General features: G+C 30.5%; 4 protein-coding genes and 1 long non-coding RNA gene across 5 annotated transcripts; 2 read left to right on the plus strand and 3 right to left on the minus strand.

Moving 5' to 3' along the window:
- Nucleotides 1-2805: 2805 nt before the first annotated feature.
- LOC114385753 (protein DETOXIFICATION 40-like) lies at nt 2806-10177 on the minus strand. The gene is made up of 7 exons (XM_028345810.1): nt 9819-10177; nt 8677-9308; nt 5614-5670; nt 5295-5533; nt 4304-4422; nt 3927-4013; nt 2806-3102 (listed from the first exon to the last, which is right to left on the minus strand). Exons 1-7 carry the CDS (start codon nt 10134-10136, stop codon nt 3037-3039), a joined length of 1518 nt encoding a protein of 505 aa, XP_028201611.1. The 5' UTR covers nt 10137-10177; the 3' UTR covers nt 2806-3036.
- A 7540-nt stretch (nt 10178-17717) lies between these two features.
- On the minus strand, nt 17718-22555 carry LOC114388333 (uncharacterized GPI-anchored protein At1g61900-like). Its single transcript, XM_028348753.1, has 8 exons — nt 22228-22555; nt 20975-21145; nt 20265-20870; nt 19733-19978; nt 19585-19596; nt 19164-19307; nt 18917-18961; nt 17718-18166 (listed from the first exon to the last, which is right to left on the minus strand). The coding sequence occupies exons 1-8, from the start codon at nt 22295-22297 to the stop codon at nt 18096-18098; spliced, it is 1365 nt and encodes a 454-aa protein (XP_028204554.1). The 5' UTR covers nt 22298-22555; the 3' UTR covers nt 17718-18095.
- Nucleotides 22556-25886: 3331 nt separating this feature from the next.
- LOC114387331 lies at nt 25887-26632 on the minus strand. Its single transcript, XM_028347491.1, has one exon. The coding sequence runs from the start codon at nt 26516-26518 to the stop codon at nt 26129-26131; it is 390 nt and encodes a 129-aa protein (XP_028203292.1). The 5' UTR covers nt 26519-26632; the 3' UTR covers nt 25887-26128.
- Nucleotides 26633-32315: 5683 nt separating this feature from the next.
- On the plus strand, nt 32316-33422 carry LOC114387238. The gene is made up of 2 exons (XR_003661278.1): nt 32316-32566; nt 33018-33422. It is a non-coding gene; the product is annotated as an uncharacterized LOC114387238 (long non-coding RNA).
- Nucleotides 33423-43052: 9630 nt separating this feature from the next.
- Nucleotides 43053-51667, plus strand: LOC114388140 (myosin-13-like). Its single transcript, XM_028348468.1, has 3 exons — nt 43053-43292; nt 44377-44505; nt 50658-51667. The coding sequence occupies exons 1-3, from the start codon at nt 43053-43055 to the stop codon at nt 51444-51446; spliced, it is 1158 nt and encodes a 385-aa protein (XP_028204269.1). The 3' UTR covers nt 51447-51667.
- The last annotated feature ends 1476 nt before the right edge of the window (nt 51668-53143 follow it).

Here is a 53143-nt window from a genome sequence, read left to right on the forward strand (position 1 = left end):
GCTTTCACGTTTTTGGAGGGTTTGAATCTGACCAAAGTCAATTGTGGGGCATGAATATTCTCAGCTCTCGTGCCTCGTGAGCGTGATTTCAATTTTCTTGACATTGACTTATGACATTACACATCAAACTGAGAATGAATGGATCCTCTTAACAAAAAATTTTAACTTCACCTGTTAGTGTACACGAGACGATACATTCTCATTGCATACTACTTCCTCTCGGTCTTATTAGAACTGTTCTCATTATCAACTTGTTATGGTATTGGTTTCTCATCAAGTTGTATGTATTCAATTTGTGCATAGATAGATAGGTATAGAGGGATCAAGTTACTCTAGGAATAATTCTGGATATATATCCTTACTATTCATTTTTTTAAAATTTAATTTCACGAAGTTAGATTAAAGGCAAGCTTGTGGAAAGGGTTTTTTTTTTACTCAAGTTGAAGGTGTAGATTTTAATAATGAGGTCTTTTTTCCAATGGTCAAACATTGTTTTATGAGGATATTATTATTTATAGTTAAAGTCAATTAATACAACTTTGAACTAGATCAATTAGATGTAAGAACAACATTTCTTCATGGTGATCTCAAAGAAGCCATATAAATGGAGCAACTTAAAGGATTTGCTAAGGACAATAAAAGGTATGATGAGTTCATGATGATGATGGGATTCTTGAGAAGTAGCTATTACAATTGTGTATACATACTAAGAGGAGAAGACAAGTGTCGCTTATACCTACTCTTGTAAGTGGATAAGATCTTAATAGTTGGTGCTGGTTCAAGGAAGGAAAACATTAAGAAACTCAAATTCGAGTTTGTTTATGAGTTTGAAATGAAGGAGCTTAAGTTTGAGAAGCCAAAAGGATTTTAGATATGGATATAATTAGAGATAAAAAAGAGAATTGTGCGTGTTTCAACATAAATATTTGAAGGATTGTTGAGAGGTTTAGAATGCACATGTCTAAACCTGTGGCAACTCCCTTGGGGTAACTTTATAAATCCTTGTCACTTGCCAGGCAAGCACTAAGGACTGATGAAGAAAGAAGGAGGATGGATACAATTCCTTATGGAGTTGAAACTTAAAAGTATCTTGCATGGTATGGTTTGATATATAGAAAGCTTGATTTGGATCATGGTGTAAGTGTGAGGACATCAAGCAGGCTCTGTGGCTTAGAGGGGTGATAGGTGAATTGAGAATTATGCAGAACAACATAACAATTTGTTGTGATAGGCTGATAGCCAAGGTGAAATATATCTCTCAAAAAATCAAGTGGATCACAAGATATAAAAAAACATATCGATGTCAAAATTCATTTTATCGGAGATTTTATTGAGAAAAATGTGGTTTAGGTGGAGAAGTTGGCACTAGAAACAATCCTACTTATGCATTCATGAAGACAATACCTCAGGAAATGTTTAAACATTGCTTGGATTCTCTGAAGCATAATTCATAAGTGGGAGGGAAATTTAACGATGAAAGGAATTCTTTGGTTTATAAACAAGGTGGAGAACTATAAAGTGTGTCTCAAAATAAGTTTGCAAGTTATTTGTGAAATAATTGACAAGCTCTTAATTACCAGCCATAACAAACTTGTATAATGAAGTCCTCTGTTGAGGGGGTCATAGGCAGTGATACAAGTACAAGTTTATATATATTATGTAACTATTAAGGTAGATGTATGTTATCTACTTCTACAACTTGGAGGACAACATAAAGATTGAGGGTATGAGCTACATATAGAAGGCTTGGGATTCTTACAGAAAATTTCTCTATATAGAGAAAAGAGAAGAGACAAGAAAGTCATGGAAAAAGGGTCTATTTTATAGAAGATCTTGGTCACTATAATACAGTGTAATTGTCCTTTCTCGTAGATGTAAGCCTCATTGGCTGAACTAGGTATATCTTGTGTTAATCTCCCTTATCCTAATCTTTACATTGTGTTCTGGTTTACTGTTTTTGGTGTTGGTGTTGGTTGTTATTAGGTTTTGCCAAAAGAAAAACTCAAGTGTTCATAATAGTTTTAATATCCTCTGAAACCTAAGTTGAATCTGAGAATACATTTTTCAATGGCCTACTTGAGCTGAGTTGTTAGATTAAGGCTATGTTTGGTTTGCCCGTAGGAGAGCTCCAAACTCAGTTACAAATCAAAGTTTATTGGTTCAAAGTTAACCGATTTTTACTAAATCAATCTTATGAATGATCCAAATACTTAATTGAACTTGTTACGAATCCAATTCCCAGTCAACCCGAGCCGAGTCATCATTGGCTTGAGTTGTCAATTCTTTTTGGTTCAAAGTCAAGTCATGACTCTGGTTTTTAGTTCAATGGTCCAGTCCTTGTAACATTGTTTCCTCTTGTGTATATTAATCAATAACATACATTTTTAAGAAAATTCTTAATTAAGTAAATTACAATCATAAAATAACCATCCTGGACAAAAAATATCCTTATTACAAGAGTTATAATATAATTGTGAATCCATTCAGGCATCTAAGTGAAAATATTAATAAATGAAGATATAATGAAAAAAAATACTTAATATTTTCTTAATTTTTTAAATGAAAAATATTTTGAAACAAACTAGGAGAAATTAAAAAAAAAGGCATAAATTCTAGACTAAGACATAATCATCCGTCACTACTATATATCTTGTGTTTTGATGAAATTAATTTTTCATCAATGAATAGAAAAATCAGCCTTATATAAAATCACCAAGATAAAGGATATATATATATATATATATATATATATATATATATATATATATATGCAAAGATTCATCATCATTAGTAATATAAAATATATTAAGTTCAATTTGTCATCTTATCAACTTTGCTCAAAAGCCATTAAGAACACAACTTATTTGATCTCTTAAATTATTTGAAGCATATTATTACTTGCAAAATTTCCAAGCATACATAAGAAAAAACAAAACAATAATTCATCAACTTTTCTTTTCTTTTAATTTTCCAGTGAGAACTCGAAATCCGAACCCACAACTATCTGTTAGGCCAATGGTCAGCAGAAGAACCATTTCAACTCTGAATCTTAGGTTCCTTCTTGTACCCCCACTTATTTAATCGTTTCTTTGCTGTATTTACCTGCATGCATCATAATGTACGATATATGGATGTTGACTTAATTTTGATTAACTATTAGTATAAAATATTTTTATATTTTCTTTTAATCATACTTTACTATTGCATTAAGGAAGTACGGAAATTTTGATGTAAAAGACTATTGAATTAATTTAAAAATATCCAACTATAAAATTTAATTTTCACTCAATAACTATTTCTATGTATTAACTTTCAATCATTGAATATTTTGGTATTATCCTAACAATCAAGCGCACCAAACTTTGCATAAATAAGACATTTTTAGTCAGGTAATCTTATTGTCGATATTTTCTTGTATTTAAAGAAGTAAATTTTATCGTTAAAAGATACACCTGCTTAAAAATTTACAGGTAGATATACTTATAGTCTTGATAGACCATACGGTTATTGAATTTTTCAAAAAATATGATCTATCAAATTTTCTAAAAAGTAAATATATACTTATTTTTTATGAACTTGATAGACTATATTTATTGTCGATACTTAAAAGATACACATGGTCTATCAAATTATTATGGAAAATTAGATCACAAAATGGACCATTAAATTCTATTTAAACTATCAAGATTAAAAGATAAAATGTATACAACTTTTTTAAGCATAACTGATAACAATTTTTTTGTTCTTGACTATTTATGTATAATTATATAGTTTTGATTAAAATGATAAAAAAAATTGAGTTTCACGTGCTATTTAATGATTTCTCTTTTTGATTTTTTATTATTTAATAAATTTTAATTAATTAGAGAAATAATGTGTTTGAAAAACTATCTTCATAATATTTTCTTGTGAAAAAGTAATATTACCTCTTTATTCCAATCAGTGCGAAGTGTAATCCATAATAAAATAAGGGTCTGCAACATTGTTCCCCCGATCATGCCAGACCATATTCCCTGTATTATGTATCAAAGAAAAGTTTTCATCAATTATTATTTGAGAGGTCAAAGACAGGCTTTGTTGATCCACACTTAAAACGTTGCTCAAAGGGATCGAACGTAGGCCTCTCAATAGATTTTAATTCAACTCATTAAATATTAGCAAGATAATTAATGAAATTTTTTATTAATTATTTTCGTAGGAAATAGTAAATTAATAAATAATAATGTAGAAAGATATATTTAAATTATGTAACCTGCAATAAACTAATAAATTACTGATAAAGCCCAATATAACAATATATTACCTGCACACCTAAGCCGAACGTGAAGCCCAAAACACAGCCCAACGGAATTCCAATCCCGTAATAACAGCCCACGTTTACATAGGCCACAATGGCTTGCCATCCGCACCCAACAGCCACTCCTAAAAATAAAAATTAGAAATGTACAGAAAAACATTTGGGGAGATTTCAATAGAGAATTTTAATTGAGTAAAGTAATTTATCAGAAAATTTAAATTTCTGTAATTTAGAATTCATTGTTTGGATGTTTTTATGAAGAATTTAAAATTTTGGAATTTTAAAACAGAATTTTAAACAACTAAAAATCTAAAATTTCAATTTTTTCCTAAAAGGTGAGAAATTAAATTTTTTTTCTTACAGTCTTTTTCAAAAGAAACACCTCCGAGCTCCTAAAATATCGATTGGGTGTGAACATAAAGGGACACGTATAACTAGCACACCAATTATATTTTCTCTTTTTTCATTCATTTTTTTTCATCCTCATAATTTTAATTTTTTTATCTAAACACAAAATTTTGAAATTAAAAGAATTTCAATTGAAGTATTTGAAATTCTTAAAATTTTAAATTTATCAGAATTTTAAATTTCTCCATCCAAACATTTTAACTAAGGAAAGTAATTTATCTGAGAATTTGAATTTCTATAATCTAAAATTCATTGTTTGGATGTCTTTTTTGAAGAATTTAAATTTTTGAAATTTTAAAATAGAATTTTAAACCACTAAAAATGTGAAATTTCAATTTCTTTCTAAAAGGTTAGAAATTAAAATTCTTTTTTTATAAAAGAACATTTTAAAACCTTTGTGTATTCCCTTATTAACTTTCATCATCTCTTCTACCTTGAAAGTTCCGGAAATCCTTAAATTATTGAAAATTTCTAACTTTAATTTTTTTAATCCAAATACAAAATTTTAAAAATTTAAAATTTATCAGAATTTTAAATTTCTCCATCCAAACACACCCAATGTATCTTAAAAATATATAGACTTACTCACCAGATAACACCGGTTGGATTCCATTAAGAATGAGAGTGACGGCCAAGTAGGGACAGAGGTCTGAGACCGCATTAGCGACGGTTTCACCATCTGTGAATGCATAGCTTACAACCCGACGCAGTGCAAGGACCACCACTGCTTCTATCACCGCAATTATGAAAGATATCATATTCACTACAATCACTGAGAATGCTGCAGACTTTGGATGCTCAGCTCCCAACTCGTTACTCACCCTCACGCTGCACTAATTATCAGTTTACAACTATCACATGCAACATATTAATTCAAACCATGCATATAGATAATTAGTCCAACTAACCTTGCAGCTGCATTAAATCCAATTCCAATATGCATCGTCAACCCTGTTATTGCCATGCTGCACTCACAAGTCATAACCATAGTAAATGTACGTGATTAATCATGCTGTACGTCATATTACGTTCAGATTAATTATGGTTGAAAGAAGTTAATGGTGGTGTGTAATACAAAACAAAATGAGATGAAAATGGGAAAGATAGATGATTTTATTCCATTCCTTCAAATTAGATAGAAAGAAAAGGGTATTGGATAAAATAAAACGAAATTATTTTAACAGGTTATATTTCTCCCTATTCTTCAATGCACATATAGTAATTATATTCCTAACCCATGATTTTTTATTAATAGAGAAAATTTATTAAATTAAATCTAAAAAAATCTAAATTTAATAAAAGATAGAAAAGATATAAAAAAAAGTTAAAAGATAAAAGATATTAAGAAATACTTCTAAAACTCGATCACACACACCATAACAAAATATCATCATTAGGTGAAGGGGGGCACATCAATGGATGTGCTATAACAATTTATCAGTGTCTTTTTTATGGGCTATAACAATTGATTAGATGTCAAAACTATTCCTTTCATAATGGAAATGTTTACACCGTAATAGAGAGATAAGAGTGTAAAACAAATATTAAAATTCAAGTCTGAGAAGTTAAAATTATTTAATCTAAATTGTATGAATCCAAGTAATTAAAAATTCAGATTTTGACACTTCAGAGTTATCCTGAAAGTTGTATGAATCCCAGTAATATAAACTTAAATACAGGTTTCTTAATTTAAGTTGAAACTACAGAGGATCGATAAGGTTCAATTAGTATTTTTTATTTTAATTCTTTGATTTTGAATCGAAGAAAGAAATTTTAACTCGATTCAGAGTTTTATCAGGACATAAGTATACCATGATATCCTTTTATTTATCATTGTTAAAAGTGACCCAACGACTTACCTATGAAGAGACGTAACGTAATGTCATTACTATGTGACTGGCAACTTGGATAAATACCTTTCTTGTCTTATAACAACATGACAGCGGCCAAGTGCCAACTATTCTTTTATTTCTTTTATTAATTCCTGAGTTTTGAAAGATTTCGTTTCGATCCATTGTGCTTTGTTTGGATGACGAAATAAAATGGTTAATTTAACCAGAGTACCCTACAATTTTAATTTAAACATTTTAGAAATATTTACGATCATTAATCAAAAATATTTTTACTTGACGATCTCAGACCAGATTCCTTATACCATGGTCCTATAAAAATCATTAACAGATGTTATTTTTACTATAAAAAAAGCATGACATTGTTTTATAACTCAGTTCTTTATATCACTTTTTTAAAAATATTTTTCTCTTTCTTTCTCCCTGTTTCTCTCCTTATTGTAAGGATGTTCATGTTGTGAGGATGTGTTGTGAAAAGGGTAATACTATTTCTACAACAATATTTTACAATTTTTTTACCATCCATTTTTTTTGTCTCTTTTCATAAATATCATCTATTTTATCCTCATTGTCTTTTCTGATCTCCCTTTTCAATTCTAAAAATAATTTACGATATGAAGAGAAATGTCGTGGGATTAGAATTATCCAACTAATATAAGGTACGAGCCTAGCCTCTCTAAGTTATTAGTTATGTACGTTGAGGTATTAAAACTGATCATTATATATTCTTCATGCTTGAGCTTGTTTGGAGAATTGATATTGTGTAATTTCATTTTAATAAGAGAAATTATATCAATTTTTCATCCAGAAAAAAAAACGTATTATATAATATAATTAACGTGATAAAAAATAGAAGACAATGTTATAGAAATATATTTAAAAAGGGTTAAATTAATTTTTTTTCTCCTTTAATTTGTTTTTTACATTTAATTTGATTCTTCATTTTTTTTTCGAGTTCAATTTGATATATTTTTTTAAATTGATTGATTTACTCTTCTAATTTTTTTGTTCAGTCTTATTATGGTCTAAATTAATTTGAGTAAGTATATTGTTTAAATTTTACCGTATTATCTAAATGAACGTTTTACACGATTTAAAATCAATTAATTTAAGCTATATAAAAAAGGCAGTTTCAGACTTTCAGTGTCCCGACACAACGAACTTGACAGAGTAAAGTGCTCGTACCTATATTAGTTTTGACTTTTGTGCATATGAAAAAGAAAAAGGCCTAATTAGGCAAAGGAAAACACAGTGCAAGACTTTCTCTGCACCACTGAACGACAAAGTAAAATACACATATGGTACAAGTGGTCTCACTCTCAGTCTCACCTCACCTTCCCATGTGTTTTATTTCAGCCCAACACTGCCTCGTGTTTCTTTCCTTTAATATTTTTAACGTACGTCTTCTGAGAAATTATTACATGATTTAATATTATCATTTATCTATAATTATAACTAACCCCACTAAGTGATATATATGTATTTGAGTTTTTTTAATTTATAAAAAAGGTTAATAAAATTTTATTACATGTCATATGAAAATTGTTTAAGATCATGATAATTTTATATTAGATTTTTTAAGACAAATTTGGATATATTTCCTAAGTTTTAGTTGTACTCTTTTTTTTTAATTAAAATTGAAGTTCAATTTTGTAGTTTACAGACAAACTCTAATGTTGATTAGAAAACAACACAAACATGAAACATGTATGAAATTGTATATAACTTTTATCCTTTCTTATAAGATTTTAAAAGACATTCTACGACCATAGTTCTAACTGGTTTTAGAGGTGTTTGCAAGGTGACACAATTATAATTGTAGTTGTATTAATCACAATTGTCTTTAATTTTTTTATAATAAATAATTTCTTATATGCCAACATCAGTTTAGTTGTTATTTTTTTTGTTAGAATGTTAGAAAAAAAAAATTGAAACTACAAATTTTTCCTTTTTCTTCCTTCAATCCTTGAATCTCCTTAATTTTTTTTTATCAGCAAGTTAACTTTATAACTTCTGGGTAATAAACGTACCGTGATCATGATTTTATATCTTGGTTTCTGATAAGGTGGAGAGGAAGCAAGTTTAAGAAAGTAATTGATTAATGAAAGCATTAGTACTTACCAAACTGAGATAGAATCAAGAGAGAGTTGAGGGTTATCAAGCAAGCCAGTAATGAGCACGAGCACCTGAAAATACCAAGTCTCCAAACACAGCATCACCGCGGACGCAGCCGATAGCTTAACAAAATCCCAGAGTCCAGAGAATGCCTCAACACTAAACCCACTCCACGTATCCTTAAACTTTGAAGCACTAACAACATACAAAAACTGTGCCCCAACAATGATCCACCAAGACAAACTCAGCATCAACGACGAACCCATGATCCCAAACCCTAACTTGTACACCACCACCCAGCTCAGCGCCACGTGCAGCACCAGCGTGGCAGCGGAGATGTATGTGCTCGGCGCCACCACGCTCTGCGCCTGCAGAAACTTCTGTATGGGGAAGTTCACTGCGTAAGCGAAGATCTGCGGGATCAGACCGTACACGAACATCGCGGCCACTGATGCCACCTCCGGTGGCTCCCCCAGCAAGAGAAGAATTGGTTTGCAGAAAATGTACACCACCGTTAAGGGAATCCCTGTTATGGTTAGCACGATAATTGCTCTCTGCATGTATATCCCTAGCATTTCATATTTGTTCGCTCCGTACGCTTGTCCACATAAAGTCTCCACCGCACTTCCCATACCCAACTGTACAAACAAATCGGAAGTGCATGTATCTATGTTAGGTTTTGATATTCAATGGGTATTCTCTCTGACCTTAAATATAAATGATAAATTTTTTTTAATCTTAAATATTATTTGATGAAATTATCTTCAAAACTTTCTTCATTCAAGAAGATTATAATTTTTTTTAAGTTTGATATTAAATTATAATGAAGGATAATTTTAAAAAAATATTTTTTTATTTAAATTAACTAATTTAGTTAATAAGTACACAATTTGCATTTTTTTTATAATCAAGATCAGGATAATAATTGTTTTCATTGGAAGAATTATAGCATCATGATTGGATAGATAGAGTCTGAAATAGTCAACAAGGATTTTGTCTTCTGTGTGTGACTACTCGCTAGTGGAACATATATCATATGCAAATCAATTTTAAGTTTAGATGTTCATTTAATTTTTTTTATTCCTATAAATGGAACCCAACTGAGGTGAGATAGACCTTCTAATATGAGAAATGAAATGAATGTTTACCATTAGGCCATAGGCGAAGAGCTGAATGCCACTGTTGCCGAGGTTGGCAGCGGCGAGTTCGAGGTTTCCGAGGTGGCCGGCGAAGGCGCGAGTAACGTTGGACATGAGGTTGTTGAAGACGTAAACGAGGATGGCGGGAGCGGCGAGGGGGAAGAGGAGGTTGAGTTCGATCCATGTGGCGGAGAGGATGCGCTTGGACCAGGGTAGGGTGGGGTCAGAGAGGACCTCTTCGAGACGGGAATCAGCAGAGTGATGATGATGATGCGTTGAGTTTATCAAGGGTTGGCGTAGTAGGTTCTGGTTCTGGGATTCCATCATGTGTGTGTGTGGGGTTGTCGTGTGTGCTGGAACTATAGAATGGGGTACTAAATACTGTTGGGAGGGAGCAGTGAAGCTGATGCATGACATGACGCAGTCCAATAATTAACGTGATCAACGACAACAAACAAGGATGAAATCAAAACGAATTGAAATTCATTGACAGCTAAATTATTATTGACATTTAATTGGAGCAATAAACTAAAGTGCTTATATATATGAATTACAAAAAGTGTTTATATATTATTTATATTACAATATGGTACTATGGTATATCACTGACAGATAATCCTTGTTTTTAAGTATATATATGATAAAATGTTTATATTATAATATGGTACTAAATATGGTATATTACTCTTACATAATCCTTGTTTTTAAGTATATGATAAAGGTTTATTAAAAAAAGACTAAATATGGTATATCAGCAATTTCATCTTTCACAAACTCTAATCCCTTTTTTCTCAAATTGAAAATCATAAACCTCATATTGAAATTGGAATTCTCAAAATCACATAACCAATTAGACTTGAAAGGCCATCAGACCTTCAAGAATCAAAACTCCTCAGATTTGGGTGCTAAAAAGGTTGTGGGTCTACACTTTTGTGAGTTGAGATGAGAAAACAATTAAGATGATGTTGTGAAAGTGATTGTAGGAAAGGTAGATTGCACATCAAATTTTACGTGGATGATACCGTATTGCAGTTGAATTGTTAATTAAATTGTGTGAAGTTTCTGATTTTTTATTTGGAAAAAATGAAATTATGATTTGTGAAAGATGAAACTATTGATGCATTGTTGTTTCTTCCTTATTTTTTTGGTTTGTAACGGCTTTTAGCCACTAGTATTTGATTATGGTTATTGACATTAACTTCAAGTTAATGGAAGAATCATTTTGAATCTTTTAAAAAAGATAAAAGATCAAAATAAACTTTTTAAAAGATAAAGAACCAAAATAACTAAAAAAAAATAAAACAAAGGAACCAATAGGTCATTTAGTCTAAAAATAAAGGATATGGTGAGGGTTTTAATTAATTCTCTATTTTGTTTGTAAATAAAAATTATATTTTAAAGATGTTAATTATTTAAATGAATTTTAGTACTTATCTCAATAAAATTAATCTTTAATTCCTTATTTGTCTACTATATTTTTTTTGTCTTTGTTTGCTCATTTTGCTTACATATAACATATGCATGTGTAAAAAGATAAAGATATCTGGGCATTTCATGTTGTTGGACATTTTGAGAGAAAGAGACAAAAATATAAATATAATATGTGATATAATTTGGTAAAAAAAAAAGAGATAAAGAAAAATGGTATGAAATTAGTATTTGTGATATATAGATACCCATGTATTATTACTCATACAAAAAATATTTTTACATATTATATATTCTCTCAATAATTTATTGACGTGGAAAATATATAAGGCTCACACAATAGTCGGTGTACCTCACACAATAATAATAATGAACTTGAAAGTTCAAATGTCGAACTCAAAAGATCAATTGTATTTCTTATTAGTCAAGTTTATTAAAGTGACAATTGAGGTGATTAAAAAGAAAATTTAAATATTTTTATGATTTTGATTTTTAGAAGAAAATAAATAAACTAACGCAAAGAAAGTTTAAGTGATGATAAGAGTAACCATATGTTATGATTCAGTAGTATTAATTTTCTCCCAATCTGAGTCCCAATCAAATTCCTTCCCCAGGTAATTATTGATTCTCAAAATCAACCAAAACCTATGATCAAGGTCAGATGATGTTCTTTGCCTTAAATTAATACATCAATGATCATAGGCCTATCAATTTAAGTCAAATGATATAATCAATTCTATGAATGATCAATTAAATATTAACTAATATATCAAAGATTACACAAATAGTTTGATCATGCAATTTGGTGTAAAATATTATTTACCTAAATTGACCAATTACATGCAAATGATCACTACTATGCAATCGATTAAATATTAAAATGATCGATTCCAAATACACAATAAAGATAAGGAAGAAAATTAATTAATATAAAATAATGAGGAATTTCATTAAAAATATGGAGAAAACTACAACTAGACAATTACATCATAACCCCATATTAGGGGGATTAGCCTCTCCTGATCAAAACAAAACTAACAATCTTATACAAAATAGACATAGACATACCAATAAGGCAGATATGATGATCCCAATTCGTCATTATGGTGTTGTTCATGCTTCACAAGTCTCAAAAACTCTTAAGGTTCTCTCAAATTCATAAAATGATAAGAGTGAACAAAAGATTGTTTATATAAAGTCTAAAGGTCTATATATAATTTCCTAAATATATCAATCCAAAAAGGCTTATTACGATAATGGTAAAATCTATTACGGTCGTGGTTGGAAGTAACATTGAAACTTAGGAGCAGGATTGACTACAATCCTCATAGTTAACCACGACTCTAATGAATTGACCATAACTATTGTTAAATTGTTGATATTGTTCTGAATAATTGTTATTATCTTATTGTGGTCGCACTGATTATCACAACTGTGATAAATACACCATGATATGATTAAGTATAGAGTCTTTAAATCTTCGTAAGTTCATACAATTTTTAATTCTTTCACTTAAATGAGCGACTATATTACTGTAATAGAAAAATAATGTCTAAATATGAGTTTTATAAAAAAAATACATGTAAACTAACACAAAAACTCATACAAAATATCATTAAAAAAAGGTTTATCACTTATTATTATTTTTTCTATATTTCTCTTGCCTATTATATTCTCTTCCCCTTTTTAGATGTAGATGTAGATATTAATTAAAAATTGGTGTTCGTTAAATTTTTTTCTGTAATTTTTTAAAATATTTTTTTGTGATGATAAAAGGAGAAATGCGGATAAAAATGTGAGATAAGATGCTTTAGGTGATAAAAAAAAATAAATTTTGAAAAATATCATAAAAAATTATTCGAGAACTCTTAATTTGATTAGAAGAAGAAGAAACATTCCTTTCACCATTTGTTTTTTTTTTTTATCAATATCTTGACTCGTGTAACTCGGGTACGTACGTCTTGATATTCTTATACGTTTAAAAACAAGTATTTTAATGTAGTAATGGACATATGTATTTTCATATAATTAATAAATATTTTTAATATAAAATATATTATAATTAAATTTATAATAAGTATTTGGAATATATAAATTATATTTTATATATACAATAAATAATTTATATTTGTGACGTAAGATTATTTTTAAATATTGATATTTGAAAAAAAAATTGATATTTAATTTATATATTAAAAAAACTAAAATTAAAGTTTATAATGTAGGATTAGATTTAGTTATAAATATTACGGAGTAATAAAAGTATTGAGAGAAAAAATTATACATAAATATTTTGGTAATGTGCAATTATTACCTTTTCAATTTTACATTTATTAGGTAATGGGACGTGTAAAATTTAAATGGCAAACGGTTTTCTATTTTATTTTTTGCTTTACCTGCTCAACCATAATATTATGGATACAAATTCAAAGATCATCCTAAGAAAAGAGATAATTATTATAGTGCATGTATAGAAGGAATTTGAAAATTACAAAGTAATAGAAGATGAAGTTGTATATAGCCAAACTCCACCAAAAGGAAGAATTTTTTTTCTTTCCAAATTCTAACAAATTAAAAATAATGTATTGGACATTATCCAGAAAATTAACATTGTATGGATGAGGATGCATATGTTATATACGGATTGAATCCGTAATATTAACACAGAAGAATGAGATAAAGAGCAAATTAAATAATAAAGCTTGAGCAAATAGTAAAACTATATATTGCTTATTGTCTTATTAGTTTATTTAATTTATTCATTTAAAATTATTAATTATTTGTTTATTAACAATATTCTACTGTTTCTTTAACTTGGGCACACCTAGTGACAAATTATGCTTCTTTAATAAAATTAATTTGCTTTTCAATTTTTTAATAATATTCTAAGAAAATAATATATTGGTAGATGTATAACAACTAGATTATCTACATATGGGTAACACAATTAATTATTTATTAAATTAGGATATTTCGATTGAATAATAGTATTTGATTTATATGTTATCTTAAATGGAAAAATCGTAAACGATAAATATAATGAGATATTCGTAAACAAATAGAAAAGCCAACATATTACTGATGTAGCCACATTAATACACAACAATGGAGTCGGTCAGTCAGATAATGCCCATTAAATAACTCTGAACCTCAAAAACTCATTGATAAGGGGGACACAAACTAATGACACGTTGCGTTATATTTTTTTAATTTAATTTATTTTATTTATTACAATAACAACAATGAGATTATATTCGCAGAAAAAAAAAACTAGAATTTCATACAGGCTATCCTAACCCTCCACCAGTAAGTCGATCTAAATAGATTTACGTTACGGTTTGCTTAATACTATCTCCTTCTCATAATTATCGGTAATGTTTAAGGTTAATACATGTAGATTGAAAAGTACTTAATAGATTGACGTTACTGTAACTATTGACTGTTGATAAGAAACAAATTAATCTAAATAATGAATTATCAAAAAAAGTGTGAACCAGAATTAATTAACATTAGTCATGTTAAGTCTGAAACACAAATACAAGACCAGATACAAATAATAGCAATATCTAATCCCACCCCCAAATACATAACCACCAATACCCCCGATGCCATTAACAATGTTCAGAAAATACAAACCAAGGCATTCCCGAAAACGTATTATATATTATTATTGTTAGTATTAATTTAAATAATAGCATTAACTAATAATTAAAGGTTAAAGATTCCTCTCTCACAAAGTAGCAAATTATAATTCGAGCCTTCATTGAGATGAAGATACTCATATAGTATTTTTTGTATACTCATATGTAATTATAAGCGAAATAAAATAAATAAATTTTATTATTGCTTCTCATATTTATAGTTAATTACTTTTTCAAAAAGAAAAACAAAATATTACCAAAGTTTGATGCCTAACCTTGTTAAAAGGGGAACATCAACGTTTTTTTGGGATCAATTTTAAGTAACTATATATTTCTGTGTCTCTGGACTGGTATTACTTATACCTTGTCCTTTTTAATGTATCTCTTTTTTCGCTGATTTAAAAAAATTACACTGATAGCTAGTACATATATAATTATTAAACTAAATATTTTTTTTTTTTTTTATAAAATTGACTCTTTTAACAACTATTTTTTTAATAATGGAATTTTGTCGTATTTGGTTGGTTGTTGTTGCATGTCCCAAACGAGTTAAACTCAAACGTAAAGGTTCTCGACCCAACATATCATCATTAATTTCTTGCTCATCAAGTAAGGGATTTTTTTTTTTTTTTTTATCAATTAAGGGATATATTTTGACAAATTGACAAAAGAATATATATAACCCATGCATGTTAAGATGAAATTCTAATTTCCATTTCATTATTTTGCACTAATTTAATTTCATGCTGTTAAGGTGATATTAAATTAAAATTTATCTCTCTCAACTGTAACAATAACAAAACTGCTCACGATAAAAGCAGATGTCAACTTCTACTTCAATTTTTTTTTCAGCCGACTATATTAAATTATTCTAATTATGTTGTATTCTTTTTGGTGCGCTGCACAGGAGTAACTTTTCTACTTTTATTAAAAATCTGTTAAATGTATGAAAAATAGTCCTTTGACAACCTTTATTTAATATTTTATTTTAAGAATTTTCATTTTGATTTGTGTAAAATTATACACGAAGTAGCTCACAGCTTTTGTACTTGACACTTACAAACTTTAATTTTGAGCATCTTTTTTACTACACTAATTTTTTTATCAATCAATATTAGTTAATTTTTATTAACAGAAAGTTTTAAACTTGACTTTTTTTTTCTCTTCCACCTTATTTCCCTGCAAGTCGATATTAATTATAACTCTTTATCACTCTAATCTTTATTTCATTATCAGGAACGTGAAGAGATAACTCTGTTTTATTTGGGCATCAAAAACTAAGAAATAGCAAACATTACTGTTCATAAATATTGCGGAAAAAAAGGTTATAGGAATATAAATACCAACTACCAACAGTACAGATGGATGGGTCCAAAATTTTTATAAAATAAAAATGACTTTTTAATATTTTGCTACGTGTACTAAATTGACATTATTTCACACTATTGAAATTAGTTTCAACTACCAAATTAGTTAGACTAAATCATTATAAAATTAGAGACAGTTCTAAAATGTAAAAATAAAAAATGATACAAAAGAACTAACTTTTTTTAATCTAAAATTCAGAACACAAAGTACGAATTAGGATTCGATAATGCAAAAATAAGTTAGGGGTTGATTTGACTTAAATTTCCACAGCTACTCTTTTATATTCCCTTCGCCCAAGACGACTATTGTTTAAAAAATTTCACACACAAAAAGTAAGTATTTCAAGAAAATTAACATTTATTAAGAAATAATTTTACTAAAATAATTTTTTTCTTAATTTCAATAAATATATTATTAAGTCTTCTAAGATAACATTATTTATTACATGATAAAATTAGAATAGATATTTTAATATCTCATTAAAAAGTGAGAAAAAATCAATTTAATTTTTTTTTCAAAGGATAAAACTGTAGTTATTTTAAGACGCATGGAATGGATTTTAACTCAAACACGTCACCTTCATTAATGGTTAAATTCACTAAATTCGTTTAAATCCAATCCAATTCCTTCACTCATGAGTCATGAACCCTTTAACCTAACTCAAGATTTCAATTTCTTGATTCTCCTAAATTAAGGGATGTATTGTAGTTCAAGAATTCATTGAGAACACATGCACATCACATATTCCTAGACTAAACATACATGGTGAGAGACTCAATTTCCCATCCAACTACTATTTTCCAATTTGTACAAGTGAATTTTAAACCATCCATGAGTGGTCAAGTCATGAAAGCAATAAGCAAATGAACAACCACTTAATGGAAAGTAAGTATTGACAAGAGAAAAAATAAGAAGAGAAGAAGGTCAATAAAAACTCTTATGAGATTCAAGAAATGGAGATTCTTGAGTGTCTGCAAGTTCCTTACTTCTGTTGCCCTTGAGCAACACTGGTGTGCCCCCAAGATCCAAGAGAAAGGTCTTTTTAAAGCTCTCCCAAAGTATGATTTTAACGTAATTTTAACATGTTTCATGTAGCTTATTTAAAATAGTCTTGATGGATGTCACTTCCACAGATTTTCGTAAATGTTCATGAATTTATGAAACCCAATAACTATATAGCTCTTTACGCGATGAATTCATGTGCAATGACTGTGTCTGTTTCTAGCACGTTATAGTCTTCATATGGGGTCAATTAGACAGTCCTATAAGAACTACAGGATTTGAGTCTCTGACCCACAATTTATTGAGAATTAAAATGGAAAAGTGCATCAATGAATCTTTAATATTATCTCATTGCTGAGTAAAGGGCGAGAAATTAGAGCTTTCATGCTTAACTATGAAATTGGGGAGTTTGGGACACACCTTAAAAACTTAGTTCTACAAGGAAAGAAGGGAGAACATTAAGAAGAGGTGGCATGATGATGATTGTAGAAGATCCTATATTGAACATAAAGAACACTTCTAGCACTGGAAATTCCTATAATACTTAACATGTATGATTACAAAACCTTCTTCGACTGAACTCCAGGTTTACATATCAATCTCAATAAGTTCCTGTATAACCTATGGTTTCTAGATTTTCTATATACAAAAAATTTATTACACAAGCACACAAGAAGAATCATGAATCAATAAGATCCGAAACAGATTGGACATCACCTCCAATTGAGATGTCTCTTTCTCATAGAACCGGTCACAATTAATTAACCTTTGGCATACCACCCGTGCAAAAAACTATCCTTCATGAAGAACTAGGAAAGCTTCATTTAACAAGGAAACCCTCATATAATTACACGGTTGTCATCAAGAGAAACAACAAAGCAACAAGCACAGAGAACAGAATGTCACGGCTGTAAAGGCCTGCAGAACATAAAATACAGTCAGTTAGTGGTTGAAACCAAATTAATAGAGTTGCTGAGATCATTGTATGCAAGGATATGGTGTTATTCAGTAGTATGGCTAACAGTTCCAATCTACTAGAGGTATTCAAACCAATCAATCCAATTAAAACTGAAAAAAAAAATGACTCCAAAAATTGTGAATAATCTGAAAAACCAAAAAAATAACCAATAGAATGGGTTGTGGGTTTCAAATTTGAAAATATATTATACGATTGAAGATTAATTTTGAAATTATATTTAGAATTTAGATTGTATTTTGATATACAAAGATAAGTTTGAACCTGTATTTAGTTTATTTTCATAAATAATCTTAGCCTTGTACATGATGTATTTTTATGAAATTATATTTCTATATTTTGAAGAATTTCTATATTAAATTTTTTAAAAGAAAACTGAAAAACCAATTCAATTCAAATGAATATTGGATGGGATTTACATTTTGAAACCAAATCATTGAGTGATATTGTAAGAAAACCAATTAGGTTGAATCAGGTGGCTTTTCCCTCAAAACTGATTCAATGTGGTACATGAAAACCCATGCAATATTCTTTTCCTTTAAGGAAGTATATAGGTTCATCACTTCATCGTAAGATACATTTAAACACCCATATATTTATCACATACATATATTCTAGCTTAAATTTTGAACAGTGTTTGAAAACTTCATAGATTACTGAACAAACAATACAACCAGAAAAGGTTCTCTTACAACTTTGACTTGATGCTGCTGCAGGAAGAGCAGGGATGTAGATAGCTGCAGTTCCAGTAATGTGGAATTATCAAAAGTTTATAAAAGAAATATAACATTTCACATAAAAATGAATTAAAATGAAAATTGTGAAGCTAAAAAGAATCCAAAATAAAAGGATTTTCTTCTCTCGATAAATGGAAAAATAATAAAATAAAGAGCAGTTTTCCTCTTATAATTATATAAATTTTCAATAGGGTCTACGTACATTTATTGCACGATGAAGAAGTCAGTTGAGATGTAGAAGGCCAAGGAGCTGGAATATTATCATTTAGATCACAAAGGAAGCTGATCCCAGAAATACTGTCAAATGTAGCATCTGAAGGCAAACTAGGTAATAAACAACCAGCCTCTGTTTAGGGTAGACAATGCAGCAAGTCACCTCTCAGTATAACATTAATGCAAGAGGGAATATAATTATAATGCAGCCGATCAGGTATCAGCAGAACAATAATAGAAGAGCATATTAAAGCAGACTTCAATGATGAACAAACAGGCCATTTCAAACGTACAAAAATTTTCTTACCCCCCCCCCCCCCCTTACCTTACCTTCCTTCCCTCCCCTTCCGTCGCCCAAATATGGCACTTGCATATAATTTATATTGACACAATGTACATTGCGGAATTACCTTGATTTCCAACTGAAGCATCCACATTGTCAATTTCCACACCAAGTTGAATAAGAGAGAGAAAAGAAGAATTATTAACATCAGGTACAAAATATTATGGGTATTGAGTGTGAGCTTAGCATACTAACAAGAAAAGAGAAAACAGAACCTTGGAGGGAAAAGTCTTTAAGGCTTATGTGACAGAGACCATAAACATCTGCAGTAATATTCGATCTTTTCAATTTCATTGCCAAAGCCTCTGCACAATCCAAAGCTTGCAAGTTCGTGATGAAGCTCTGTTTTTGCAAGTGAGACACGTAGCTTTCCATAGCATTACAGCATGCTGTTTTGTTACTTATCTCATCCACACAACCCTTGGCAACTTGCTTTGTGTTGGGGAAAACCAGTGGACAAGCTGGTGTAGAAGACAAAGAGAAAATTTAGGTAAAAAAAGGCAATATTAAGGGGCCAGAAGGATTAGCATCATTAGGAATTATCACCAAGTGATTAGAAAGCACCTAATGCAATCAGCTATAGATAATCTACTAGAATCATCACAGGATGAACATTGCACATTGGGCAAGGTTTTTCATCTATAGATAGACAGAGAAAATAAAGACATGAAGGAAAAAACATCCCAACTCACAATCTACCCAACATTTGTCACAGAGGAATGATATATTATTTTTACTCAAACTGACCTTTGTTCACGTTGCAATTAGACAGTCCTCTAAGAACTTTCTTGGCATGAGAAGGTTCAAGCTTACTAGCTAACCACCGGAGGACAACATTTCTACAATCATTGACCCGATTTGAGTGCTCAGGTTGAACATGTGGTGCATCTATGGCCAAAATATCAGAGCCTTTTGATGCAATTGCTTTAGCTGCTTCTAATATAGCATTCTGACAGATTTGGTAGCAGCATTCTTTCACAGGATCAATTTTCTCACATGCAGTAAGGAGCTTAGTAGTATCCACCGTGTCATAAAAATCATTCACATTTTTTACTGGGCAAGATGCCTCAGTGAGATTTGAAGAACGAATTGAACATACCTGCTTCAGATTATTAGTGGCACCCTGGCCCATCAAAATTTGTTCCACATCTGCAAGGCAATGTTTAGCAACGGTCCCGTTTAAGGCAAGTACATTGGTAAGTTTACTGGATTGACCAATAAGAATTGTGAGAGTGGCTTCCAATTGGGGACAACATATTACATTAGCCAGAAATGGTGCAAAAACTTCCCAGCAATCAATTGCTGTCACACTTATCAAACTTTCAGCAGTAGTAAAGTTCAAAGTGCAAAGTCCTGCAAGATACATGGATAAAGACAGTAAGAGAGAAGGGGAGAGAACATCCAAATTCAAGCATTTGAGAACCCAAAAAAAAACCCAAAGTCGTCTAGGAAAGAACCTGATAACTTTGGGATAGTGGTATTAGTGAATGGAGCCAAAGGTGAAGGTGCGAGAGGAAGAAAGGGTTGCGGAGAACCAAGAGGTGAGGGTTTGATGAACATAGAACCTACACGGCTATCCAGTCGTACAGGACCCTGACGATGATTACTGCTAAGGGATTCAAGTGCACCTACACCAAAACACGAATAAGAGAGTATCCTTGCCTTCGTGTACATGTTTCTTCCTCTTGCTTACTCACTTAGCATAAGTTAGCAAAGCAAGGAATTGCATACAAAAAATTACAAACACTGTTGTGTTAAAGATTATGACTAATAGCAGCCACAGTTCAAGCATGAGGATGTGATGTGAGAACATATCTCACAGTTAAAAGGTACTTAAGCATGGAAATGTATCTCCAACTCAACATTAATTAATTCTCACCCATAAAAGTTTCCAGACACCAAATTTTATTCTATTTCAACTGTCTGTTACATTACAGTGTCAACCCAGTCAAATTTGTTCGACAGCAATTGACGCTTCAAAATATGTATCCAACATTAACGCAACCAAATACTAAAGTTATTTGTTGAACTGAAGCAGAGCATAATGATGACAATGCATGATAGAGTTAAACTTCAATTCATAGCATGATGTCCAGCAGTCTTAAAATTTTATGGGGGAAGGAGTGGTTGTCTAGCATTGCAACACTAAGTCTCCAAAATCAAGGATCCAACTATACCGATCAATAATTAACATGATGTAGCCTAATTTTGGAAGATGAACTCTATATTATAAGGGCTAAATCACACAAGCTCCCTTGTTAATATGATTAAAGACCAATAAATGTCAAAAATAGCAACATTATTTGTACGAAACCAAAATTCATGACCAGAGTTTCTTTCTGTTTTTTACATTGCACAGAAAATTAGCTCTGAATGTAAAACTGAAACAATTCCAAAACCCTAACTCTGGCTGCAGATGCCACTACCCCTTCTCAGTTCTCATCATATAAAACAATAGAAATTAGAAACTAGCAATAGCAATCACGAAACAAGAGAATAATGCAAGTAAGCAGAGTTAATTAAACTCAAAATAAATAAATTTCATCAACAACGAGTGCGCTTTAAACACCAGAGCAATGCTGAAAATATATTCAGCTCAAACACTGCTTCCTCAAAACAAAATACACAACAATGGAATTCAGCACACCCACATGAGTTATAATATGAGAGATAATATAAAAACGATGAAAAGTGAGAAAAGGGGACTTACAGAGAGGCAGGAGGAAGAGGAAGAGGAAGAGGAAGAGGTGGGGCATGGCGCAGAAAAGGGAAAGCAGCATTCAAGGAGAGAACGAAAAGGTGAGTGGTTGTGGCATTGGAGACAGAAGAAGAAGAAGAAGAACTAGAAGGATCGAAAAAGGGTTATATGATATGATGTGATGTGTGAAGCGAAGGAAGAAAGTGAGGAAGCCATGAATGAGTGAGGGTTCAAAGTGAGTGGGGGACTGTGGCTGGCAGACTCAGTATAGCTGTCTGGTGAGTAGACCCCACCATTTCCATTCGCATTTACGCCACCATTCCCTTTTGTTCAATTTTCCTGTTTTGCTTCTCTGTGTTTTTTATAAGGTAATATAATTTAATCTTATAAAATTAGTTATAAGATAAAAATTGTTTTTCATTTATATATTTTATTTGAATACCATCTCTCTAGTCTCTAGGTGTTGTTTTTTCTTTTGTGTGTGTTGTGTTAGCGGTTTGCAGGTTTCCTGTGTTTTATTTTGGCGCCAACTGTGTGATGTGGCAGTTGGTAGATGGCGTCATTAATAGGGTGAGTTGCTTTTATTTATTTTGACATGGAATTGGAGGCTCCTTCCTACCAGTTCCATTTATGATTTACCCCTAATGCATTCAATTCCACATAATTCTTTTTGGCTAATCACCTGTTATAACCATCCTTTTTTTTCTTCGGATTTTATGTCACTGAATCAACCTTGTTGATTCTACAATTAATTAATCACACTTCCCCTTGATGGTTATTATTCTTACACGCCATCGTCCATCAATATCTTGATTTTTTTTCTTTAAAAAAATTCTAATATGTTGGTATTCAAATAATTCACCCATCATAATTAAAAGTCGAGTGCCTGAATTAATTTAAGTTTGAGATTTGAGTATGTAATTGTATTAAAGAGTAATGGTCTTTCCTAACTATATTATCTTTCCTAACTATCAATAACCACATTTTTTTTAATTATCTTTAATGAGGTTGTAATAAATGGATCAAATAGTTGCAAATCAAAAAGTTTCACCAACGGATAATCTTCACTAAAGCCAAATAATTATTAGTTTTAATTATCTATAATTGCTAATTTAGATTACATTATGTTGCATTAAAATAAATAAAATATAATATATTTAAGAGTTTAATATTTATGTATTGTCATCCAATCACAAATCCATCATTTGAATCATTTTTAAAAATCAACCAACTCAAATATTTTGATCCAATAATCTAATTCAACCCAAACATTTTATAAACAAATTAACTTAATTTGATTTTTTTTTTAAATAATCCTAATCAACTCATTTAAATTTGATTGAATTGAATTATAGATTTGGTATAATTCAAAGCATATCGACCTTGATACACCTTTACCTAGAGAATAAATGGGGAGCATAAAAAGTTTTTTCGAGTACCTTTTCTTCATGCACTGTGTAGATTTATTCTACACCCAATATCCGTGTTAATAAACATATGAATCAATTTGTATGATTCATATAAATTACAAATTCATATCTCCTAAAATTTTTAAAAAAATATTTCTAATATTTTTTAATATAATTAATTATAGTTTTTTTAATAATTATTACATTAAGTATATTTTTGTTTTTGGTTTTATTATAATTAATTTTGATCTAATAATGTATTTATATATATATATATATATATATATAAATTTTAAATAAAAAACCGTAGATTTAATAAAAATTTATATATATCAAACAATTAATTATTAAATCAAAATTCATTATCATAAAATTTATTATGTAAATTTATATGTGCATTAAATATATATTAGAAATTTTAGTATTATATATAATAAAATTAATTATTTTATAATATAATTGATCTATTAACTCAAATGTAAAAAATCACAGGTTTAAGTCTTACATAGACCATTGATTCATAAAACATATACTGCTGGGTGTAGAAGAAAAATGACAGGTACGAAAAGAAAAGCCGTCTTTCCTGTCAAACTGATACTAAGAGAATGCCCACAACAATTAACTAAGCTCTTTGCGTCGCAGCCCGCAATCCTTGGCCCCAACTGCCCAGGACTCTATAATTCGGCCTCAGCATGCTTTGTGAGACTCAAAGAGCGCTACTCCAATTCTCGAATTGACGAATCATTAAGGGTCCTCGTTTACAGAAACGAAATAGATGTAAAAGTAAATTGAGATGAAAGTAAGTAAAATATTTAAATTTAAATAAAATGTAAAGATGTGAAACCTATATTAATTTTAAAACTTTCAATTTAAATGCATTTAAGTATAATTAAATCAAACACTACTTATAAAAAGCAAGTTGTGGTCAATAACATTTGGGGCTAGTTGGATATTCTTACATAAAATATAATTGTAATTTAAACTCTCATATGTGATATTCTTTTTTAATAAAAAATTAATTTAATTCTTATCTTATACATATAACCAATTTATCAATAAATCATTAATTTGAGTAATAACTTTTTCTTAAATAAAGTCCAAGGTTCCAGTCTTCTTCAATGAAAAAATGTGATTGAGATAAGATATCCCATTAAAGATGATAAGTAAAATTCTCCTACAAAAATTTAGTTATCAGTAAAACTAGAAAATACTCTGCACCAATATTATAATATAAAAAATTTAACTTTTGTCAACTATTATTGTAATAATATACCATTTATTAAAACGAAGAGTAAATAGTAATAAAAAAGCATTATATGTTAGTATTATAAATATCATAATCAATTTTACATTTAATTAAATATTTAAATTATCGTATGTATATGAAGATTAAATTGAAAGTTTTCATGTAAAGTCTAAATTGAAAAACGAATTTCATGCCTAATAAATAAAAATTATATTTTGATCTTTCATTCTTAATTTGCCAATTGAAACTAATATTAATTAATTTCAAGCATTAATTATTTCGTGTCTGATTTGTCTTTAATTCAACCCCGGCCCTAACCCAAGCAGATTTAAGACTGCATGTTTATTCGTCTTGTAGTCAATCATATTTCAGTCCAATGATTAGTCGGCAATCATAACTGAGAAGTCCTTAGATCTTTATATATATATATTGAACTAGTAATTAGATTTTTTTTTATAGTATGCTCAAATATATAAATTTCGTTTTGACTTTCACCACGTTATTTGGGAGTTATGCCATGTCAATTTTACACGAACAATCCTGAAATTTATCACCGTACAGTAGGAAAAGCAAAAGCAAAAGGACAATTAGTCAATTACTATCGACCTTCAAATTGGAAGGCAGAAATGAATAAATAACTACACCACCACGTATTAAACAAGGAAAAAGACAGTCAGATAATATATATCTTCTGGACAGGTCTGTTCGCGTCATGGTTAGATGAATAACGATACAGTACACGAAACTTCTTTGATTTGGTCTCTTCTTGATTCCCCTAGAGTGTTAAGCCAAATTGGAATCACATATATATTTTCTACTTATTCTTAATTATATCATTTATACACATCAGTAACTCTTGTTGAAGGGATTAACTTCCTTTAAACTTAATTATAAAAGAATTATTTATTTTCTTAAAATCTAATAATTTTTAATTATTAAATTTTAAGAAAATAAATAATAATAATAAATAACTACTCTTAAAATAAGTTAATCTCTCCGCTCTTATAATATATATATATATATATATAACAGTTCCATTATTTATGTCCAGTTTTACACAAGAAACTCACTAGTTTTGAGGTTTTACTCGCAGAATGACGAATATACAAATCACACATTCCCAACCTTACAAGCTGAAAACATATGGAAAAACAAATAAAAGAATCCAGGCTAATTAACATAGTTGGATTTTGTAGAAAAGTAGAAACCTAGCTAAACCTTTTCTGAGGCTCTACACCACACAACCCACCACCTTCCCTTAATTAACCTCAGGTATACTCTGAAGCACGGGCCTCCAAGGCCTATGATGAACATCATCATGATCTCTAGCGTGTATCAAGCGAGCCAGAACTTGTTCCGCCGAAGCGTGTCCTTCACCTAATTGCTTATTATTAATCTCTTTCTCTGATCCCAACAACTTCTCCAGCTCCTTCTTTGAGATCTTTATCTTCACCTTCCCATTGGCATCAGAAGAAGCTCTCAGCGCACCCAAGAGCTTCTCCTTCTCCACGTTCCCCAAACTCTCCCCATGAACTTCATCAAACACCTTATTCTTCCTTCTCTTCTTAGATGATGATAAAGAACCCCAATCATCACCACCCCAATCCATAGATGATGACTCCGTGGCACTGGCACAACAGTTTCCCATGTATATTATCTACTATTGTAAATAAGTATCTAGCTAGCTAGCTTTTGTAGCTTAATTTCTTTAGGATGAAGTGTGTAAAAAAGGGAATGATGAGAGAGATTTGTGAGGTGGGGAGGGTTTGATATTTATAAGGGAGGTGGTGGGTAATAGACAAATGACTTTTGGTTCGGAATATTAAATTACAATTGGATTAATTCTTAGGCCAATGTAAGCTTTGTTGATCAAATTATATATATATATATATATATATATATATATATATATATATATATATATATATATATATATATATAAATAATTAATGTAGTGTAGGACCCAGATGAACAGTTAAGGTTACTTGATTGGGTCCAATGAGGGACGTGTGTGAAATGGGGGAAGAGGGGAGCATCTTTGGGATGACTGAGCAAGTGCGTGTGAACGTGCATATGCCATTGGAATCTTAGACTTAATTAGGGATAACTGGCTTGTTCTTTTTTCCATTTAATTTTAGCATATCACGTGTGGGCTTGGTTAATTTAATCACTTTCCATAACCTTTTATCCTCCATGATCGACAAACCCACTAACGCGGTAAAGAATCTTGTGCTTTCAAATTAAACCAATTTTTTTAGCGGTGCTGCGCAGTTTCTCTTCTTGTTAATTAAATTTCTGGAAACTACAATATCGTTGAATAAGTAACTTATTATTTTATACGATAATCTAGAATCATTGATATTTTGAATCGAACGTTATAATTGAATTGGTTAATCTGTTTTGAATCATTAAAAGATTGATTGAGAAGTGCAACACAGACTTCTTATTAACATGTTATTGTTTGAAATTTGTTTATTTACTAAAAATATAAAAAGTTAAGTGAGTCTCACTACAGTTATATTTATATTTTTTAATAAATGGAACTACATTTGATTAATTTTTATTAATATTTTAATTTTTACTTAGTAAAAGTATCAACAAAATAAGAATTAAAAATTTAATAGCGTCATTTATATATATGTGTCATGTGTGTGTATAAATGATAAAACAATAACATTCATTCTTTATAACGCCTAATATTTTAAAATGAAGGAAAAGAAAAATAATAAGCAATATATTGCAACGCAGTCTTTGTTAGTAGATTTTAGGTGAAATCATTTGTGGAATTTTTGAAACACCGAAGAAGAGAGTTCAATGAAGTATATCTTGTTTTCAATATTGATCAGGTGAGTTTCTTTCGTAATTATAAGAATGTTCGGATTAAAACAAGAGAAGAAGCAGCCATGCATTAATATTCCGTAATCTAAAGCCCATGGGAATATAATATTGGGACTCAATTAACTTTGGTATTGCTAGCTTGCACATGGCAAGGAAAGATATTTATGCGTATGCGTTGTTCATAAAAAAGTAAAAGGAAGAACAGCCACAAATATATGGTTCTCTAAGCTGGCTAGTGTTGTGTAGCTATGACTGTATAGCATGCATGATTGTCGGTTGGTAGTTGAACGCATGCAATCTGTCTAAACGTATTGAACAGAGTTTATATATTGAAGTTGCTTAGAAAGCAGAAATATTCTTTATCTAGCTAGTAATCAATATTTTTTTAAAAAAAGAAAAGAAAAGAATCACATGATCTATGATTTATGAGAAGAGTTGTGTTATTCATACATTAATTCATATACTTTTTGCAGGAACATTTTTTATATTTATCTTTTCTATCCATCATTTAGTTATCGTATCTCATTTTTCTTTCTTTTAGTTGTATAACTTATTGTATAAATATATAACATTGTAGATTATATGATCTACCGATAATTTCTTTCTTTTATATACAGAATTTGTTGTATAAATAATATTTATGTTAGAATTAATTTTATAGGACCTAGCTACGTACCGATTCCCTTGAGATTGAGAGAGTGGGCACCGACTTAGATTTTTATTCCCCATGGCAATGTGTCATGCTTTTCTGTACACGGGCAGTGAGCAGAAGGAAAACTTCCAAGAGAAATTAAGGATTCCTTATTATGAATATCTAATTTATCCCACCTAATTTGTAGCATTCTTTCCCTTCCGCAATAATGTATTTATGTCTCGATATTTTAGGTTGGTTATCGAATTAATTAATTCTCGATCCAGAAAATTTAGTTATATTTAGAATTTTTTTATACTTTTATAAAAAATGTATTTTTGGAGTATAATTTCATTAAATATATAATTGTGGATTTAATTTCTCTAATTTGTGGTTTGATAATTAAAAATCTTCCATAATAAACTCTGTAAAACTCAAATTTTAATATTATAAATAGTTTTGATTTAAAATAGCAGTTAACTTGTATTACGGCGACTAACCACGGTTAGATTTTTGTGCTGATTAATTTTTTGTTATTATTAGTCTGAAAGCTAAGCAAAGCATAATTTACCTTTTTTTCTACTCACTTGATTATAATGGTAATTTCCTGGAAAACCCTGCTCCTGAATTGGATAAGCATCGCCCACAGATATCCAAACTGAACCATCGCATCCTTTAATATTCTTATCATAACCTATATTTATAATATCTGAAATCATCTGCTGCGTCATTTTGACTCATTTTCCCTTTGCCTCCGTCTACACAGTTAGGTCACCACTTGATAGAGTTAACACATTCTTTGCTCGGAGCTAAATTTGGCACAAATAGCCAAATAGTTGAGTTAGAAAAACTTCGGTTAGAGATTTCAACTGGTGCAAACTCTAGTGTTTTAATATATTAAAACAAAACTAGACAATTATATATATATATGACCAGACACGTGGTATATGGGGCGCAGACGTTGAGTATCATTTTCAGGGACAGAAAGGTAATTGTCAATTTTACAAATGCATCTCTACTAGGAATCACTAGAATGTTTTATAATTAATTGAATACAAGAAAATAAAAATTTAAATTAATTAAAAGAAAATGATAACAAAAAGATAGTTTCTAATTTAGAAAGCAAGAATGCAAGTAAGTTGATTTAATTCAAATGAGGGAAAACATTGAGATTAAACTTCATTTTTTCCACCAAGGATTTCTAATTTAGGTTTTTAATTAATTCCTTATTTTTTTTATCGGGGTTTTCTAATTTATTTAAATCCTATTTTTTTATGCAATCAAACCTTTACCCTAATTCTCTTAAAAAAAACCTTTACCCTAATTAATAACTCTAATTCCTTGGATGGGATTAAATATAGATAAACATTAAGAATCGAAATATCTAATGTTAGCGAATATATATTATGACTATTCCTAGCTCACAAAGATTGCTAGGTTTTATGTGTAGCCTTTGTGACTGAGTATCAAACTTAAGTCACCTACTTTTCAATGTTCTCTTTCTCTATAGATTTGGCAATGGTTTGAAAATCTTCTAAACATCAGCATAGATAAAAACCTCTATTTTGTCTGCTCTCTCTCTCTCTTTGCTTCAACAGTTGGTCTCAGCAGATTAGGGATATCATCCTTGCTGCTATTGTCTTTATAATTGGTATAATTTGGCATTGTAGAAACTCCAAAAGATTCAGCAACAAATCTATATGCAGAGCTCTATTGCTCTAATCTTGGCCAAGCTACGCATTACTGGTAATGCTACTAAATCTGTCATGAATAATACTATATATGATTTTGTCCTCTTAAGATCTCTCGGGATTCAGGGCAATCTGAGAAAAAGTCAGATTATCAAATAAGTGAGCTGGAACCCCTTATTCAGGGTTGGACCAAGTGCAATACAGATGGAGCAGTTAAAGGTAATCCAGGGACCGCAGGTTGTGGTGACATTTTCAAAAATGAGAGAACATGTGTCTTAGGTTGCTTTGTTTTGAATTTGGGAACTCAAAACTCTTTGTTTGTGGAGCTAACGAGTGTTATATTAGCTATTGGGTTGACTGCTAAGAAAAATTGGAACAAGCTTTGGTTGGAGTGTGATTCTGAGTTGGTGGCAAAGCATTCAGAAACCCCTCTCTGGTTCCTTGAATGCTGAGAAACCGTTGGACTAACTGCATTCATATTACTAAGAGTATGCATTTTCAAGTAGGTCACATTTACAGAGAAGATAATACTAGTGCAGATTTTCTTGCCTCTCACGCAACTACAATTACTTCTTTCTGCTGGTGGGATTGTATTCCCCCTTTTGTGGTATGTTAACTCCTTGCAAGTGTACTAATTTATCCAAATAGTATTTTAAAATGGTAAGACTGTGTGTTGAGTTTATAGGGACTTTGACTATATTCAGAGTTTATATATGTCTAATTTTAAGCAATTAATTAATTAAATTCAATATTGATCGAATAATGATACAGAAATGTAAAATTCGACATAAGAGATAGAACACAAACACTTGGGGTGAGTTGTCGATTGAAGTAGAATCACGGAACATGTTGGGACCCAAAATACTGAAATTACTCTTGATACAACATTAAGGATTTTTCATTATTTTACGTTATTCCAATTATTATCTTCATTATCTAACCTACCCTAATCATGATCTCTCATGTGAAAGAATCTAAATTACCTAATTTCACTCCTAATCCTTAAGAGTTATATCAAATAATTTTCTTTAAGAATACAGATGTATAAATAAGGCAAAATAATATCATTCTATCCCTAGAGATAAATTACCTAGATGTTCTTTTCAAGTTCTTAAGAGATAAATATTTTTCAATGCATAAATCCTATAATACTACATGAGTATGGGTGATCAAACTATAAACATGATATTAAACACAGAAAAAAGACAATAATATTAAAATACCATTACATAGATCGTTAGAATCATTACATCAAGAGACAAGAGTGTTTGGTTGTTGAACTCCCAATAATGAATGGTTTAGCCTCTCATTGTTATGAGAGACTTACAAATACAAAAAGGAAACAAGAGGTGTGGAAGAGAATGGAACAAAATGGAGGAAAGGTCCCCAAGTGAGTAGATTTTTTCTCTTCTCTCATGTCTTAACTCCTTATTTGGTCCTAGTTGTTGCTTTTTTAGTTTCCCTTTTTTCTTCTTTAAAACCCAGCATAATCATGTTTTTCGACATTAAATGTGTGCTAAGTTTGTACGTGCACGCGTTGAGCGTACATGCAAAGTCCAACTGACATAAGTGACATCATGCTAAGCCTGACCTCCAAGTTGGCTTCTCGCACTAAGCGGTTGTTGACATGCTGAACGCGCTGCTTTAATTTTTCAACCATCTTACAGGCCTCCTGCCATGTAATTCTACCAAAAAAAAAATACAATCAAAAGTAATATAAATTAACTAACTTTAACATCTATTGGATAAAAACTCAGAAAAAGTTAAATTCCTAATATTCTGACACAAAAGAAATAATAAAAGAAAGAAAAATTAGATAATTGATATGCGATTTAAATATATAGATTACGTATGTATAACAATTATCATGGTAGCAGAATACAATAAAAATAGGATAGGTCTCCCTAACTATAGATTCTCTTGTTAGATAAGTTGAACTTTCATGGGTTCTAGTTCATGCTCCCCATGACTTTTTACATCTCATCCATAGTAGTGTCAACTTAGTTAGGATTACTTCTTTATGATTAGACCTGAGCAAATAGGTTTGGGCCCACGAGCTATTTGTGAAACTTGTAACCCGCACGGTATACGAGTCTCATTTTTTTGAGTCTGTTTAAAAGTGGACATTTTAGCCTGTCTCACATAACCCACGGGCTAAATGGACCCGCAGATATTTTAATCTCTATTAAGAAAACAAAGTAGGGTGTGTGATTTAGCAAAAACTGGAGGTGTTTTAGCAAAACTAAACCCCTAACCTAAGGCCCAGCTCTAATTCACAAACTAAACCTAAATCCCTTTGGTGCACTCACCTCACCACTCAGACAGCTACCTCCACCACGCACTTACCTCTCCTCACTCAGCCACCAACCAGCAGCCAGTCACCACGACGGCGCCATCACGACTCCTCCATTTGCGTGAGCAGTCACGCAGACTCCTCTCTCTCGCACGTGCACTCCTCCTCTCCTTGTGCTGCACCACGCGCCGCCACGACTCCTCAACACGGCTCGCACAACAACAGTCTCCCTCACACTCCCTAGTAAGTTCTTTTTTTTTAGTTTAATTTATCTACAGCCCTGTTATCTAAGTTTAATTTATCTTCTCTACCGATATTACCACTTAAGACTGTTGAGATATCCAATTTGAAAAATGGGGACGAGGAGATTTGATTTGAGTCTCAACATTGCTTCCTTCTTTGTTTCTTTTATGTGTGATTAGGCTGTTATTGAATAGTTTGTTTAAATAATGCCTTGGATTGACGCCTCTGAACTTCTAGAAAACTTGGTTATAATGCCTCCAGCCACAAAGAATCATTTCCAACAATCAAAATTAAGCAAATCCAAACAATGCGTGAACTTGCACTAAGGAATAAGCGTCATAAACATATTAACTGTTTATTCGTTGTAATAATCATCCAAACATTCATCTGGTTCATAGTATGAATGAAGTGAAACCTAACATCAATATGTTGTGTTCTTTCATGTATGTAGTTAATCCTTTGTCAAACAAACGGCACTCAAATTGTCGCAAAAGATCCAGCCATGCTCTTGAGGAAAACCAAGATGAAAAAATTAAGCCTTTCAAACAAATCCTTTCCTTTGGTGCTTCAAACAAGTTCAGTCAAAGCCATATACTTAGCTTGTGTACATAATGAAATTGAAGGACCAAGACAGTAGCTTTCCAAGTCACTAATGAATTACCAAGAGTGAAAGCGTAACCTGTGGTAACTGATCTTGTAGCATCCAAACTAGCCGCATATATATACTTTTAAATAAATAACACGATAACACCATGTATAAGCTCCATATATAAGCCCAACATTTGATTATTGTGCATGACTCATCTTCTATAAGCAGCCAAGGTGATATTGTAATTTTGCCTCGTGTTTATTTTAACCCTATTTGTTTGCTCAATAATAGAAAGAATCCCTTTGCTTCCGAAAGCACAATCACACTTGCTGAAACTCATTAAGTCACTATCTCCCGTGTGTGCGGTATTGATTTTGTTGTTCAAAATCTAGTTGCTATGGCTAACAATTGGTATATCATGACGCTTAACCCTGGTATGAAATTCGAAGTGGGGAAGTTTATGGAATTGGGAATTTGGATTATAGAAACAAAAGGTTAAGGAGCTATAGGCAGCACAAGTTTTTCTAAAGACATTGTGCACAACTAAACTTATTGGCGCCATTAACAATCTCGATTGGGTGAAGTTGCAACAGAGGACTACGGGAACCATACGACTTTATTTGACAGACAAGGTGTTATATCACATTATGACAATGTTATTATCTCCTTGGCAAGCTATCAGTGTTTTGATAAATACTTATATAAATGAAAAGTTCAACTTATTATCTCTTTGACAAGTGAATCAAGTCATACAAATAGTAAATAAAAAGTTCAAATATCGTGTTTCCAAGGCACTTGGTAATACTTGAAAAAATAGCAAATGCTATTAAGCTATTGAAAAATGAATAATTGTTTCGGAACTAAATTTTAATTGAAATGATTGCAAATTAAAACAACTACTAAATCAAATAAATTGACAAGAAATTCTTTATGGGTAATTTATACAAACACTTAGAGTGAAAAAAAAATAGTTTTAACAATATAAAGGAAATCATTGGGTTTTGACTTCATCAAACCATACACTCATGCTTCAACAATGACATTTGATCAAATTATAGCCTTTATATTACCATCAACCCGCAGATTTACTCTAACCCTAATTCTTTGGACACAAAAGAGATTAAGTTTATTGACTAGACTATCAATCTCTTGATTAATTTCTCAACTTTTGCTGGAGAAAATCATCTATAAAGCTTGGATGTGGTTAAAATGGAAAAATAAAAAAAAAATCTCTTTCTCTATCAATCAGTGGGCAATTTCTCCTGGTGATTGTGTTCATGCAGGGCTTCATGGGGATTGATTCTAAGTGGAAGTCAGCTTGCATTAGTTAATAACGTTGCTCATTTAGGGGGTCTTTTTTATGGCACGGGTTACGGGATTCAGGTTCTATAATATTACTTAATTATGTTTTGGTCTTGTAAATCCTTTATTCTTGGCTAATTGGTGAAGGGCAGTGCGGTTGGGTCGATGTGTTTTGGGTACGGATGTAAATTCATTTGTTCTTAGCGGTGTTGGGGTCTGATTGTATTTTCTTCTATGTGGTTACTTATTATTTAGGTCCACTGTTTGGTCCTAAATATTTTTTAACCATGGTCTTGCAATACTCTGTTTTTTTGCCGGTACTTCTGGTACCTTTTATCAATATATTCGTTTTACTAACCCCAAAAAAATCCCTTGATTAATTTAGCCATGTAACTTGCTTTAAGAGAAGAGATTTTTAAATGATTAATAGACTTGACTTTATTCCATTTCTAGAGTATAAAATTTATTAGATGTCTTTTTCTCTGTATAAGGCATAAACATCATTTTAAACAAAAATTCACACCAAAACAATGAATTATGGGTGATCGATTCAAAGAAAGAATTAAGCATACAAAAAATTAATATTAATTGAACTATAAACTTAAATTATTTATATAAGAGTTAGCTAGTTACATCAAGTCCCAATAAGAGTAAAGTTAACTACTCATAGAGGAAAGAAAAAGAAGAAATGACAAAAAAAAAAAAATACTTTGTGGAAAATCCATGGAGAGCAAGCGTGAGTTATTCCAACCGCCACACATTGTCCTAGATTGACCCCCAACCAATTAATTGGTTTGAATCCCATCTCATTTAGGTCTTTATTCCCTTTTTTGCAACCCATTAAAGCCATGTCAACATCCCCTCGCTTAGCCTCAACATTTCGCACACTTAGCTTGACAAAATGAGAATTAGGGAGCGCATTCTGATGTTTTAAGGCTAATAATCCTCAACATTCCCACCCTTAGCCCCAAACTGATAACAACAAGAGAAACTTCCTTGATGGCTCTAGGCTAAGCCTTAACTTTTCTCACGTTTAGCCTCAAAATGGCAACTCTAGATTTAGGGACTAAGTAGGTCTCTATGGTTAATTTCATGTGCTGACAGTTAGACAGAAGAATTCCATTAAAATTAAAACAACATGCAAATTTAGGATCCAATTGAAAAATAAATAATTCAGAGAACAAATTAAAAATTTTCAAAGGACTTACAAAGTAATTTAATAATATTCGAAGAAAAGATTGCTGCAAATAATGAAAATCAAAAGATTGCATTAAAAAGCTATGCTAGCTAGTTGTGTCGGTATTGGAATCGAAGCTAACCTTCTCGATCTAGAAACCCATATAGTGTCATCAAATCAAAGTGAGATACCATAAATCACCGCCAACACCTTCTCTTCAAGTTAGTGGCTTTCAGTAATGAGAAGTGATAAAGAATAGAGGCTATCGGAACTGTGCTGCGCATGCATCTGGGGAGGGGCAAATACAGAGCAACGACACCACGGCTATGGACATGGCTTAGTGTTTGATGGATTGAAGTAAAAAATTCAGTAACAATAACACTTAACTGTAAATATAAAATATTTTATAAATTACCATAATTTATTGCACAGATAATATAATTAAGATTTATTGCTGTACTTTTCTTTAATTTCATCTTTTTACCGCATCCACTTTGTTTGAATCTCTGTCTTATTAGTTGATATATAAAGAAGACACGTAGGGATACAGTTTTAATTACTTCTAGAAACTAGAAATTAATAATGTTTGAGAGTGATATTGATACCTAAAGAACCTTGCTGTTTAACAATAAATGTACTCTCTCCTCTTAAACAAGCAAGCACATACACTTTTCGAAAACACAACTATGTTTGGTGGTGAGTCATTTTATTTTTCGTTTAGCTTGGTTTTATTCGACATATATACAACTTAATTTCTTTATCTGATCAGCATGGGAGGCTCGGTGGGAGGACCTATAATTGCGAGTAATGGCTGCAGTTGGAAAATTGACCAACGTGCTAAGTTACGGGACCATATCTATTGTCACATGCTATAATCAATAATTATACTAACCTGATCAGGTAATCTTTATGTTTCATGAAATAATTTGACATATTTTCCACCTATGACAAGTCCATACCAGATTATGTTGAATACTTTTATATTAGGTTCAAAGAGATCATCAAGAGGGAAAAGTGCGTCAGATTTTCTCAGTTTGGCTACTATACGGACTGATATAAATCAAATTAACACGTAGTAGGGCAGGTTTAGAACAGGATTAAGTATTCGAGATATTATCATCTAGCTCGGTGCCTTTCTTTTTTGTTCTCTGTATTTATATATAGTGTATAACTCCGATCATTTTCCTAGGTACTTATTCAGGTTTGTAACACACGATGACATTGATTTCTGCTCTGGCTAACTGTCTTAGAGTGTACATTAGATGATTAAGTTGGATTTCCTTTTATTTATTTTGTAGACTAGTAGTAATTGATATAGGTGGTGTTAGAAACTTGGAATCGGTTGCTAATTAATCTCAGACCAATACTGGTATTACAATAAGTACCAAGCCATTAGACTAGGCTGTAGCCAGACAGACATTATAAAAGTGGAAAATTGTAATTTAATGAGAAAAAAAAAAGAATGAAAATTTATTATTTTCTTTTACCTTAATCCTTTAGTTTATTATAGAAAAGAAATTGTGAATAATATAAAATTTGATCGAAAGATAAATAAAGTTTGAATAATAATTTTTTTCTAATAATGGAATTTTTTTAATTAATTCGGTAGAATCGTTCTTATTTTGTTAGTGTGCAAATATATATATACACAGGTCATGGCTGCATTCATTATCATAGCGGCTATTATCAATCCGAAATGACTTTCAAGAGTTAATTTTAGTTGTATATTAATTAATTATCGGTTAGGTTGAATTATGAATAACATAAATTGATGAAGGCAGCCAAAATTAGGAGAACGTGGGTCCCAATTAAGTGACAATACACATTGACACGTACAGTATTCAAAATGTTCATGTTGTTAGTTATGTGCGGTCTGTTTTATTTGATCTAATATATTTTTTCCTGTTGAGCCATATCAAATTAATTGATCAAACGGACTAGGTATTAAACAGGAACAGTTTCCACTTGTTATCAGCATCTTTAATCATGAAGGATTTTTTAAGTGAAAAAATTATTTTTTATAATTTCTTTTTTATTGGAACAGATGTATATAATAGGAAGAAAGTTTCTTATAAATAAGATTTGTATCTTCTATAAAAAAAAATGATAAGAAATTATTTCTTAGCAATACAAAATAATATTTATCTGACATATAATAACATTATAATCAAGTGAAAATAAAAAGTATAAAAATATAAATTTTTTAAAGTTTCATGAAATTTCTTATTATTGAAGTAAAATTATGTATAGATTTCTTAAAATAATATGATAATATGGGATCACAAAGAATATTGTGGGAACCAAAAAAGTAACTTAGAAACCTACTTAAAAAAATTTCATTGGAGATTTGTTTCATGTATGTATTTTTAGTGGATGATTCCTAGGTTTACAACCTGAGTTGGAATTTTAATTGTTGGGTGCAATAAAAGTTAAGTATTTTCTTGTTTGCCACACCCGTGACTATCTCTAAGTGACATGGGCATTATTTTCTTCTGTCATTCTTAGAACATCTTTGACAAGGATTAGATCTTAACTTTAAGATTTGTTCTTGTTTTATTTACTCCTTTGTCATATGGATTCAAATTAATTAATTTAATTAACAAACTTATATGAATTTAATTGTTGTAAAATTATCTAAAACCTCTTTTATTTTCTAACTGTCACTACTATCAGCACCATCAATACTAACTCATAAATAATTAATTTTAATTCTTTTAAAATAAATATTAGAAAGTAAAATCCTTATAGGATCTATATAAAAATAATATAAGATCTCTAAATAAGATTTACTATTGAAGTAAAAAATTAAAGAAATCTTAAAAATAATATGATATTACATGATCTATCAAAAAAGTGAGTAAGATCTAAAAAATGATATCTCTTATTAAAGATACTCTTAAATTGGGATATTGGCAAAACAAGTCCTTGGTTGCTTGGTCAGTAGTTTGTTCTCCGAAAAAAGAAGGGGGTTTAGGCCTTTTTAATCTCAAGGACTGGAACCTTGCGTTTCTTTCCCGTATCCTGTGGAACTTTCATTGTAAGAAAGATTCTCTATGGGTTTGGTGGGTTCACCATTACTATTTCAGAGGGAGCGATGTGTGGAATTACAATACTTCTTCATCAGATTCAGTTTTGATAAAGAAAATCATTCAAATAAGGGACTTTATTATCTCTAAAGAGTTAAATACGGAAGAGGCCAAAAAAAGGATTCAATCTTGGAGCACCAATGAACAATTGCTTGTTGGCAAAGTCTATGAATACATTAGAGGTGTCAAGCCTACTGTTAGTTGGTGTTCTGTTATATGGAACCCAACAATCCCCCCTAAAATGTCTTTCATTTTGTGGCTTGCTAAAAGGAATCGGCTGCTTACTCTTGACAAAGTTGCTTTTTTGAACAAGGGTTCCCTCTGCCCTTTATGTTCAAATGAGTCTGAGTCAAATGCTCATTTGTTCTTTTCTTGCAGGAAATCTCTCCAAGTTTGGGCTCACATTCATGATTTGGCTCCTTTCCGCAGGCGTTTCATTTCTTTACAGCGCATTACTGACTCTTTAATTAGGGGCAGATCCACATCAGGTGTTCAAAGAAAATTACGTTGTCTAGCTATAGCAATTACAGTCTACTGCATTTGGCTGTCTAGGAACAAGCTGATTTTTGAAGATTATCAATTTTCTGTAATAGAGATTATTAGCAAGATTAAGTTTCTTATGTATAAACAAGCACACCTATTGCATTTGTTTTAGCATCTTGATATAGGTCTTCTTATATTAGGGAGACTTTTGATTTTCTTTAACTGCGGGGTATGCCCCGTTTATTATTGTATCATTTTGGGTTTAATATAATTTACATTTTTTCTAAAAAAAATACTCTTAAATTGTAACTTAAAATGAAAATTTTCCCATCTACCTCGTTGAGAGGGGATAATAGCACGAATTAGAGAAAATTAGTTAGTTTACGTGAGAGAATGATGGACAAATCAATAGCCAAAGGTGTGTTGCGGCTTGAGAGTGTGTATGAAAATACTCCACAAGAAAATTTATGGTTTAATTCTGTTAAAATATCCCCTTGATTAGGGGAAGTATATATCCATGTCGTTCGATTTTCCAAAACTGTGAAGTTTTCTCTTCAGTCTTATTTATTTATCAAAATGACATACAAATCAATAGAGAAAAACATCAACGAGGGTGGTTAGCTGTTGATGCATTGGTTGAGGATGGATTTAGTATAATGACAATAATGAGATTTAAATATAAGACTTCATGTTAATTAGTAACATTTCAGATCTTTCCACTACTAAAGCAATCCTAATGAGTTATTGAGTTGATTATGGGTTTTGGCTTAAATAAATACGATTAACTTATTATGGACATTAAGTAGTTCTAATTATTTGATTCATCTGTTAGCTACATATATTTTTTAATTATATTTTATTATATACATAAAATTTAAAATTAAATATTATAGTTTAATTTTAGTAATTTTATATATTTTGTACTAAATTCATATAATTATGATTGTAATATTATTTATTATATGAAATCTACTTTATTTTTACGTGAAATAAAAATAAAATAATTTAATTTTTCATATATTTCAACCCAAATAATTTAAAATTATTTACATTAGTCTAATAATAAGCAGGGTCATGACAACTACAAGGCTAATATGAAGTAATTGTCTTCGGTATTGAATATTATCTAAGACCTTCATATTTTTTTTAAAATATATATTTATTATTAATTTAATTGTCATGCGACAAATTTTACTATGACATCATATATTATTTGTTACTAATTTTTTAAGTAAAACTGCATAGTCTTAAGAAAGTATTGATTGAACAAAATTGAAAATTTTGGATGAGGATGGATTGGAAAAACTATTATAGGTGAGTAGTATAAGATTATATATCACTTTTTTTAAATAGAGATATTACAATAAGTACAAACAAAAACAATACTCCAGTAAAATATGAAATTAATTATGAAAGAAAGTTATGTTCTTTATTAGATGCAAGCTCCGTTTATAAAATATTATTAACATACACTTGTAATTATTATTATTATTATTATTGAAATTAATTTTTTAAAATTAAAATTGCTTCAATGTTATTCGATATTAACTATATTAAATGATAAATTGAATAAAATTTTCATTTTATATATTTATCGTGAAACAATAGATTAATAATTTTGTAATCAACAAAAAAAAATTAAAATTGATAAGGTATATTCAATTAAATTTTGAATATAAATTCCACCTAAGACCTAAGAAAATAAAATGAAAATTAACAAGTTATGTTAAACAAAATTTAAATGATAATTTCGCCTATGAAATAAAAAACAATGAATTAAAAATTGACAAATTATATTAAATTCAATTTTGAATATAAATTTCGTCCAAAGATCTTAAAATTTCTAGACAGAACCTTGAGGATAAAAAAGTTGTTGTAGTTGATACTTAAGTAACAATTTAAAATAAAATGTGTTAATTTTGGATGTATATAGAGTATGGCAGTATGTTTATATGTACAGTAAGTATTACATTGTCAATTATTAAGAAATTATGATAAACATATATAATTCTAAATAATTATTATAAAAATTAAAAAAATTATTTAACAATTAAATTAATGTCGTCTCGACATGAACAATTTACTCATTCGAAAATATGTCAGTAAACAACCCAAATTAATCTGTACCTTTAGATTTATGTATCTAATATTTTTGTTTGGTCCTAATAATGCCAATGAAAGTCACATTTTTTCAGCATATTCCGGGATGGTGAATTAGTGCAATGTCTTCAGTTTGCAATTTCCAGCATAATTTCATGTTTTATTAATTATCACCTTAAAATATGCAAAAATTACTTCCACCTTGTTTGGATCAGCGTCGTGAACCGTGGACGCATGAAGCATATACTAAGGGGTTTCTGCGTTATCTTACCAAATTGATCTGAGGTGAATTTGGCAGAGTCACCATGCACGTGCTCATATTTAAGTAATCTGCTCAGAAGGTGGTTGTTATATATATATATATATATATATAGTACGACAACAGCATAAAGAAATATCAGGTCTTTTAATTTATGACAGATTAGGGAGACCGTACGTTGTACTTCTCTAACGATAAAATTGAAGATTTTTCTAATGCGATTCGAGAGGCAGGATCCGGATTCCCGTCTTTTTCTTAATTGATTTAGGTGGGGGAAATAAAGCCCTATCTAAATAATAATTGTAGTCCTAATTAAACATTAGACTTTTGAGTTTTGGCTTGTACAATTCAAATATATTTTTTTGGTACTGAGAATTCAAATATTTTAAGGTTGAATAACATTATTTATATAATATGTTTTATAATTATTTTATAGTGTTATTTTTTCTCTCATCTTTCTTATTTTCATTACTTATATATCTTATTATCATTTCTCTTTTTTTTATATTTTTCTTTTATATAATATAATTTATTTTACATATTTGATTGTAAATAACATTACTCTTTAAGGTCACAACACATTTTATATATATATATATATATATATATATATATATATATATATATATATATATATATATATCAAAACTAAAAATAACAAACCGTCAATTAAAGTGATTTAATTTGAATATATTTATAGTAGTCACGAGAAGCATTCATGATAAAATATATTACATTATTTTTATTCTTGTAAACAAGAGTTGAGGAAGATTGAAAGAATTTATTAAAAAGCATATTTTTTATAATAATGTAACACATCGTCATAGTAACCGCCTGGGGTTATATATATTCTAGGAATCTCAGGGCAGCAATAGATCGTGATACAGGAAATTGCTTTAAGAATATTAGTACATAGCTAGAGACACTTTTGAATGCTTCTAGCCAGATCTCCTTAGCCCTAGAAAAACTTTTAAAGGTACATCAGGCATATGCTAATAAGGTAAATTGTTGTACTATCAATTAATTATAAATCTTATTTGGTATGATTTCATCATTTCATTTTCACTTTTATTTTTTTTATGAAAAATAACTTTATATTTTTCTCCAATCATAAATTATTATATAATAATTTATTAACTTTTATTATAATTATTTTTGAAGATATAATAACTTTGATTTATGACCGAATAATAATATAACTAAACTCTTTCTTTATATTTTTTTTCCTTCTGTTTTCATCATATATTATTTTTTTTCTTCCTATTTATTTTCCTTTTCTTCTGGTACAATCCACCCCATTTTGGGAAAACCATTATAACACTGCAATGAGATAAATACGGGGATCAGTAGGTGAACGCTCACCAGACTGAAAAATTCCTAAATGCAAACCTACTTATGTTTGTTTGTTTCATCTCTCATGTTTTCGCTTTACTCTTTCTTCTTCTGCATTGAAGCTACATGTCTATAAAGCGTTCTTTCTTTTTCTGTTCATGGCGTCAAGCAACAACATTCAGGCAATACCTCGCCACCGCAGGAGGGGGACTCAGACGAAACACTCTGGTGATGGCAGTTGCAGTTCCCCAGTGAATTCTTGGGAATTAGGTTCCAAGAAAAATGAGGTTTCTGCGAGGAAGCTCGCTGCTGGGTTATGGCAGATGCAGTGTATGCAAGTCTCAAGGGATCATGCTGCTGCTTTCGGACGCAGCTCGCTTCCTTCCTCCGTGTCGCAGGTATATATGTAGTAGTAGTATATATCATATGTCAAGAAATGTAATATAAAAAATCACATTAAATGGTGAAACCGAACACCCAAGTAATTTTGATAAAATTAATATGATATAATATAATATATGATTCTAGCTAGTCCAATACGTGATCTCACACCATGGTCTAAATTTGAAGCTAGTCCAACAACTTAATTATCTCTATCCAAAGTCCCATTTCTGAAGACATGACCATTAATTAGGACCACTGGATATGACTGCAAATCAAATTCTGTACCAAGCTTCATTACCTTTTTTGCTACGCCATTCCCACATGTATGTTGTAGATAATTATGACCTTCGCAATCCCAACCAGTGGTAATAATTAACGACACTACTGAGAAAAGCTGCATTCAAAAACATGATTAGCTGATGATCAAATGATGTTGTGAAAATGACTCTTCTTCTGAGATTATATTTTGTTTGTAGACCGACATACTGCAGAATCCTCCACGCACAAATTCATAGCTTTGGTGGGAAAAATTTGGTCCAGAATATCCTGAAAAAAGAAATGCCAACGATTGCTCAATTTTTCTTTATAACATTTTATATGCTGATCATTTCACAGTGTATGCATGCTCCTTTACAGTCTCAAATGATCAGAAACCAACCTTTCTTGCGTAGTAGACTTTGTATTCTCTTCTAGTCAAAGAAAAATTAGAAAACAGTTTTTCAGGATGCTAAGTTACAATCCTGGTTAACATAATTTTTTATACAGAAATAAATTGATAAAAAAATTTGAGTACAAGGGTACTCAAACTCGTACAAAATCCATCAATAAAATCACAGCAAAATCACCCAAAACAACTAATTACAATGATTCATTAGATGAATTACAACGTTCCTGAACCAATCAGAAATTAAATATCACCAAAACCTATGTGTCTTGTTCAGAATTAATTGAATGTTGCGTTAAAACTGCTATAGGCCGCACCAACCTCACTAGTCATTATAATACACTGGGTATAGTTCATTTTTCAACTGCAGTATATCACATCTCATTAGTTTTGCCGTTGTAATTATAATATTTCTGCATGCATGTTTGCTTCAGCTGGCTAATGGAAATGTAAGGATCAGGTTTCTCCATTATGACAAACCTGAAGAAAAGTTTCAAGATACCAAAGATCAGCTAAAGAGGCCAATAACCATCTTGCGTTCAAGAAACAGACTTCGATGTGAGGTACAAGCTAGTAATTACTTGCTCATTATTATTTAAGTTGCATCAGCTACTTGAGATGTATAGTACGTGTTAAATATGGTACAAATTTCTAAAATCCTCAGGATCTCTATAAAATTTTTTTCTGGAAATGTATTATATCTAAGAAGTTAGCATATTTACATTTCTAAAATCTTCAGAAGCAAGGTTCCCAGTTAGACAGTTTATGCTTTATCCTTATTTAAAATTACTCAACATTCAATTTTTATTTTATTCTTCTAACTTTTTAAACTGTAAAATTGTTAATTAAAATTTTCTAATCAAGCAATTTCAACTTCTCACTTTATAATAATTCATTCAATATTACTATCTTCCATAATAATTTATATCACATTAAATTTTTTTAAAAAAATTTTGAAAGACTTTTTTAATGATGACAACTATTACAAGTATTATTAATAATATTGTATAAATATTCATTTAAAATTAGTTTTTTAATATAGCTTAATACTTTTAATTAATAGAACATTAGTTTCTACCAATGAGTGAAATTAAAGTCAATTTTCTTAATTAAAATCTCGAGTTTTAATTTTATAAATAGAAAAAGTGATTGGAACAACTTGACTCCAATGTTTTTCCAATATCCCAAAATGTCAAAGTTACTAATATTTGATTGATTAAACAATACATGCTCCTCCAAGTATAAATCCAATTCAGATTTAACACAATCACTAGAAGAAGTTTTTGAACATATTTTAAAAAGTCAAAACTCCAATCAACTTTTCCACCATTATTATCCAAACCAAGCACTATTGAAGATGAAGTGGAAATAGAAGTAGTCCTCTTTTCCCTAGATTGATATTCAGAAATCAAATCTTCTAATAATTTTGTCACCTTATTCAATTGATTTGTGCTTTCACTTCCTTACATGAGAGGGAAAAAATAATTTAACAACTTCATTTTCAACCTAGGGTCCAAAATAATTCTTATTGCCATCACCCCATTGATCATGCCCCAATACTTCTCAAACTTGGGAATCATACTGTCAGCCATACCTTGAATGGTGCTATTAGAAGAAAAAATTCATTCATTCAAAGCCAATCGAATTTCACACATTTTTGGAAAATAAACATTTGAAGTTGGTATTGTGTACCCAAAAATAACTCAGTAACTTTATAAAAGATTTCCAACTTCTCACAAATTTTAGTTGCCATTTTCCAATCATCATCACTTGGCAATGACTTATATTGAGGCTCTCGTTGAGTCAAACGCTTGAAAACTTCAAGATATGGCAATGCAGAAACAAGCATTAAATAAGTTGAATTCCATCTAGTTCTACAATCCATCCTAAGTTTCTTTGAATAAGGAATTTCTAATTGTTCACAAGCCTCAATAAATTTTTCTTCTCTCTTAAGTGTTCCAACCCAAAAGGAAACACTATCCCTAATATTCTCAATGGAATCATGGATAATTGACATTCCATCCTTCACAATCAAGTTAAAAATATGGGCACAACACCGCATATGGAAGTAAGTCCCTCCCAAAATAAATGAATTACATCCCAACTTGCTAAGAATTTTAGGAATCATTGCATCATTAGTACTACAATTATCAACAGTTATTGTAGATACCTTTCTATCTAGATTCCATTCAAAAAAATGTTCAATTATAATCTCTGCAAGAACTTCATCAGTATGCGATGCAGGAACATACATAAACCTAAAATAAAATAATTATTCATCTTAAAACCAAGTTCTATGAATACATGTTACTATAACTACACATATTACCAATTATATAAAATTAAAATCATAAAACTTTCAAGTGAATGATTATTTACCTCATAAGCCGACTTTGCAAATTCCAATTGTTATCAATGAAATGGGCTGTAATAGTCATATAGCCTTTGTTTTGATTCAATGCAGTCCACATGTCTGTTGTTATAGCTATGCGACTTGAATTTTTTTGAATTAACTTCATAGTTTTGGCCCTTTCACTCTCATAGAACTTTAGTATATCCAGCTTCAATTTATTACGAGATATTACTTTGAACAAAGGTTGGACAGGATTACAAAACCTTCAAAACCCATTGTGATCAACCATAGCAAGAGGGTATACATGCAATGCAATCATCTTTGTCAATTCTATCCTAGCAGTATTTTGATTAAAGGTATAGTTTCCAACTAAAATAGGTTCGCCTCTATCTCCTACTGAAGATGATGATTGGTGAAGAGTTTTTAGTATTGATTGCTTTGGACCCCTCACTGTTCGAAGCTTACAGGTTCTAATGTGATCGTGCAAATGCTTCGTACCTGACCTTGTATCACCACCAAGTTTTTTTCACAATATTTACATATAGATTTCCATTTTTCCTCTATTTTCTTTCTTTTGAAGTGGATCCAAGCAGCATAAGTTAATCCTCTTTTATTTGGACTTCTTTCAACATCTTCAACTTCTTCTATATTTGGAGAATTTTCTGCTTCTTCCACCGGATTGCTTTGTGCGTCATTAGCAACTTGTTGTGTTTTTAATAGAGCAATAGATGGATCAATAGGCGTACCCATTTTCTGTGCAACAAACAAGTAACAAAATTTACAAATATGAGTCATGTAAAATTGTAAATGCACAAATTTGACTCTTATTGCTAGATTACAAATTTTAAACTCAATGAATCAGCCAAACCAAAACATCACAATAAGCTAGCAGCAGAACAAAGAATTGGAAATACAACATAAATAAATAAATAAATAAAACCGAGGAAGAACATACAACAAAGGAAGAACAATTCGAAGTTGCGAAACCCAAAAATGCACGGTGCGACTCGAATAAGAAAAAGGTGTAACGAAGGCTTCCACGAGTTCACGGCTGAAACGAACAGTGAAGAAGGAACGGTGAAGAAGCGAAGAAATGAAGAGGGTGAAGACAATGTGAAAGGAACAAAGGTGAAGCAGTGAAGAAGGAACAAAGGTGAAGAAGGAAGTCAAGGAACGAAGTGTGAATGTTTGATGCGACGTTTTAGGGTTTAGGTAATGTTTTTGTCTTTGTGACTTGTGAGATATATATATATATATATATATGTGTGATAATTTTATTTTGTATTTTTTAACTAGTAAAATACTATATTAACCCTTATATTTATGTTATACATATTATAAGTTATGAGGGTATATAAATAAAATTCTATATACGCAAGGATGCGGGGACCCTACGGGGCGGGAAACATAGTCCCCGTCCTCGAATTAGCTGCGGGGGATTTTTCATCCCTATCCTCATCCCTTCGGGGAATTTTTCCCCGACCACAGGGCCCTGAATGAGACAGTCCTCACGGGGATTCCCGAGTTACGGGAAGAATTGTCATGCCTACCTAATGCAACTACCTCATCCGCGTCGAGTTAGTCGCGATCCTATTCATATGCCTATATATAACCCAAGGTCACAGACTCTTCATCACAACAATACAAAATCAATGCTTTAATTTGCATCAAAGTTATACTTACCTTCTTAAAAAAAACTACTATGACTTTGTAAAATATAATGCTTTATGTTATAAAAACATTGGACTTTCAAAACGGGTATTTGAATACACTGAAAAGTATTTGATACTTTTTGCTTAAAGTATTCACATAGTCTATGGAGTATTCAGATACCTTGCATAAGTTTCCGAAACTTGTCTCTCCGTGGTAATGAAATACTCCACCAAATATTTGATAGATTATTTAAATACTTTTTCGAGCGTTCAAATTATTACTCAAGAAGTCAAAAGATCAGCTCTTTGGAGTATTCAATTATCTCATTAGGTATCCTGATACTAATTAGTATTTTAATACTTTTTCAAGGATTTTGATACTAAGTATTCTAATACTTTTGGTACTAAGTTTATATGCTCAAATGTAATTTTCAAAACTAAAATAGGAAAACTAATGTACACACTCAATGATTAAACAATAATAAGCACATCTACCCAAAATATATAATAAACCTGAGGCACTCAAACTCAATAAAAAGATAATGATACAACTCAAGAAATGCAATGAAAGTAGGGCGCGCAAGTACCGGGAATCATCAAAACAAATAACTATATAAGGCTGGGAGCTCATGCAGAAGCGTGGAAACAATGCATCATCCTCTTCAATGCATCATATGAAAAGATGCATCTTCTACAACTTCAACTCTTATTGCAGCTCAAACAAAAAAAAAAAGTTGAGGAAAAATATGAAGAAAAACTAAGGAATCATTTATTATGCGACAAGCAGTAGCTGACACGATTTTTTCAAGAATAATGGGAATTATAAGTGCTAAAGATGTCTGAAGTACACTACAAGAAGAGTCTATAGGAAATGCCAAAATACATGTAATTAAATTTCAAATTGTAATTGTGAGCTTGAATTAATAAGAATGAAATGATTGAGGCCGTAGTTTATCAAAGATTATTTATAAAAATTAATATAATATTTTTCAGTGTATTTTAACATCCTTTAATTTATATATTTCTTGAAAAAAAATTAAAGGTGATCTATATCATAATTATCCCAAGTCAAATCACTTTAAATTTTAAAATTCTTAAGTGATAGGTTAATAAAAAATAAATACATATTTATTAGTACAAGTAATACTAATGAATTCTTTTAAATTAACATGTTATATAGTTTCATAGTTATATAACCACTAAACTCCACTCATTTGGGTTGTGTATTTGATTCTCTGTGTCTCTCTCCCTTGAGGCCTCCTAGAAGATGTTCATTGTTCGTATTTCTTCTCCTTTCCACTAATTATTACTCTTTGTCCTTATCAGTGTCCAAGATGTTACAGGCTGATCGTCTTTTTCTTGGTTTGTCATTAAACCACATCATATAGGGAAAGAATCTAGTATGATACTAGTTGTAATGCCTTAACTGTTTTTATGAAACTTTTTAGAAGGTCATTTTGATCCAAACGAAGCACACATATTTTTAAATGATACACTACCGAAAAATGAGTTTGATATCCAACTAACAAAAAATAGTAAAGCTAGGCTCATGAAATTCACCTCCATCATCAGGGGCGAACTACACATACTGGAACAGAGGCAATCGCCCCACCTAGATTCATGGAATGTTATGAACATAACACTAATAATAGATTAATTTAATATAGTTTATTTCTTCTAAATTTCTATATAGCCCCCCTTGCCGTTACTAACATATTAATATAATATACTTTCTAAAAAATTTATCTAGCCACCTCTGCCCCTGTTTTTTTGTTGTCCTCTTCTAAATTTTTATAGTTGTATATATATAAAAAAATTATCAGTAGTATTTACATTTTTTATATTTTTTATATTTAATCAAAACTTAAAAACATAAAATCTATAATAAACTTCATCTACTAAAAATGTTTTTCCATATATAGGAAGCCATCTTAGTGTATCAAATATTGTATTTTTCTTTTTGTTCAATTTTGAGTCATGAATATCGTTTCTTTTTTTTATCTTCAAAGAAATTAGGAGGCCAAAAAAAAATCAAGTTAATTAACATGTTTTTTTTCTAGTTGGAATTTGTAATGAGTCTTTTTCTTCTTTTAAATATGTAATTTCTTATATTGATAAAAAAAAAGAATTAAAATATGTCTTTAAATTTTATAAAGAAATGGCTGATTTAGATCTATTTCATCTTATTCTTATGTCACTAATTTTAAATTATTTCATCACATACTTGTAAACTTGATGAACACAACATTTTAAGAAAAGCAAGTCAATTATTTTGATGTATTATTATATTTACTTTTATAAGATATATGATATTTATTTTTTATTGAATTGATTTTGGATAATTATTATTAATAAAACTAATCATTATTAACCTTTTCTATGAGTTAAATTTTCGTCCCCCTAATCAATATTCCTGGTTTCGTCTCTGTCCATCGTCTATTCCCAAAAGCTTGAATGTCTAATTATAAAGCTTTGACGGGTTAAACTTGTAACCATTTTAATTATATAATATATTTTTTGAAAGGATTTTTAATTATATAACATTAATCAATTTATAAACTGAAAATAATAATATTTGAACATTGATCCGTACATGTTATAAAAAGGAAGAAATGAAACAAATATATTATCACTTTTATGTTTCTCCTCCTGACAACGGTATTCAGACTCCACTTTCCAATCTATGTTGTTTCGGGGTTTTGTTTTTCAGCTTGAATCTTCTATACCACATCTCAATGGTTCAAAAGGAGTGGCCACAATATGGAACCCTACTCGCAATGAAGCATCCAATGAGTTTATCATGATCCATAGCAGGAAGCTTCTTGAAGACAAAAAAGTAGTAGGTAACCATAACTCTGTTGTATCCACTTTGCTTGAAGAACTCCTTCAAGCTCAAAGATCCATCAATAAACTCAAAGCAGAACAGAAGTCCCTCAAGAAAAATGTTGAACATTTTTTGCAAAACCTTAAAGTGGAAAACATCTTTTTGAAGCACAAGGAACACTACAAGATTAAAGCAACATTAGATGACTTAAAGGGTATGTTGGAAAGGGAAAGAAGAAGTAGAGAGAGGATGGAGTTACTTAACACCAAATTGGTGCATGAACTAGCTGAAGCCAACTTATTGGCCAAGCAGTTTATGACAAACTGCGAGAAAGAAAAGAAAGAAAGAGAACTAATGGAGGAAATGTGTGAAGAACTAGCCATGCAAATAGGAGAAGACAAGGCTAAGTTCACAGTAGTACTAAGCGAATCCATGAGAATTTGCGAGAAAGTGGAAGAAGAGAGGAACATGATGCAAATGGCTGAACTGTGGCGTGAAGAACGCGTGCAAATGAAGCTTGCTGATGCACAACTTGTTCTTGAAGACAAATATAACCAGTTGGTGCAACTTTATGCTTCTCTCGAAATGTTCTTCATGTCAAGGGGTACTGAACTTGAAACTACGGAGCTAGAGGATGCTGAGTCGATCAAACAAGAAGTTGAATCAATAAATTAAATATTCAACGTGTTATGGAGCTTTCTTTTGATGCTTAAAACTCCCAAGATATAGTTCATCACATTCTTGGAACATGGTATGAACAGGTTTTCTGCCTTAGGTCGAGACAATAAACCACACGTGTCTAGAACAACAGTTTGGTTGTAATTCATCTTTTCAACCTTTCAATCGTTTCTATGCAGAGGAAGAAATAAGAAAAGAACAAAATTAAAGAAGTTGATTATAAAAATAAGTAACATGATTGAGAGAGAGAGAGAGAGAGAGAAGTGTGTGGAAATTATGATAAAAATTTTGTGATGAGTAAGGTCAGTATTTCAACCTTTTGTCAATTCTATTTACAGTACAAACCATACAGCATTTGGAAATGAGTCTGCTATATGAATATTTCCATTTTATAAATATTAATTTTATGAACATCTATTGTTTCCTATAAGTGTGTTATATCACTTATTATACCTTATAATTTCTTTTTCTTTTCACTCTTTCTTTCTCTAAGTGTGTTGAATAGCATAGAGTGGTTCATAGAATTTATATTTTCCTTTGGAAATTATTGAGCGTGATTGACTTATTCTTTTTTTAGAGGTGCTATGATATCATGAAAAATCTAAAGATTTTGATGCAGTTATTTTTTGGGGGGATAAGTTTGGATATATGAAAGGAGGGAGAAAGGAAGAAATAGCTTCGATTACTTTATAAATTGAAACTCATTCAACTATATTGATTAAAAGAAATAGCATTACCACAACCTTTAAATTTATTGGGAAACTACAAAATTTTTCTTTTAAAAAGACTGAACCATTTTTTGCCTATCTAGCAAGAATTCTTTTCGTTACTTGGCATGTTTTTGTTACATGAAGTCTGTAGTTATCATTATACAAACAAAAAAAATTGTGTAAGCATTTTCTTTTAATTAAACCATACATTTGACCTTTATCATTAATTAGAACATATAAATTCAGAACATATTTGTTTTTACTGCATAAATTCAGAAACTGAACTCTGAAAAATGTGACATTCACAATAATAAAGATGGCAACGGTCATAACTTTTTTTTGGTAACAACAACGGCCAACGGTCATAATATGTGGTGCAAGAAATTAAATTCGTGAAGAAAAATCAAGTTCGCGTGAATTCTCCTTATATAGTTCACGTTACACAAAGCTTGAATTTTTGGGACAGTAAAGGAGGTGCACCTTGATTTTGTGAGGTGCATAAAGCTTTAACCGTACATGAGCTACTTGAATTTTCAACAACAACCCAAACTATATTAAACGTGAGGCCCATCCAAACCAGGCCTTTCCTAGTTTCCTACAGGTATTCGCCTAACAATATTAGTTTTAGTTCTTACCAACATTTGAAAATTTCAAAGATATCTTTCCCCCATAGTGCAACAAAAGGGTGTTTCCGCTATACAAAATGGTTACAAAAACACTACACAGCATAATTACAATTTTGTTGTGCAAGTGTAGGTGAAAAAAAAAATATGCAACAAAAGTGTCATTTCATTGTGTATTATACAATGAAACCATACTTTCTTTATATATTTTTTTCATGCTCACATGGTACAACACAATGGAATTGTAATTTTATTGTGTCAAAGAAATTATAATATAACATAATCATGATTTCGTTAGGTTGTTAGAAAACAAAAAAATTGCACAACAAAATACTGATTTCATTATGTTGACAAACATTAA

Source organism: Glycine soja, chromosome 15, assembly GCF_004193775.1.
Source record: "Glycine soja cultivar W05 chromosome 15, ASM419377v2, whole genome shotgun sequence".
Taxonomy (NCBI): Eukaryota; Viridiplantae; Streptophyta; class Magnoliopsida; order Fabales; family Fabaceae; genus Glycine; species Glycine soja.

Excerpts from the sequence above, each read along its gene's own strand:
- LOC114388140 (XM_028348468.1), top strand. The coding sequence starts at position 43,053 with ATGGCGTCAAGCAACAACATTCAGGCAATACCTCGCCACCGCAGGAGG. Across the intron at positions 43,293-44,376 it reads TTCCTTCCTCCGTGTCGCAG|CTGGCTAATGGAAATGTAAG; the intron begins GTATATATGTAG and ends TGTTTGCTTCAG. Across the intron at positions 44,506-50,657 it reads GAAACAGACTTCGATGTGAG|CTTGAATCTTCTATACCACA; the intron begins GTACAAGCTAGT and ends TTTGTTTTTCAG.
- LOC114388333 (XM_028348753.1), bottom strand. The coding sequence starts at position 22,297 with ATGCTGCTTTCCCTTTTCTGCGCCATGCCCCACCTCTTCCTCTTCCTC. Across the intron at positions 18,962-19,163 it reads TTCTTCATCGTGCAATAAAT|CTATCTACATCCCTGCTCTT; the intron begins GTACGTAGACCC and ends CTGGAACTGCAG. Across the intron at positions 18,167-18,916 it reads AGCAGCATCAAGTCAAAGTT|GCCTTTACAGCCGTGACATT; the intron begins GTAAGAGAACCT and ends TATGTTCTGCAG.
- LOC114387331 (XM_028347491.1), bottom strand. The coding sequence starts at position 26,518 with ATGGGAAACTGTTGTGCCAGTGCCACGGAGTCATCATCTATGGATTGG.
- LOC114385753 (XM_028345810.1), bottom strand. The coding sequence starts at position 10,136 with ATGATGGAATCCCAGAACCAGAACCTACTACGCCAACCCTTGATAAAC. Across the intron at positions 5,534-5,613 it reads GGATTTAATGCAGCTGCAAG|CGTGAGGGTGAGTAACGAGT; the intron begins GTTAGTTGGACT and ends TAATTAGTGCAG. Across the intron at positions 3,103-3,926 it reads GCACTGATTGGAATAAAGAG|GTAAATACAGCAAAGAAACG; the intron begins GTAATATTACTT and ends TGATGCATGCAG.